The sequence below is a fragment of the Phaseolus vulgaris genome, chromosome 5 (assembly GCF_051622355.1).
Source record: "Phaseolus vulgaris cultivar YP4 chromosome 5, ASM5162235v1, whole genome shotgun sequence".
NCBI lineage: Eukaryota > Viridiplantae > Streptophyta > Magnoliopsida > Fabales > Fabaceae > Phaseolus > Phaseolus vulgaris.
Window position 1 is genome coordinate 40,311,531 of NC_143502.1, and position 72,089 is coordinate 40,383,619.

The window sequence follows — 72,089 nt, forward strand, 5'->3', positions numbered from 1 at the left end:
ATGGTTGAATGAGTTTCCATTCAATCAAGTCACCCTCTCCGTTGACATGTTGAACTCATTTAGTTATTGATCCAAAAAATAACTGTACCATTAAACTCTTATATTTTCATATCCGTTCTAGGATGGCAGCACTCCATGTTCCACCGTCTTCACGCGTCAGTGTTAACAGAAACCAGGCTGGTAGAATTTAGTCTTCAATTGTATATTTTCTTGTCATTGGTTTTGTTTATGTTTTTTGCATGGACCCAAGTTTCATTTGTGTTCAATTGAGCTTTCTTTGTAAAACAGTGTGTGCATGTATTGTATTTTGTTTGTTTACTATGCGATATCATTTGGTTCAAAAAATACTTTTCTTGAGTTTGTTACTCTCTTACATATGCTTCATCATGCTTGGTAACTCACACTAGTGTTCCAGTTTTCGTTCATGTATGGCGATAAGCTAGTGGCACGATAAAGCAAAGGTATCAAGACAGAAGAAAAGCGATACTGCTATATACAGTATTAAAGAATGTGCCACTGATCCACACTAACATTTATCGAGACAGTGTTTCTCGGGATAACTTTGTTAGAAATTACAGCTTCAGTACTTTTCTCGTATCTTGCAGCCTCTCTATACAAGTTTACATTATCTTAATTTGAGAAGCAGTCTTAATGCAAAGTCATAAATATGGTTTTGCATACAAAGGTTGATTGTGTCGTGCATCTTGGAGAGGATAAATATATATTTTGGTAAGTCACACTCTTTCCTTTTTCTTTTCTTTTTCTCTTCCGTGCATTTTCTGGTACTTCAGTTGCTATTAGGTTTTGCACGCACTCAAGCTTTATTCTGAGAAAAACATCTCAGAAACTTGATTTCGTCGACAGTCATTTAATGTTCATGTAGCTCTTTACCTGTCCTCAAAATTGTCGCAAAATCAGAATTCCGAGGAAGCTCCAATCATTGTACTTTCAGCATATTCGTAGTAGGAAGTTTCTTTAACGTGATGTGAATTTTGAGTTAAGAGTATTCACTTACACAAGGTCCAAGTAAAAAATGAGTGTGAATGGGAGAGAAAAAAAAGGAAAAGAGATGGATAGACAGTGAGAGAAACGTAAAGAAAATATGCATTCAACATCAGTCAACAGGCAAGACTTTACGATGTTGTAATTATCAAATTAGAATCATAAGCTGGGAAGTACAGATTTGTTTGTTTTTGAGGTTGAAAGATAACCAATCTTAGAAGACGCCAAAATCCCACTCAAAACCATGCAATTCGACCCAATTGAAGTCGGTGAGTGTTCTAGAACTTGTTCAGCAGAATGATGCAAGAAACAAACACAAATAATGAATATATGATTTTAGGTCATATTATATTCTGCACTTGAAAACAAAAGGAAAAGGAAAAAGTCTGGTCAAGATAAATGTGAACTTTTTTCTACGTATTGTGATGTTAATTTCTCACCTTCCACACGGGACTTATCAGTGCGCTTCAGAGGTAACTGAATGCATGTGTTCAAACACTAATAATTACTAACTTTATTATTACAATACCACTGAGAATAAACGAAATTATCTTTTAAAAAAGAAAAAGCAGATGATAACTTTTGTAAGGACCAATGCTGCCTTTCAACAACGAATAAAGCAACACGACCAGCAGTGACCAATTCAGACAAAAGCTCTCTCCGTGTCTGTGTTTCGTCAGCTAGTCATGGGACGTCGTAGGCACCAGAAAAATGGTTACCCTAATTCCAAAAATGTCGGTGTGAGTGCTTCTAAAACAATGCCTTCAACCTGCAATTCTATGAGTTTGAGTTTCATATCTCTCTCCTGTTAACGAAGCATGAAGAAGGTGATTAGGAATTCAAATTACAAGAATTTGATACTTTTTTTTTCTGTGAAAATACAAAAGTATTTATAAGTAGACAAGTTATCTCTTTAATTAATCATCTATAACTTTAAAACTAATCTCATGATTATTATAGCTATCCTAGTCCTCCTGGTTAAAAAAAACCCTATTATATATCTCTAAACACTTTCTAGAATGGCACAAACGAAGCTACTTTGTATTGAAATTCTACTTGTTTTTTAGCTAAATGGGTAGGATAATGATGGAACTTTAAACCACACAGTCATGAATAGTTTTATATATGTCTGTATCTCTGTTATATGAAAGTTAGAGAGAGTTGAGGATAAGACGTAAAGAGCAGTGTGGGCTTAATTTGCAGGTTGCTGCAACCGAAGAATGAACCAAGGGGCTCAAAAATTCATGCATGTTTCGTGGATTAGAGAGAAATACCCCAATTATTTGAACGGTGTTTTCAGAAGCAGTAAAAAAAGGGAAGCCATAATAACAGTGTTTCAAGCATAACAGACCAAACCTGCAACATTGATGGTATGAATCTAATCTAGGAATCATCCAAATGAATTGCAAAAACAAGAGACACCATGGATTTGACTTCCTAATTCAATCTCATAAAATTTGCCCCACTTATATCATATATATTATGATGTGAAATCTCCAAACATTTTGATAAAGTTTCCAACTTGCCTATAAGACTATATATTTATGGATGTTTTGATAGTAACCTAACAATAGTTTGATAAATTCAACAAATTTTCGTTAAGATAAATTCAAAAGACCCTAATAACATATTAAAAGTGAACTTTAACTCAACTTTGTAAAATCAATATATAACAGAAGATTTCCTACTACTGTATACTATGTCTCCAACAATTTATCTTAGCATGTATATCTTCCAGTTCTTTTTCTATCAGTCTTGTTTCACTTCTAGCCTTTTTCTTTTCACAGTGGCGTGGGACCTTACGTATTCATGTTCATGGCATAGCAGATACCGTTACCAACTTAACTTAGAGTGGTCAATAATGTGTATTGGTGCAAATGAATTTTTTTCTAAAAGCAATTTTGCTGTTAGTTCTGATAGTGATCCTTTACAGCATGGAATAACTGGAGCAGAAAGAGATAAGAGAATTAAAAGGGAAAGCAATGGAAAAAAGTAACTGGTAGCTACTATTCTACATGGCACGCACGTCATTTTTTTGAATGGGAAAAGTTACCTTCACACATTTTAAACCAGACAGAAACTACTGAGTAACATTGTTAGATGAAGATGCAAAGTAAGAAAAGAGAGACAGAGAGACGAAAGGAAAGCAAAGGTTACCATGTACGGTCTCTAGTGTTGTACAATTCTGTACCATATTTTGTCACCTTATGTTTTCCTTTCTCTTTATATCAATCTACTGTGTTGTGTGCTATCAAGGTTTCAAACTACACAAAAATAAATAATTATAACAGTTTGTTTAAATTAAAATAAATAATACATTAAAATTAAATGGTATCATTCTTATGTTATGCTAAAAAGTAAAATTAATATTCTATTCTCACTCTTTCATGTTTTTTTTTTACAACTAAATTGATGTTTTTTTTATGGCAACTAAATTGTTATTATTCAAACTCTGTTTTTGTTTTGATGGAGAATTTACCTATTAATTTGGTAAATACTTTGTATCTAGGTATGAGAAGAGGGATGTCTATGTATATATCTACCTACATTTCACCTCATATCTATCTTTATTCTTGGTCCTTATACTTATTAACGTTCTAAATTAATAAAACACACTTAATTTATTAGATGATCTTAAAAAAATTCTTTATTGTTTAATGTGGTACTTAATTTTTTTTATTTGAAAAATCTTAGCTTTCTTTTTTTTCATCATACAAATTTGTATTCTCTCAGTTGTTCCACTTATTGAATATTTACAAAGTTCACTAAGCTTACCACTTCTTCTCACAATATGATTACACATTCTTTCCTTTATGAATATGTTTTTATTTATTGTTTAATTTTTTCACACAAGAATGTCTAACTCTCAATTGGTCAAACCCTTTGTTATTTTATTTTGAGATTTATATAATTATTTATATGGAAAAAAATGTGTGTTCGCTTGACATTTAATCTTTATCTTCTTTTACTTTATTTTTTATTTTTTATAAAAAATTATTTAACGATTAGGTATATATTCATTAACGATTAGGTGTAGATTAACGATTAGGTGTAGAGAGGGGGATGGAGATGAATTTCACTTTTATTTTAGTTTTTTATATCAACTCCAGACGTTAACTTAAAGAAAAATAAGTTTTATGGGATAATCCACAAATTAACTTATATATTGATTAAATGTAATTTTGGGAAAAAAATAAATTTAAATTTTGTATTTCGAGACTCAACGGATAAGTTTGTGCTAACATATCTAAACAAAAAAAAAATCAATTATTCTATAAATAAGTTACTTTTAAAGTAAGTTAATAATTAAGAACAAATGTAAAAGTGTACTAGATACAGCATGAGCTTTTAAATGTAAATACTACGATTTACATTCGTTATTATCGATTTGGATAAAAAATATTATTACAAAATTGGTCAAGTTGTGCGACTCACAATTTTAAATAAAGAAGTTGTGCACTACTACAAACAAACTATTAAATATAAATTAAGTTTGACGAAAAAAAAATTAATTAATTATTATAATGATTAAATTAGAAATATTTTAGAGATTAAAATAATTATTAATTTTTAAATTAATTTTTATTATTAAAAAAAGTTTGTAAATTGATATTTATTTAGCTATTTAACTACCAATTATTTAGATTTTAAATAAAACTTTAGTAGCTAATTAAATATTAATTTAAAAATTATATATCAAGAAACTAATCTAAAAATCAATAACTTTTTTTAGTTTTTAATTTAGTCAATATAACAACTAATTATGTTTTATGTTTAAAATTTGTTTTTATTTAATAATTTTTTTAAAATTGATAATGTGAAAAAAAAAAAAAAACTCACCAGAAATACACTCCTCCGACTACCACTACTACACAAATAGCCCGAACCACCTTACAACAAAAAGCAGAACAACCACCACAATATCCTTCGTCAATCTCTTCACTCACCTCCACAACCAAAAAATTATATAATTTAACTTTTTCACAAAAAGTTATTTTTGGAATTCAAAAAGTTCTGAAGGTAAAGAAGAAGATATGGAGGTGAAGGATAAAGCAACCCCAATAAGATTGTTTCTTCCTGCACCTCCATATCTTCTTCTCTCACTTCCATAAATTTTCGAATTTCCAAAAATACTTTTTTATAATATTTCAAATTTCAAAAAGTCATTTTTAAAATTTGTTATTAGCTTTCGGATTACACAATCCGGAAGCCTTTTTTTATATGCACGATTACTTTTCGGATTACATAATCTGAAAGTCTTATTTAGCTTCTGGATTATGTAATTCGAAAGTCTTTTTTCAAATGAATTTTCAGATTAAATAATCCAGAAACTACTCTATGAAGTGACAAAAAAAAATAAAAATGTATTTTCATGTTGCGTATGAAAGTGGCAGAAGAAGATATGGAGGTGCAGGAAGAAACAGTCCCCCAATAATGTTCAAATTGACCCAGACGACGTTTAGAATCTTTGACCCAAATGGGGATTGCTTATTGGGCTCATACAGAATACAGCTTACTTACGCTGGCCCAAGACCATCTCAAGTTGTGTCTGTCAAAAATTAAAAAAGATACAACATCACTATAAAAAATAGGCTGCTTCTTCCTGCACCTCCATACCTTCTTGTGCCACCCCATAAATTTTTCTTATTCCAAAAATACCCTTTTCAATATTCCAGATTACATAATCCGGAATTCTTTTTCTAGATTCAAAATTAGCTTTCGGATTATGTAATTCGAAAGTCTTTTGTGATTAGCTTCCGGATTATATAATCTGGAAATCTTCTCTATACATAAGATTAGCTTCTGAATTATGTAATCTGGAAGGTTTTTTTCAGATGTGTTATTAGCTTCTGGATTACATAATCCAGAAATCTTTTCTAAATATGAAATTGACTTCCGGATTATGTAATCCAGAATTTATCCGGATTACATAATCCATAAACTTATTATTTCAAATTCAAGGGGTGAAAAAAAAAGGATAAAATGATATTTTCATATTTAGTATGGGGTGGCACAAGAAGGTATGGAGGTGTAGGAAGAAAGAGTCTAAAAAGTATTAGCAAAATAAAATTTAAATGTCCCTACTTTACAGGTCCAGCAATGACGGATGACAGTGACAGTGATAGTGGTTGAAGATATTTATGCTAATAGATTAAGAAGCATTCTTTATTTGTTTGTTTATTTATTTATTTATTATTTTCTTAGCTTCTTTTAAAGAAAAAACAAATCAATATGATAAAAAGAATGTAATTTTTTTCAGTTAGAATTTCCGTTTTTTATTATTTCGGTTTTCCTTATCTAAATGTGAAAATAAATAAAAAATAGAAAGATATGCAAGTACAACGTTTTTTTTCATGAATCTTTAACTTCTATGAATTTAATATAAAAAAATGATGTTAAAAGAAAAAAATATATAGCCACGTACGTAACTTGTCAAAATTTCCTTCTTGCGGAAATATGGTTTCAACGGGATTGTTTCTTCAAGCAAAGGCTTTCCTGTTATAGAAGAAAAGATAAGAATAAAGTTGAAGGAATATTAGGTTCGATTATAATAATAACAATAATAATTAATAATAATCATAGAATAAAAAAAGCTAATTCGAGTTCAGTTATATCATTCCCACTACAAAAGGTAATTTTTCCCACATTAACCCCAATTAAAATGCTAAGCATCATTAAGCATGCTTAAGTAAATATAGTTATAAAGCCATAACCATCATTTATTATTTACACTTCTCATTGAAAAACTTTATTACTTTTTGGATAGGATCTGTTCCTAAAGTAATATCAAATCCATTCAAAATCAAAGTTATGTTTTTTTATAATACTGATATAGAAAATATGCCCCAAATAGTATGAGAAACTTTTTGAGTATTTTTTACCAAAAAAACGAAAAAGAGAGAACACTTTTAGATCTACCAATATTATAGGTTGTGGAAAAATGAAATACTTTTGTTTATTAAAAGAAAAAGAAAAAGAAAAGTAAAGTTGACTGTGTCTGCAGCAGCCCAGTTATGATCCATCTCCATTATTGAATTCTATGGAATTTTATTTATATTTTATTTATGAAAATGGAAGAAAGGTGGTTGTTGTTGTTGAGAAAAGTATTTGATGGCTCTTTTTAATAAATATAAACAACACTTTGTTTCTGCCAAATTGTGAACAGGTGGAGCCTAGTTTCATATCTCAACTTTTATTTATTTCCATTCTTTATTTTTCTTTCATTTTCACATGCTTACTCATCCATAACATATATTTATCAGGTTTATACATAAGTTTTTCATAAAAATTATAAAATATAAAGAATTAAATTAATTTTTCAACAAATTAAAACTTGTTTACTTATAAGTTAATCGGTAAAAATTATTTTCTATTATTTTTAATTTGTTTATGATATTGATTTTAATTTATAAAAAAAAAAAATTTCCTTTAAAAGTTGATTTAGAGAGACTTTTCAACTAAATAATGAATCTCGCATACTTTCATATGAGGCGAAAGCTCGTAGGACTCTTTTTTTTTTTCCTTTTTCATTCTTCCACTTGCCTTTCGTTTTTTGTTTTTTCGATTCTCTAATATCTCTCTGATTTTCACTGGTTAGTTCTACCTTTCTACGAATTAAAAAGTTGATTAAATCATTTTTTTTAATTAATTATAATTTGATTTTTAAGAAATCAGAATATAATTTAAAGTACTTTTTTTACTCTAAAATTTCTATACTTTTAACTTTTTTAACTATATTTGCAAATATTTCAAATTTACACCAATCTGATCAGTTGAAAAAATATTTGTTAACTGATTCATCTTCTCAAGAGTAGTTGGTTGATTTCAATGAGTAGTTTGGTTGATTTGATGGTATTACTTTGGGTTTTTAAGAGTTTGATCTGATTTAAATTATGTGTTTTTATTATCATGGGTTAAATATATTACTTTTTCTCTTCTATAATATAAATTTGATTATTTTTTTTCTAAACTTTAGATTATCTAGGTTGTAGTGTGAAAATAATTAGAATAAATCTTTTTATATGTTGAATTAATTCAATTTAAAGTTTTATTTCATTAATTTATTTATAGTAGTTATATAGGATATCAATCTCCAGTCCAAGAACAAATTTTGAAAAAAAAAACTAATAATATTTAAGAAAAAAACTAATGATTTTTTTTAAAAATTAATAATTTTACATATAGAATAACCAATTTCAATATTTTCATACTATAAATATTTGAATGGTCTAAAGTTTGAATCATGGAATTTATTTTTGTGTATTTCATTTAACAGAAAAAAAAAAACATATTTAACTTTATTATTATTTATTAAGTAAACGGCTATAAGGCAAAAAAAAAACTATGTTCAATTATAAATAATTTTAATTCTAAGTATCAAATAACTACTCAATGTTGACAATTTTGAGTTTATACAACTAGAAAAGGATTTGTAAATATGAATGGAGTTTAAGATTTGAAAATATGAATGGAATTTATGTAAATTTTTGGAATTGGGATGAATTGGTTGAGATCTGATTAAGTATTTTACAATAAAAAAATATATTTTTGTGTTGTTTTAATTTTAGTATTATATTTCAATGTTGTATCTTTAAGTAAATAACAAATAAATAAGATTGAGAAAAAGTCTAAAAGTCGTCTTAATTTTGTGCATATTAAAGTGTACATTTAATTGAGTAAGAGATAGTGTTCTATCTTCAACAAATTATTTAAAATTAATACCAGATTATGTTAAATATTTAATGATAGATTGAAATTTTTTGAAATGTTGAATTTATTATTGTTATGTTGTTTGTGGGATATTATGAGTATGTTATTATTATTTTTTTAAGTAGGTTTCATTCAGAGAGCAATGAACTAGTTTTTTTTTGTTATGTTTAAATCCATCAATTAAATTATACTTTGTTTAATGAATTTGATTTATTTTAATATGATAATTATATCTTAAATATATGATCTGTATATAATTATAAATGTTTGTGTATATGAGAATTTGATACATGAATTGTAATGAATGAATTAAAAGTGAAACTAATTTATATTCAATTAATTTTGTATGTATTAATTATTTAATGATGTAATATTTAAGATTATTGACCTTGTATTTAACAATGTTATATTAGATTGAATGATTTGAAAGTTAAATAAGTAAGAAATTGAGAGAAAGTTATTACACTAATATTACATATAATTAGTTATATAATTATTAGTACAATTATTAGTTCAATGAGGGATTTAATATAACAACACAAAACACAAGAAGAAGAAGGTACATGTCTGTCGTCTTAATGTTAAATATGCAATGAATGTGGTTTGGAATGTAAAAGGTGAATCAATTTTTTGTACGATTTTATGATTAATTTTAAGATAAACAAGATCTGATCAGAAAAGAGTTAACTAACTAAACATATTTAACTCATTTATATCAATTCATAGTTAAACTTGACACCTAAAAATTAACTAGAAGATGATATGTCAAATACAGATTATTTCCTACGATGATTTGAAATATTACGTATATGTTCATGTTCCTCTTTTTCTTTCTTTTCAAAACATTAATTTTATCACTTTTGTTGTGTTGTTTCATGTTCAACACTTTAAATTCTTGCATTATACAAAACAAAATAAATTTGGTTAAAAAAATAATTGCTTATTGAATAATTTAACTAGATAAAATCAGAAGCAAATAATACATATACGACCATTAAAACGTTATAACCAAGGACCGAAGTAGATGTAGTTAATAGATCAAAATTTAATAAATATATAAATATTAAGATTCATATAAAATGTTCATATTTAATTGGTTGGAGATTTCACATCGACTAGAGATTAGAATCTTTCATAGTATATAAATGGATGTAAACCTTATTAAATCGGTTTTATCAGATTGAGTTAGATTTAAAACTCACTTCTTAACCTAGTATTAGAGTCATTTCGAGTCTATTTTAACTTAGGTTTAAAACTCACTTCTTAACAAAGGTTAGAGGTTAGAGGTTAGGGATTAGGGGTTAAGGGTTAGGGGTTAGGGTTTAGGGTAAATATTTTTTAAAATTCTAAAACTAGAAAAAATAACAATTTTACATAGCAATAAAATATTATGAATTTATTTTAAAAATTGGTAATTTTGTTAATTATATGCCGTTTAAAAAAGTGATTTATACTCTAAAAAGAAACTATATTCAATATTAAGTTATATTTTGGGATAAAAATAGTCAATAACCATTAAAAATATTTTGTTTTGAGAAAATTGAAAAGTAAAAGAAGAAAAATGTTGTATCTCGTAATTCTAAAAACTAATTTGGATAAATATTCAATATCTAATTTGTCTTTCCAATATTTACACAATGAGGACTTGACATTGACTCTAAGACTATAATATAGTAAAATATTACAATATAAACCATGCAAAACATATAAAAAAATAAGATAGGAAATAATTATCTATATAAGAACATTTGATAATAGAATTAGATTTATGTATATTTTTTATACTAATACTAATAATAATCTTATAAAAGATTATAAACTATTGAAAAGAAAAACAAGGGCATTGTTCAGTGAACCTTTTAACATTTGTATACAATAATTTGGAATAAGAAAATTAGAGTTTAGGATGGGAAATCGAATCTTTCAATTACCAATGCATATCTCTAATGCTACTTATTTTGTGAACGAAACACAAATCTAAGATCTAAAACAATTATTATTATAATGAGAAGATTTTAGAAAGAGATAATTCATTATTAGAGGGATGCATATTGATTAAGCAGGAATCTTATGCTATTGAAATGTGTCATTACAAATGTGCTATCAAAAATTGCTAAATAATGAACAAATGTTCTTTGAAGGAAAAAAAAATTAGAAAAGTGAGATAGTTTAAATAAGGTAAATAAATAAAATATAAAGGAAAAATTTATGAGTGATATGATAGATGTTAGAGATAATCAAATATCTCAGTTTTTAAATATATTGTTCATCTTACCAAATGTATTTCAGATTATTCGAAGAAAAATTGTTGAAAATATATGGATTGTTAGATTTTATATCTTATATTGTTAAGAAGTGGACTTTAAGTTTAACTCAATCTCATAAAACCAGCTCAATGAGATGAGGTTTGCATAAACTTATATATTATGAAAGACTTTAATCTCTAGTCGGGATCTCCAACATACTATAAAATAAAGGTTGATAATTTTTGAAATTTTAGAAATTGAAAATAACAATGTCAGAGAAATTGAATTACAAATTTATGAGTATTTCGAAATTATATTCTATAAATAAGATATTCCTCTATTATGCAATAAATGTTGAAACATTCAAATGCACACTTAAATCTTAATTTACAGATGTATGAATAAATTATTCAAATATTTCAGTTTAATAACTTACCTTTAAATATTCTATCTCTTTCTCTTACTTTTATCTATTTTCTTTACTTCAATTTTTAATTTTAAATATTTTATGCTTTTCTTTTATTATTTTCCTATGCTTTGTATTTTTATATTTAATTTTAGACACATATTTTGTATTTATACATTTTCTTTCCCAAATATTTTAAATAATATATTAATTAGGATGATTATAAGCATTTGATTGATAAAAAAAAATGTAACTATAGATATATGGTAAATAATTTATCACGAAACAATAAATTTTCGAAAAAAAAAAGTATTTGTCCTTCTTCATATACTACTCAAAATATACATATGTATAATTTCCTTTTTGTTCAGCCTTCCATATAGTTAAAAATAAATATTTCTATCATAATTAATATCTCATAATTATTTTAATAAATTAAAAAAATCAAAATATTCAATTACTTATTTATATTTTTTTTGTCACAATACTTTAACGAATATACTATTCATTTTAAAAAGTGTCGTTGTTGGAAATTATTTGAAGGTTCTAGTTGATTTAAGAGTGTGTTCGTAGCTGATTTCATATGTACTTCAGTTTTTTTTTAAACAATTTAGCAAAATAATTTATATTTTCAATTATGAGATATTGATGACGTAGGATAATTTTATAATTTTGTTGGTTCTAAAGTACTCTTTTGTCAAGGGATAACTTGTTCAAATTTTTTAATTTAACAAAATCAAAATATCGTTTTAATATATTGAAATCTTGGGAGTTTTAATTACCAATTTTATTAATCGATTAAAATTGCTAATTATAAAACATAAAATATCTACCTTGTATTTTAATAAAATTACACAAAAATCAATTTCATTTGTTTAAATTTTTTCTATCATTGAGAGAGAGACCTTGACGCATCAATAATATTTCTTGAAACTATCTTGTTTGTTTCTTGTGATTCAATTATTTGATTTAAGGAGTGCATTTTTCTTACCTTTTTATCTTGTTTATTTGTTGTGTTCAATTGATTATTGCGTGACATTGTTTCTTTATTGCTTGATTAGGTTTTCATGTTGAGTTAGTGAATTTTTTTACAAGGAGTTTGATCTGAAGGTCTTCTGGGTTTAAGATTTTAGTTGTTAGATGTTTTTCTTTTTGTTTATTTGTGTGCTTATAGAATCTCAGTGAATTGGTTTAGTCAACGTGAATGAGTAGTTAGATGCAATTCTTTCCAATAATGAAATAGCATAAATATCGCTATATTTATCTCAATTTCTTACACCATATATCTTACATTTTTAAAAACATTAAAATTAATCTTTTAGTGTGCACAAAATTGGTTTGCAATATTCTAAATCAATCAATTTATTGATTTATTAATAATTTATCATCTTATTGAAAAATTGATCGTAGTTTATTTCCATCTCCCTCTCTTAACTCAATTTACAAGTTTATTTTAATAAAAACAACATAACATATGTTAAATATATTTTTCCTTTTTTTACGATTTTTTTTAATCTAAATTTTAAATCTCTTTAACCTATGTAGTAAGAAAATAATTAAAATGTGTACTTATTAGTATTTTATATATATATAATAAACGAATTTTTAATATTATAATATTAATATCAACGATGAATCAGTGTTAAATATTAAAACATCTTAATTTATATTAATTTATATTAAAAATCTATTTCTCACCTAAAAAAATTGACAAATATTCATTTCAATAATTTTCTTACTAGAAGTATCATCCAAAAAATTTAAATTTTTGACTAATAAAAAAATAAATTTACGTAAAAGTATATATAGATTAAAAATATTTTTTACTCATAAAAGATTAAATAATTATAATTTTTATCATAATATTCATATCGTATATATTAAATTAGTTACTACGAAAATAATCATGAATTCGATTAGAGTCTTACAAATATATTTTATTCAAAATTAGAAGTAAATACAATTTTATATTAGTTAAAAAATATTGTATTGAGTTATATTTATAAACTTTTTAACATCAAAATTCATAAATTTAAATCACGCTACAAATTAACTTATTGTTGATTTAGGTGATACATTGTTTGATTCATTTAAATAAAGTCGAAATGTTGTGAAAACAAAATCTCACTGAAGTTTTGTTTGATAAACTAAAATTGATGAAAAAACAGAAAAAAAAAGTGAACATGTGACTGTTTGGTTGAATAAAAATAAGTTGAAGGAGAGAAAATAAATAGGTGTAAAAGTCATTTTTTTTATTTATTTACTTGTTAAACTTGAACATGGTAGACGCATGCCATAACTGTTGTGACAATCTTGGTTCCGGTGGTTCAAAATAAAAGGAAGAAGGAGAAGCATTTATCAGTGTTTTCTGTGTGCGACAGATCAAAAACCACCGCAAATTAATTTTAGTGTTAGTATCATTTTAAAAATGCTAAAAATGTAAAAGAATAATTAAAAACCATAATCCAATTGTTCTCGAGACTGATTACGAGCATATAAGATAATTAACAAATGTTTCTTTTTCCATTTCTGTGAAATCAAATAGCTTTAAATTGGTTCTAATTTCACAGAAGCAGACTTAAAATATAGTACTAAAAAGGATTGATAATTAGAAGAAATAGATGGGTAAATAAAAAAAGAGTTCATCATTTGTTACATCATCATGATTATCTTCGAAAAAAACTCTGTTGTAATTTATTGAAGCAACACACAATGAATCAACACAAATAAAAAAAAAATATATATTACGAATCAACTCAACATGATTTGTTCGTAAAACTGTACTTCCATATAAACAACTATTACGTTTTTTTTTACAGTGAGTAATGTATGATTATTTGTTTTGATTTCATGTAATTTGATTTATCTGGATAGCTAAGTTAGCTAGCTAAATCTCAGTGATGTCCGAAGTGATTCTTAGTAACTGCTAATCACTGACACGGTCAGCTACCCTTTTCTCTCTCTATCTATCTCCAAACCTTTGCCACTGTCTCCTCCCATAACACAACACGGTTACTTACACCATACACCTTCAATGTCGAACAACCTCCTTCATTTATTTATAACACCTTAAGCCACCACAACGGGTGGCGCACCCAAACCCACAAGAGGTGAAGTGAACCATTCTTCACCTCTCTCTCTCTCATGGGTCAGACCCTTAGTTGCACGCCCAACCATGACCACGGCCTCTTCACCGCCGTGCAACAGGGTGACCTCCAAATTGTCACCACTCTCTTAGAGGCCGACCCCTCTCTCTTCCACCAAACCACTCTCTACGATCGCCACTCTCCGCTTCATATTGCCGCAGCCAATGCCCAGATCGAGGTTCCTTCCCTTTTCCTCTCTCACTCTCTCCCGCGTTCTCTTCACGCAACTTCTCTTCTTTACGTTTCTCTTCTCTTCCTTCCAGATTCTGTCTAGGCTTTTGGATGGATCTCTTAACCCAGATGTTTTGAATCGCCACAAACAGGTACTCACTTCTGCTCTGTATATCCATGGTTTCCCCATTTAGAAAAATGCTATCTTTGCTTACCCTTCATTGGGTGTCGTGAGTGCTTCAGACTCCGCTTATGTTGGCAGCAATGCACGGGAACATCGCGTGTGTCGAGAAGCTTCTTCAAGCCGGAGCTAATGTAATCTTTCAATTTCATTAATCTTATCCTACGACGGCGTGAATGAATTTCGAAACTGAATCGTGCGGTTTTCAGGTGTTAATGTTTGATACCATTTCCGGGAGAACCTGCTTACACTATGCCGCTTACTACGGCCATTCTTCTTGCCTTAAAGCTATTCTTTCTGCTGCTCAATCTAGTCCGGTGGCTGCTTCTTGGTTTGCCCTTTTCTGTTTTAACTATTGATTTCGATGTTATTGTCTCTTTCTTTTATGTTGTTTTTGGTATTTAGTGATTTTAAATTCGTTCCAGGGGGTTTGCACGGTTTGTGAATATTAGAGATGGAAAGGGTGCAACGCCATTGCACTTGGCGGCTCGTCAGAGACGGTCTGAATGTGTACATATTCTGTTGGACAGTGGAGCCCTTGTTTGTGCTTCAACCGGTGGATATGGGTAATGATCTATCAAAGAGTGGTTTGAATGATTGAATTTGATGTGTTTTTCTTTTCTGTTTCGCGGAGTAAGTAATCAATTGCTATTTTCAGCTGTCCTGGGAGTACTCCGCTTCATCTAGCAGCTAGAGGGGGATCTCTGGATTGCATTCGTGAATTGTTGGCATGGGGTGCGGATCGTCTTCATCGCGATGCATCTGGGTATATTGCAGTTTCTCAGCTCAAATTCTTACCATTAAGTGAAAGGGGTTACAGGGTTTGAGACCTGTTTAATTTTAATGTTTGTGGTTTGTTGGGTTATGGATTGTTTATCTTCGTAGTGTCAATTTTTATGTTTTTTAGGAAAATCGTTGATTTGCTTTGATGGGCCCTTTAGTGTACTCATCCGGCATTTTCCTATCGCAACTTTCTTAACTTTATGAGCAACCTACCTCATTTAACGATTAGGTCGTTTACACGTAGATTGGATCCATGGCATATAAGTTTTACCCTGCAGCTTTTCCTCAGTATATACTCTCAGAATGTCTGGTTTGCGTGTGTATGCAGGCGGATACCATATATGGTTGCTCTGAAACACAAACATGGAGCCTGTGCATCATTGCTGAATCCTACATCTGCAGAACCTCTTGTCTGGCCGTCTCCCTTGAAGTTCATCAGTGAGCTTAATCCTGAAGCTAAAGCTTTATTGGAACAGGCGTTGATGGATGCAAACAGAGAAAGGGAGAAAAACATATTGAAAGGGAGCGCTTACTCTCTTCCATCCCCATCACATTCTGATGGGGCAACTGATGATGTGTCTGAGGTAATTTCTCACCCTCTGCATATCCATACCAACTTTGTTTCGTAATTCAATTCAATCAAGACTTCAGTAGATTAAACGCGAGACCTCAATGCATAATTTTAAAATGATGCAACCATTATTCAAACATCTCTGGTGTGCTTTAAAAAAAAATCACATTTTAATAATTTTTTAAGATGTGTTCTATACTGCATAAACTCCTTGATTCTGCCCTGCCCCTTTTAATTTTTTTCAACTGTGGATTTATTGGTACTTGGACAGATGAAGCAATTCTAGCAGAACTTACTGATAACCAAATATTGGATTTTGAATTGAGTTATTGAGATGTAAGCAAAATATATTATATTTTTTTATAAGGGGGTCATTATATTGTCTAGTGAAGGACTTCTTTCCATGGTGTGTAATATATATATATATATATATATTTTTCCCCTAGCATCCTCTTTTGTCATTATTACCTTGGACCATTATATTCATGTTCTTTCTAATTATAGGGTAGGCGCTGATTATGGGATATTTTGCAGGTTAGTGAGTCGGAGTTATGTTGCATCTGCTTTGAGCAGGCATGCACAATCGAAGTTCAGAGCTGTGGGCACCAGATGTGTGCACAATGCACACTAGCCCTGTGTTGCCACAACAAGCCCAACCCTGCCACAGCCTGTCTCACTCCACCAGTTTGTCCATTCTGTCGAAGCACCATTGCAAGACTGGTGGTTGTGAAGACAGAATGCCATGATGAAACTGATCTAGACAGTGTTGACATCAACTGTTCCAAGCTGAGCAAGGCATCAAAGAGATTCAGAAACTTGAATGACAGTGGTAGCAGCAGCTTCAAGGGTCTATCCAGTGTTAGTTCATTCGGGAAGTTGGGTGGCCGCAGCTCTGGAAGGATTGCTGCTGAGTGGGTCGATAAACAGTGAAAAGGCAATTGCTTGTGGTAACAAATGAATCTCTCATTGGCAAGATACCGTAACTACATAGGTGCTTAACCGGCAAGGCAAAAATCAAAGTTAAAAAGTAAAGGAATATTATGTAATTTTGGGAAATAAGCAAAGTGAGTTGAAATGAAGTGAAGTTGGTGGTAGGTACCAAGTCTTGTTGGGAACAGGAGAAGGGTATGTCTTGTTGTAGTATTATTATTATGATTACTTGAGAATGAAGAAGCATCACCTGCATCGATGATTTTGGGCATCTTCAATAATGTTATTTTATTTTATTATACGCATCCCCATTAAAGTCAATAATTTGATGGGAAAATGTATTGCTTATTTGCATCTGGTTTATTTCTTTGTAGCGATATGATATAAGCAATAAGATACAAAAGAGAAAGACAAAAGTCTTAAGTTGCTTGTCATGTGATCATGTCTCCTTGGTGAATAGGCTAGTTTATGGTTTTGGTATTCCTTCTATTGCATCAATCATCCGTGTAAAAATACAAGTGTTGCATTTTGGTTGGGATCCTGGAGAAGTCACATGATGACACATAAAATTGGTGTCTTGATGTGCGATTCATCCAATTTATGAGTCCGAATAGGGTTAGTAACGAAGGGTTGTGCTTGCTCCAATAATTTGGGGTGGCCACCACGTACACCATCGGGTTTGTTGGGACTTTTCACACCAAAAACTGAAAACAGAAAGAGACAGCCAAAAAACAAACAAGGAAAGTTGAGTAGATGCATGGGCATGTGTCATTTCTTTATATGCTGCGTTGCAGAAACCAACGTGTTTGACCTGTCCTTCCAAAGCCAAGAGTCCCACCACACTCTAAATTCTCCAAATTTTTATTTATTTCATTATTAATTGGATTAATTTTATAAAGTTGAGTTATGTTTAAAGTTCACTAGTTACATTTATAGTAATTTTAAAATTTATCATAATGAACATTTATTATTAAATATTAATAAATATATAATCTTACCTCGATAGTGTCAACATAAAAATGTCTTCGATTAAAAATATTTCATAGTTTGTTTATTATAAGTGAAGAATATTATTTATAAAATTAAAAAAATTATGTGTTTGATATAAGAAAAGTCACATGTCAACTCAAAAAAGTAAAAGTAGAGTAAAAGGGCGAGTAAAATAAAACACGAAATTTTAAACTACTTATTGAGATAGAATTAGATTTTTTATTTATTGTAATGTTGTAAATGGTAGAGGACTTTGAGCACTAGATTTTGTTTATTCAAAAAGGTGATATCTTGAGTTTGTTAGTTAATTTTAGGTTTATTGTGAACTTAACTTTAAGCCTAATATTGAACTTTTAGGTTAAAATTGGGTTTAGAGTGAGTTGAGTCTAGGTCAACTACTTGATTGATCTTAGAATAAATTATGAGTTGCGTTTATACTTATGAACAGTGACCTTGAATCTATTATCATTTAAACTTATTCACGAGACATTAAATGTATTGATATTGACCATTAAATATGACTCAGATATTAATTCGTTTAGAAATCAATCCTAAAAATATAATATTATCTAACTAAATTTATAGTCAATTTCAAGGAATTTGAAAATACCATGTCATTTTTATAGGATATTTTTCTTTTATAGAAAAAAAAATTAAAATGGTCAATGATAAAATATCTTGTTGAGAACAAATTTTAAAAAAGTTTGAAATTTTAGGAATTGGACATAAACTTGATCTTTTAAAATTATATAATTTTAAATTTTATTTAATAAGTGAGAATTTGATTTTTTTTTTCATCTGATTTCTTCATGTTCTCTCAGTAACTTCACCTAAACTAATTTTCAATTGATATTGATAGAAGACATGATTACAATTTTTAAGATTACTTTTCTAGTAAAAATAGTTATGATTATTTCTTGACGAGTACACATATGTCAAAAATTTAAATATTCGAAATTATTGAAAAACATAAATGGTAATATTGTCACATGATTACAAAAGTAGAAATACACGTAAAAAATTCCAGGATAAATTTTATATAAAAAATAATTAAACATTAAGAGAAAGTATTACACAACGGAATAAAAAACTTCAATTAGAATTATCACACTTGTATTCCCTTTTATTGAACAATGATGCTATTGAAGAACATATATAATAATTAGTTTTTCCAAAATTAAAAATTTAAATTTTAAAAAATACATAGATTATGCAGTAAAAAAATAGAATTAATTAATTTAAATAAAATATATTTTGAATCTATTAAATTTAATTATACCAATTTTAATGAATATTAACTGTAAATGTTCAATTGGTTATTTTCTTTTCCGTGTTTATAAAGATAGTTTTTTCTATTTAGATTAGTATTGTAATTTGGTAATATTTATTTATATTTAGCGGTGATGAAAATATTTTATTAAGATAAAAAAAAAATTAATAAATTTAAGCGAATTTATCTAAACAAGATATTTAAAACAATTAAACCATTTGAAATAAAAGTAATTCAAAGTTAATTTACTTCATTTTCTTGAAAATTTAAAATTTATGTTAGTGATTTAATTTTTATATGATTTTAAGCGTTTTATATTGTTTTAAATTTCATTTTAGTTTTTATTTTTTTAATTGATCGGATGAAATCAACCATACATAGATTGGGTTAAATTATGAAAAAGAAATCTAAACTTATTGATTTAACGAATCTCATTTAACTTTTTCTATTTTTAAGTGTAAGAAAATGATTAAATAAATATTAAATTTAAAAATAAAAATAAGTAATTATTATATTTACTCAGTTAAATACTATTTAATAAACTAATAAATTGTTACTATCTAAAATAATTTCTATTAATAAAAAATTATAAGTTAGTTTTTAAATTGGTTTATAAAGTTTTTAACCATTAACTATTTTAGATTTTTAGATTTTAAATTAGTATTTATCATGACTAAATTTAAAAGTAGTCTGTTGCATTAATTGCATATTTGATTAGATAATCATTCTAAAATATCAGAATTTTCAATAGACAAGAAATAATTTTTTTTAAGCAAATCATCTCATTTATGGACATCTTTCAAAGAGGTCATATAAGCAAAAATATTATGATGAGATCGTGAATCAATCCCGGTATCTTTAACATATTTCTTAAACTTTTGACCAATAAGAAATCCACTATTCACGGGACCAACAACAACTTCAACAAGGTATCATATCAATACAATTACCTTAACTTCCACCATCCCTGCATTACGAACAGGTACATCATATATATGTACCTCAACCGCATAATTCTGTCTTTATGTGACATCAATCACTTCCTTATGAGAAACTGAATTAGTTTCTTTGGTTTAGACAATCACATGTTTATACTAGTTTTGATAAACAATAGTTTGTTTGGTTTTATGATTGAGGTTACCAGATCGTATTTGTGATTGGATAAAATAGTTTTGATAAACAATAGTTTGTTTGGTTTTATGATTGAGGTTACCAGGTCGTATTTGTGATTGTATTTGTGATTGGATAAAAGTTATATGAAAGAAAGTACCAATCTTTTTTTCAATTAAAAAAATTTCTTTTGATTGTTAATATTTCATATATACCATAGAAAGATAATCAAGCATTAAGTTTTTGGTGAATTTTATGGAATATGAGAAAAAGTCAAGCATAATTTTTTTTTGTTACACATTATATTCGTTATTATGTTGCGCGAATGATAACATATTATACATATTTTAGTCAACAGGGCTTTAAGAACTGATTAAGCTAACTTGACCAATCAAAAAAAAATGTTGACTCATACTAGATTAATACAAAAACATCAACTTAAATTGAATAGACAACTCTAGTATTAATCCGTACAAATAATCATACAAATACAAAACATTGGTATTGCACATTTAAATGTAAACAAATTTACATATTTACCATATATGACAGTATTAAAATAAATAAAAAAACTAATGAATATAGATATGTCTGTTTCCTCCAGTTTTTAATTAAACAAAAAATATTTAATTTGAACAATAATTTATCTATTTTTAATCTTTTTCCCTTCTTATTTTATCGGTACGCTCAAAAGCAAATACAATAAAATATTTTTTTTTAAAAGTTAAAAGAAATACATATTAATTAGTATTTAAATAAGAATGATGTAAGAAAATATTTTGTAGCAGAAAGAAACAGTGTGTGTGCCGACAGTTGCAGAAGGAAATATCTTGGAGAACGGGGTGATATTGAGCATCACATGTGGCTTTTTTTTTATATAAAAAATAAAATAATTAAAAATGTATTTGGATCTAATCCAAGTGGTTGCATATTCACATGAATCTGGATAACTTAACTCAAGAACGTGACACGTACGGCACAAACTACTAATCATCATTACGTACACATTTTATATTAAGTCACTACACTTATTGGTTAAATGTTTTATTATTAAATACTATATTGTTAGCTCACAAGATGTTAACCTTTTGTTACTTGATAGATTTTTTTAAGTATTTTTTTATTTTTTATTTTATTAAGAAGTGAATTTTAAGTTGAATTGAGTGTTAACAAATCAAAATCAAGGTATGAAATATTTTTATTTTTAATCAAGTTAAGATGTTTAACACACTTCTATTACAGAATAGCAAACACGTTTTGTCAATGACATTTACAGAAGTAGAGAATTTGCTGATTTTAAAAGAAGCAAGGAAACAGAGAGGAATAGAGAAGAGAGAAAAAGAGAACAGTGTGAAAAACTGAATATTATTCAATGACGTAAAGAAAAAGTAAAAGCCTTATATACATGAGGTGCAAAGAGAAAAATGAAAATAACTGAGGCTATGAGCCAAAACTAATTACATACCCAACAAAAAAGGATAACAGATCCTCTTGGAATTCCTACATCTTCATAGTCTACTTTCTTTAAAATTTCACAAACAAATTATAAGTGAGCAATATTTTTTTATAAAATTAAAAAATTATGTGTTTGATATAAGAAAAGTCACATGGCACATTTGGTTAAGATTAGGGTGTTCGCTTCGATCAGGTTTTCAACATTAATTGGAACCAGAACTTCAAAGTTGCACAAAAATTTGTTAGTCAAAAAGAAGAAAAAGATTGAAAATTGTGGAAGAACATAATATAAAGAATGAAGAAGGAATCAAAAGTGCGCGTAACCGAGCTCTTCAATAACAAACAAGTTTTAATCTTCATGTATCATTGACATTTACAGAAGTAGAGAAAGAGATCTTTGATAATTCTGAAAGAAGCAAGGAAGCAAAGAGGAATAGACAAGAGAGAAAAAGAGAACACTCGTGTGGAAAACTGAATATTATTCAATAGTGTAAAGAAATAGTAAAATAATGCCTTATATACATGGGGTGCAAAGAGAAAAACAAAAACAACTAAACCTATGAGTCAAAACTGATAAAAGACCCAACAGAACCAATAAAAAAGGATAATAGACCCAACAAAATAAAAAAAAAATGTAAATATTTTATCAACTTCTTCACGTCAAAATATCTTATAACTTGTGTGTTGTGTGTGAGACTATATGTTATGTGAGGTCTGATAACGGTTCGATAATGAGTAATTTGATAAGTTTAATAAATATTCTTTAAGTTAGATTATAAATAAGTTTGATACTATATTAAAAAGTGAAATTTTATCATATTAAAAAGTAAAATTTAATATGTTAAATTAACTCAATTTTATAAAAATTTTATAAAATTTAATTAAGTTTAAAATCAAGTTCTTAATCTATTTTTAACCTTTAGAATAATTTACTCTTGGATTATGAATATATTCGGATTAACAATTTGTGGGTAGAAAAGGAATCTAAATTTTGAAGGGGATAAAGTTAACATAGTGAGGGTGAGAAAGTTTAATTTGACAGCCTTACCCAAAGGATAACTCAACCATTACGTCTTCTCTATCTCTACACTCACACCAAAAGGGTAAAAAATAAAACAAAAATTCTCCATCATATTCATTGTAATCTCTCTTTTATTCTTTAAATATTCTAAACTTGTTGCTCAAAGACATAAAAAAATATTTGTCAATGATTCGATAGTGTCTCTCACTCTTTATTAATTTGGCCCTACCTCAATTTATTCATTTTCTTAATTTAATTAAAGGTAGGTCTTTCAAATCATACAAATCATAAACATACTTTGTAATGAGCTTCACCTCAAATATTAATAGGTTTGGTTTTGTTATTTTATAATAATATCAACTATAGCAGAACCCGTAAGGCAAAGGAACATCGTTTTCTTATAAAATACAATTTTTCTTTTATTTTTTTATTTCTCCAATTTATAATTTTAATAAAATAGAGAACAAAAATGGTGATACGAAATTATAATTAAGAGTTATAGCTAAAGGCAATTTGTCCACACATGCATGAAAATAGGTCGGGGAGTGAACGAAAGCCTTTGTTCTTGGCGTGCCTTTGTTAATACTCGTATTTGAAAGAGTTATAATGTGAAATTATTTCTTTTTCTCGTTATAATAAATGTTTTCAACATATTAATACTCTTATTTATAATTAATAATATAAATTGGATCATGAAATATGATTCATCTAACTCAACTGAATTTATATTATCAATCATTGGTAAATTTAATTAATGTAGCTGCATATTAATCTACTAACAAGACTGGCCACCTAATGCAACCTAAAAGGGGATTTCAATTATTGTCCAATTTAAAAGGGAAATTCAACATATATATAAATATAAGATATGGTTGTCGATAATGTTTCATAGCACATTAAATGTCGTAAGTTTCTTGACAGTAACATGCATAAAATATGCACCGACTAATTAAATGAAACAAAGGGCATCACATAAGAATCATATATGTTATAGCTGTTCCAATTATATACCTTCAGCTAAGAAAATGGTTCAATTAAACTCTGAAAATATTCAAAGTCTCATCCAAAACTATATAATATACGGAAGTCAAAACTTTATGACAACAAATCCCATTCCGAGTAAGAACAAAAAAACTCAGTCACATGTAGTTTCCTTCTATTACTTCAAATTTCCGTGCACATTTAGTTAAGCTTAGTTTAGAAAAGTGGGATATTTTTTTGTTTTGAAAATTAAAAAAATAATTAGCTAAAATTAAAAAATCGGCTCATGGGATAAGGTTTGCATCCAACAACATATTATAAGTGGTCCGATAACGGTCCGATAGTGGGTGACACGATAGATCCAACAAACACTTGTTAGGATAAACTTCAAATGACTCTGATATCATATTAAGAAGTGGACTTTAATCCTAACTCAACCTCATCAAACCGACTCATGGGATGAAGTTTGCACGCACTTGTATACAATAAAATATTCTTATTTTTAGTCAATGTGTGATCTCTAATAATAATTGTTTTGGTGAAATTTATTATAATATTTTTAAAATTTTGGCATAAATATCTTTTATAACGTAAACTTGTTGCCGAAAAAAAAAATACTTAATTAAGTTGTTTATTTACTATATATATGATAGGGAGTTGAAGAGGTGTACCAAATAAAGTAACTAATAACTATCAATTGTTACATGCAACATACCCAACTGTTTTGGTAGTTGAAATTTAGTTCACGAATGTTTTATTTAATACGGTAGAAATTAGAAAAGAGCTTTTATTTGTTTTTCTCTCTTCATTTAATGAATGATGTTGGTAATTCTGGTGGTTCCACTCATTTGTAAAAAACTTGGTTCTATAATGTTCAGACTTATTAACATTGTCATGTATATAACAAAAGAAAAAGAAATATTAGAATAATGTGAATTAGGTGAAGAAGAGGCCAACAACCAAATAATTCACCATCAACTAAGAATATTAGAAATAAAATCCCAATTAGGTAAATAAAAATGACCCAAACTAAAAATATCTTCCACGTGCAAAACTAAGATGTATAATATTTTCAAGGAAGAATATGTAATTCAAAGGGTAGAAAAGGAAATAAACATAAGAATGTGTCATGAAATTTCTTTAATTTTAAGACAATTCATTACAAAACATATTAAACAATATAAATATTTTCATATAGGTTTCATTTAGATAGCAATAAATTTTTTATTTAGACAATAAATCAATACAATATTGTCATTAAAAAAAGTAAGAAATAATAAAATAAAACAATTACTCAATCAAGTATTAACTATTTTAAACTAACCTTAATGAAAATCAAATATTATTGCAAGAAACTTATTAAGTAGAGATTAATTTTAGAGATCAATATTATCTCTAAAATAGTATTTATTTTGATTAATATAGTGATTAATTATTTTTTATCTTTAAAATTAGTATTTATTTAATAATTTTTTTAGTGTATATATAAATAATTCCCTAACTATTTCGTAACCTTAAAAAACTTTCATGATACATAGTATAGTGTAATATTAGATATTGTAATCCTACTACCTAATAATAATTACAATTTAAAAAGTATATTATTAAGTAATACAGATTTAGTTATCACTTATTCTGTCTTTAATGTGAACTAAAGATAAAATTATTATTAGATATCTTACTTTAATTAAAAATATAATCAAATAATAATAACAATAATATATAGATGAATATAAGTCTCATCTTATCAAACTAGTATTGTAAAATTGAATTATATTTAAAATTCATTTTAATAATAAAATATAAAAATTTATCAAAGAATTATCTGAATGAACTATGTTGTATTGTATCTATCATGTCATGTGTTATCAATATTCCTAAATGTCATTGACTTGTATTTTGAAGATCCTAAATTTTGATGAAATTATATATGATTAAATTATATATTCTCTTCTAAACATATATGTTATTTTAATTTTATATATTGATGATATATTTAGTTTAGGTAATCTCCATTTATTTAATTGTGATCCTAATTATAGTACTATTAATTAATGGTGGATTATATGATTATTACTTTCTTTTTTAACAAATTCAATTTCAGATAATCTTTCTGGTAGCCACGAACACTCTTACTAACTAACGAATAGAGTAACGCCTCAATTTTAAAAGTTTATAAATTAAATATATGTTTTACTTTAAGTAAGAATAGATTGACGTAGTTACTTTCATAAATTAAATCAAGTTCTAATAGCATCTTTAGTAGTAGTTTTTTAACGAGTTTCTTAACTTAAAAAAACAAATTTCAAAGAAACCTATCTTAAGGATATCTTATATGACCCATCCAATTTCTTTGACTTGAAAATGATTTATTCAAACTAAATGCACAAAATTTTAAATAAAAGTAAACAAGTTTCTAAATAAAATATATTTAAAACATAATTAAATAAAAAATAAAAGTAAACAGGTTTCTAAATAAAATATATTTAAAACATAATTAAATAAAAATAAAAAGTGAAAGGTAAAATTTCTTGAGGTTTCTTTAAGTTTTTTTACCATTGAAACAAAATTGATTAGTTTTTCTTAAAAATGGGATGACATTGTAGGAATCACACAAAATACAAGAGAAACTATGCTAAATATTTAATAAATTTTTTGCAAAAAATATCCGTTAGAAATAATCTAGTACCATAATGAAATTAAAGTATAATTTAAATTAAAATTTTACTTTTACATGGTGAAATCAATAAAATAAAATATTAAAAACATGTATAAAAAGAAAAGAGATAAAACATGAAAAAGTAGATTCATCTTATTAAACTTATCAATCAATTAGAATTTCAGCATTGTCAATCAATTATTAAAAAGTTGAGAAATCAACTCAAATATTAACACGGTTATCGTCACCAACTAAGAACTTAACTGATCAACCTAAATCTCAAATTTTTTAGACGATTATTAAGAGATTTGATCAATCAACCTCGATCATGACACTGCTAGTTGATCCTGGTACTGTCAAATTAGAACTCTAATATTTTCTTACATTACCATAAATCGATTAAACATAACTAACATCATAATTTATTTTTATATTTTTTTTTCTAAATAAAACCTCTTAATCTAATAGTCTAGGGCGCAACTCTATACTTAAACTTTTGAGATCAACCATAAATGACCATAAAAAAAAATAATATAAGAAAATTAAGCTATTTTATAAACTATTTTATGTCTCGTATTTTGAGGTGTATTTATAAACTATTTTTTAACTAATTAAGAAAATTCCTTCTAAGAAATTATAAACACATTGTTTTTTCTATCTAAAAATTGATTTCCAAACTTTTTCGGGGACTAATTATCATACTTTAAAAATAACTTCATATGAAAATTTAGATTATTCATTGTAAATTTTAAAAAAACAATATATTCATCTAAAGATATTTTATTATAAATTTGAATTGACATATAATTGAATGCAGTTTTGAACATTAGAAAACAATATAATAATAGAAGAAGAGAACAAAAAGTTACCATAATGCTTCACTGACCTGAGTGTCTAAATCAGATGAAGAATCTGTAGAAGAAGGTGGAGAGGCAGTGAGTAACGTGTTGAATGATATTGACCCTGTCCCAGTCCCTGCATTATCACTGTTTCTCACCAATTCAGTCCTTGCATTCACTGGTTGCAGTAAACCCAGAGGCCCTCCCTCATCCTAAAATCAAATCAATTGTAACAAAAATTGTTCAGAGAAAGCAAAATTCACATGGTAGTATATATATACCAGACAGACAGCAGAACAAACGAGTCACAAAGAAACAACCACGTATTCATCAAATCAGAAATCGTCACAGACCCACCACCCAAATCCCAGAGGAAACAACATGATCAATCCCAAGGAGAATTCTTTAGAAAATTCCAAAAACGAACATGCATGGTGCAGTAAAAAAAAGTACCTGTTGAGCCATGTTTTCGATTTATTTTAGCATGCACAAGAGCGCCTAAGATGTTAGATAGGACTGCAGGAATCGTCCACTCCTTGTTGTTATTTGGTAAGTGATCGTCATCGGTAGTCGATGACGTCAGCATCAGAGAACCACGTGGACCACTCGCAGGGTGACACGTGGACCAGGTGGCAGAGAGGTCAGGGGGACGATCGCCAAGAGAGGTGATCGATGGTCAGTAACCAAGTGACCACTGATAGATCAGGCGGCAGAGAGGTCGGGGACAGATCATCCAGAATGGTGATCGGTGGTCAGTAGCCAAGTGGCCACCAACAGACCAGTTCTCAGACTAACGCCTGAAGGCAGAACGCGAGAAACAGATAAACACTGATCAGTCATCGGGGTATTGTCATCGGGGTCTCTTGTTACACGCAGTTAAACTGGGAATAAGGTTCCCAGCGAGAGCGTTATGCATGGATCTCGCATGAGCACACCTCAGGGAATCATGCACGAGAGTGGCCTGAGGGAACTAGTAAACCAGTCAGTGGTTGGTGATTCCCTCAACCCATTACGTGCATGGCATCGTGAAGGGTGAGCTGTATACGCAGAGAGCAACGTTTGATGAGTGTGCCTAGACCAGCCACACCCGACGTTCTCCCAAGAGTATGCGATCTGCCCAGATAAGAGAAACATCCTAAGTTACTCCGCAAGGGCGTAACTTAGGCACACAAAGAGAGGCGCTAGAGCCCTTCCAGTAAGTGACACGTGTGTGGTTAGATGTGAGTTGCAGGCCTCCACGTGTCATCATCTGAGAGGGGTGCGGTCCAGACAAAAGAGCACTCCGTACCACTAAAGGTACAGACAGGCGCAGCCAAGCGCAGAGACGCGCAGACATGCACAGACTCTCACGCTCCCCACTGCTGATTCTGAAGGTACGCTTTCTCTGAAAAGCATAACAGGGTTCTAACACATGCCAGAAAAGCATAACAGAATTCTGTTATGCCCAGAAGCAGGGAAAGAGAGATAAAAGAGAGAATCAGGGTGAGGGTGGGGGACGAAAAACAGAGTACAAGAGTTTTTCACACACACTACTAGTTTTCTATTCTTTGGTGGTTCTGTGGACTAACTTGATCGTGGGAGCGCAAACGGCCGCTAGAGGCGCCGTCTGTGTGTTTTGCAGACTACGTCTGGAGAAGCAAGAGAAGGCTCTGAGGGTGATTCTGCAGAAGACGCAGTCGCGTAGACAGGACAGAGAGTGCTACGAAGCGATTCCTCCACGTTCGAGTTGCCGGCAGGATCAGTAAGCATAGAACCTGCAAATTATTGACAGTGATTGTGAATAAATAGATGGTGTAGGGAAAAAAATCCTAGCGTAGTTTGAGCCAGAATGGAGTCAAAAAGAGTGACATAACCACTGACTGAGAGTACTTATCATTTGCTACAGCCAATGGCTATTCTCATAAGCTTTTTCTATAGCTCTGTTGACTATAAAGAGAAACAGAATCATTGTGTCGTTACTCGTTACACTAACGGGTCATTGCCATACAAGTAATATACATAGTTAATTAAAACCACACAAATGAGAAGTTAATGTAGTTGTAATGTAGTTCTTCTGCAGATTTTTGTACTGGTTTTTTGTGCAAGTGGGTGGAAATGGATTTATTTGTTTATTTATTTTGACCTTAAAGGTGGAATATGATGTGGAGAAGTGAGTGTGAATTATTAATGATGAAAAGGTGTTGCTAGTAATGCATTATGGGCATAAGATGAAAAAAGTGTTTTCAGTTTTTAGCAATTATGAATGATGATGCACAGTGAGGTGAGCAGGGATCTTATGAAAAGGGTTAAAAGTGATGTGATTTCTTTTGAGCTATGTTAAAAGACAATCACAAGCATCTAAAAAAAAGGAACAGATTCACTTTCTAAAAAGTCTCACTCAGGCTCATACCCCGGCAAGTGTTTCACAAAACAGTGCATATTGTCTGCATAATTTTGGACTACACTTTCCACGCAAACACACCAAACCTCCTCAACATAGCTCTCTAGGTAGGGTTTAGGGTTACACTTTCTTCATATAAAAGGATATCTTTGGTAATTCAAAAACTTAAAGCAGAGAGGAGTGTGAATAGGAAAAATCTATATTGTATTGCTTATTAGGCCCTGTAATATCTTTCTGGCTGACCCAACTGTCACTTAAATCCCGGCCCAAGTCCACGAGCCAGAACTAGGCAAATTCTCCCTCCACATATATACCTTCTCCATGCAACTCCATACTTTTTTATAATTCAAACCATATCATTCTAACTACATGGAAGGACGGTGTCTTTTTCTTTATTTTTAAGTGATGATTGTTTGTTGTGTTTGGTGAAGCTTGTTATTTGAGATAAATTTTGTGGTGTTTTTATTGATAGTGATTGTATTTCAGTTTGCTTATTTTTTTTTTCATTTTTTAGAAGTCACAAAACCCCCAAAAAAAAAAAACGAGATGCAGAAATGAAGTAAAAAAATAAATAAAAAAAATCTTCGCATTGGGAAACGTTGAATACAACAAATCTTCTCGTTAACTCTCACACACATGTTAAAATGATGGACATGATCTTTCAAACGTTATGGCTGGAAAAAAATGAAAGTGTTACGGCTGAAAGGAAGGTATGAGAGTGCGATGTGCATATGAGATTGTTTAAAAATGTGAGGTTATACTTCAGTTAAAATTATTTGAAATTTTTAAAAAAGTTAAAATTGATTAAGATGCACGAGTAAGATATGGAGGTGGAAAATTGCATTCCTACATTTTGAGATTATTACTTTGGCGATGAGTGTGCATCTGTCTATTGGAAAGAATGAAAAAGGTGAGAAGACAAAGTTTTTGGTTCAAAGGAATCCATTATGAGACTTTGGTTCATGTTACCAATGAGAATAAAAGTAATAAAGTTAACAATGGTGAGAAAGGTCAATGATGTTTGTGTTGAATGTGTAAGAGAAAATACTATACATTAATAATTGTTTTGCATCTATTTTTTTTACTTTTACTTTACAACTCTCATTAATAATATTTATATTTTTGAATTTTTTAAATAATTTTTCCAATGTTTATTATTTTTCTAGATTTTAATAGATTATATATCAAAATGGAAAATATAAGTGGTAAAAGATTATATAATCAATGTTTATTATTTTAGAATATATATATATATATATATATATATATATAAAGTGTTTATATTTTATTACTAAATATTTCAAGACACCAAATTCATGGTTAACTATTATGTTGGCTATGTAAATTGTAGGGATGATAATGCAGGCTGGTCTGCCCCGTACTTGACCTGCCTCGCAAAGAATATGCGGATGGGCCTACCCGTATAAGATTTTTTTTTTAAATAATAAAAAATATTTGTTTAAATAGAAGTTTTGAATGAATTTAATTCTCTTTTTTATTTAGATGCATTAGGTAAATGATCTCGTAATATTATTTCACGAGACTTGCATAGTAAGATGTTATTAAATATTTTGAAATGTGAAATATGAGGCTGCATTAAGAAAATATGGGGTGCAGAAAAAAATTCTACATTTTTACGTTATGCGGGTCATGCAGGCCAACCCACCCTGACTTGGCCCGCACGGGCTATGAGTTATGCAGGGTGAGCCTAGTAGGCCTAACGGGTTAGAACAGGTTGCCTGCCCTGCGTTTTTCTGAGCGGACCGTGCCACTTTGCCATCCTTAATAAATTGCATGACATTTGAAAATTTACCATATTACATGACATATGACATTTGTAAATTGCATGATATTTGTAAATTGCATGACATTTATAAATCTCATATATACAAAATTGCATGACAATTTATCATATATAAATATTATGTTCGCTATGTTTTTCACATCATATCACTTACATATTTTATGTTATATTTTTTACATTCCAAATTTACTTTTTTTTTTTTATGAGATTTTGATTTTCAAATTATATTTTTTAAATTCTAAATTTTCAAATTCAAAATAAAGAATAATTTTAAAAATCTTGATAAGTTCAAACGGCTACAGTGCAACAAGAATTTGTTGTCTTAATTGATACACATATTTATTTGAAAGACTTGTAAAATTAGTAATACATTTACAAGGAATCACTCTAAACAAGATGACTTCCACTTGTAAATTTAAGAAGCCTTACCTTAACTCATTAAATGAATTTTATTATTTAGTTTCTTTTTCTATATTTTTTTCAATACAGAACATATTAAATATTTATTATATCTTTATCATCAATTAATTCTTAAATATTTTATAAAATACATAATTATAATTATTAATTGTTAAAAAGATGATACAATATGTTTGTATGCATAATAAATTACTAAATTATTATAAGAAAACACAAGTATCCGTACAGCATAATAATAAGAAAGAGATCACCAAAATAAAAGACAGAGTTGCGCCACTCCAAAAAATCAAAAGATTCGGCGTGTCCAAATGCACCAAGAAAACAACACTCGAATTACTAATTATACCAGTCAAAAAAAGCTAAAAAAAACATTTCTTCCATAAATAATCTTAGTTTTTAGGATAGATTATTTTTTGTTACACTTAAATATTTATTTGTGTATCAATAAATAATTATAATTTAAATTGATGGATGTGTTATTATAATATGTCTAACTATTTTTTAATACATAATTATAATTTTGTATTATAAATACTCATGAAATTAGTATTCTGGAAGAAAAAATTATGAATTAAATATCAGTGAAGTTGCTTGCACTTTTAAGCCTATTTCTTAATAATTTTGTATACACGATTTTATTTGAAAGAATGGTAAAACTAGTAATAACTTTAGTAATTCTTATTAATGAATTTAAGTCATTGTTGTTTTTACATACAATTAGAAGATTAAAGATAAAAGGAAAAATATTTTTGTTTTTGATTTTGACTGTTAAATTTTTTTTTATTGAAGAGGAAAATAGATAATACTTGAAAATGAATTCATTTGATTGCCATGTTGTTGTTTATAGCCTTCGAAGAAAAGAACATAAATAAAAATATTATTAAATAGGAAAATAAATAATACTTTAAATGTAACAATGGTGAGAAAGGTCAATGATGTTTGTGTTGAATGTGTAAGAGAAAATACTATACATTAATAATTGTTTTGCATCTATTTTTTTTACTTTTACTTTACAACTCTCATTAATAATATTTATATTTTTGAATTTTTTAAATAATTTTTCCAATGTTTATTATTTTTCTAGATTTTTCTAGATTATATATCAAAATGGAAAATATAAGTGGTAAAAGATTATATAATCAATATTTATTATTTTAGAATATATATATATATATATATATATATAGTGTTTATATTTTATTACTAAATATTTCAAGACACCAAATTCATGGTTAACTATTATGTTGGCTATGTAAATTGTAGGGATGATAATGCAGGCTGGTCTGCCCCGTAGTTGACCTGCCTCGCAAAGAATATGCGGATGGGCCTACCCGTATAAGATTTTTTTTTTTAAATAATAAAAAATATTTTTTTAAATAGAAGTTTTGAATGAATTTAATTCTCTTTTTTATTTAGATGCATTAGGTAAATGATCTCGTAATATTATTTCACGAGACTTGCATAGTAAGATGTTATTAAATATTTTGAAATGTGAAATATGAGGCTGCATTAAGAAAATATGGGGGTGCAGAAAAAAAATTCTACATTTTTACGTTTTGCGGGTCATGCAGGCCAATCCGTCCTGACTTGGCCCGCACGGGCTATGAGTTATGCAGGGTGAGCCTAGCAGGCCTAACGGGTTAGAACAGGTTGCCTGCCCTGCGTTTTTCTGAGCGGACCGTGCCACTTTGCCATCCTTAATAAATTACATGACATTTGAAAATTTACCATATTACATGACATATGACATTTGTAAATTGCATGATATTTGTAAATTGCATGACATTTATAAATCTCATATATACAAAATTGCATGACAATTTATCATATATAAATATTATGTTCGCTATGTTTTTCACATTATATCACTTACATATTTTATGTTATATTTTTTACATTCCAATTTTTTTTTTTTTTTTTATGAGATTTTGATTTTCAAATTATATTTTTTAAATTCTAAATTTTCAAATTCAAAATAAAGAATAATTTTAAAAATCTTGATAATAAACGGCTACAGTGCAACAAGGATTTGTTGTCTTAATTGATACACATATTTATTTGAAAGACTAGTAAAATTAGTAATACATTTACCAGGAATCACTCTAAACAAGATGACTTTCACTTGTAAATTTAAGAAGCCTTACCTTCAACTCATTAAATGAATTTTATTATTTAGTTTCTTTTTCTATATTTTTTTCAATACAGAACATATTAAATATTTATTATATCTTTATCATCAATTAATTCTTAAATATTTTATAATACATAATTATAATTATTGATTGTTAAAAAGATGATACAATATGTTTGTATGCATAATAAATTACTAAATTATTATAAGAAAACACAAGTATCCGTACAGCATGATAATATAAGAAAGAGATCACCAAAATAAAAGACAGAGTTGCGCCACTCCCAAAAACCAAAAGATTCGGCGTGTCCAAATGCACCAAGAAAACAACACTCGAATTACCAATGATACCAGTCAAAAAAGCTAAAAAAAAACATTTCTTCCATAAATAATCTTAGTTTTTAGGATAGATTATTTTTGTTGCACTTAAATATTTATTTGTGTATCAATAAATAATTATAATTTAAATTGATGGATGTGTTATTATAATATGTCTAACTATTTTTTAATACATAATTATAATTTTGTATTATAAATACTCATGAAATTAGTATTCTGGAAGAAAAAATTATGAATTAAATATCAGTGAAGTTGCTTGCACTTTTAAGCCTATTTCTTAATAATTTTGTATACACGATTTTATTTGAAAGAATGGTAAAACTAGTAATAACTTTAGTAATTCTTATTAATGAATTTAAGTCATTGTTGTTTTTACATACAATTAGAAGAATAAAGATAAAAGGAAAAATATTTTTGTTTTTTATTTTGACTGTTAAATTTTTTTTTATTGAAGAGGAAAATAGATAATACTTGAAAATGAATTCATTTGATTGCCATGTTGTTGTTTATAGCCTTCGAAGAAAAGAACATAAATAAAAATATTATTAAATAGGAAAATAAATAATACTTTAAATGTAACAAAAAAAATAACACGGTGAAGGATCTTGATTCGGTGAGACTCAATACTTCAAAAGAAAATGGGCCGGCCCAATAGAATTTTTCGGGCCAGTGGATTTTGGTATCTTGTTGAATGTCAGAGGCAAAAACTAACAATAATATGTGTTTTTAAATAATCAAATTAAGAGGGTTGATATATTTACAATCTGTTCTATATTATCTCTCTGATTGATGATATAAAAAAATATTTTTTTATTTCATATAAAAATTGAAATTTTAGATAAAGAAAAATAGTTGTCAATATATTATTTTTGTTCCATTCATTTTTATTTTCAACAGAAACACAATAAAAGTTCATTTTTAACAGTTAGTTAGGGTTGTTTGTAATTTTGTATCACTAAGACGCTAAAGTTTTCTATATAAAAAAATAAAAAGAAAATTGTGACCAACGAGAAGAAGATAAAGTTTTCTACGCTTGCAATGCTACAATCCAAACATGCTTGAGAGAAAAATCCTTTAGAAAAACACTCTTTCATTTCATTTCTTCATGTTCATACACCATGCATCTTTTTATCTCACAACTATCAGTGCAAGAACGTGACCAACGAGAAGAAGATAACAAATCTCAAGCATGTTTGGGTTGTAGCACGATTGAATTGGCGTTCAATTAATTCCCTTTTGGTGATCCTTCTTCACCTTGTCTAAAATTATTGCAAACCCTTCAAAAATCAAGCCACTTTTGGAAACAGAAGAAGAACCAAAACCAAATAGCTTCCTTTAACACCACTTTTGTGCTCAACATCACTTCACAAACTATCCCTGGTGGTGAAGGTTTGGCCTTCATCTTAACTTCAGATATGACTCTCTCCCAGAAAACAGTCATGGAGAATGGCTTGGTATTGTAAATGCTAGTTCCAATGGAACTTCACAGGCTGGTATTCTAGCAGTGGAGTTTGACACAAGACACAGTTTCACAGAAGATGGCCCTGACAAATGGAACTTCTGAAGAATCTATGGAGATCCTCTTGGTAACTCCACCTCTTAATTTATCTTCCTTTCTTCAACAAGAGGTTTACTTTGGTTTCTCTGCCTCAACAAGTGACTACACCCAGCGGAACTGTGTAAAATCGTGGGAATTCAGTGGTGATGATGTTAGAGATAACGACAAAAGTTTCTTGTGGTTTTTGTTACTGTTACAACCGCGATTGTTTTTATTATCATTGGTGGGTTGGTGATATTTTTATTGCGCTGGAAAAAGAGTCCCCATATGGAGGGGCCAGAAGAAACAACCACGTATTCATCAAATCAGAAATCATCACAGACCCACCACCCAAATCCCAGAGGAAACAACATGATCAATCCCAAGGAGAATTCTTTAGAAAATTCCAAAAACGAACATGCATAGTGCAGTAAAAAAAGTACCTGTTGAGCCATGTTTTCGATTTTTTTTAGCATGCACAAGAGGGCCTAAGATGTTAGATAGGACTGCAGGAATCGTCCACTCCTTCTTGTTATTTGGTAAGCATAGAAACTGAGAATTATTGACAATGACTGTGAATATAGAGATGGTGTAGGGAAAATCAATCCTAGTGTAGTTAGAGCAAGCATGGAGTCAAAAAGAGTGACATAACCACTGACTCAGAATGCTTATCATTTGCTACAGCCAATGGCTACTCTCATAAGCTTTTTCTATAGCTCTGTTGACTATAAAGAGAAACAGAATCATTGTGTCGTTACTCGTTACACTAACGGGTCATTGCCATACAAATAATATACATAGTTAATTAAAACCACACAAATGAGAAGTTAATGTAGTTGTAATGTAGTTCTTCTGCAGATTTTTGTACTGGTTTTTTGTGCAAGTGGGTGGAAATGGATTTATTTGTTTATTTATTTTGACCTTAAAGGTGGAATATGATGTGGAGAAGTGAGTGAGAATTATTAATGATGAAAAGGTGTTGCTAGTAATGCATTATGGGCATAAGATGAAAAAAGTGTTTTCAGTTTTTAGCAATTATGAATGATGATGCACAGTGAGGTGAGCAGGATGTTATGAAAAGGGTTAAAAGTGATACGATTTCTTTTGAGCTATGTTAAAAGACAATCACAAGCATCTAAAAAAAGGGAACAGATTCACTTTCTAAAAAGCCTCGCTGAGGCTCATACCACGGCAAGTGTTTCACAAAACAGTGCATATTGTCTGCATAATTTTGGACTACACTTTCCACACAAACACACCAAACCTCCTCAACATAGCTCTCTCTCTAGGTAGGGTTTAGGGTTACACTTTCTTCATATAAAAGTTTATCTTTGATAATTCAAAACATAAAGCAGAGAAGAGAGGAGTGTGAATAGGAAAACTCTATACTTTGAATATCAAACACTTATATTAAATGACGTGTCGGTGTCGGATACTCATATCGGACACCGACACTCGTATGACACTTGTAAGACACGTATCCGTAAAATGTCTAATTCAAAAAGTATTTGTTGGATTTTTGACAATTCTAGTACGGTTTTAACACAATTTAAAAAAAAAAAATACATTAATTTTCTAAAAACTCAAACTTATTGTATAAATTATGATTATAAAAATAAGAAACAAATCCTTTTGAACTAGTCATGAAAAACATTTTTCTGCTACAAAAAATAATTTGGAACATACTTGTGCACATAAATCTTTATTATCAATTTATATAATTCATAACTGTATAATATACCCCGTATCCTACATTTTTTATATTATATGTCCGTGTTGTATCAATATTCGTGTCAGTGTCTGTTCTACCTAGACTCTATATTGTATTGCTTATTAGGCCGTGAAATATCTTTCTGGTTGACCCATGTCACTTAAATCCCAGCCCAAGTCCACGAGCTACAACTAGGCAAATTTTCCCAGCACTATATACCTTCCCCATGTCACCTCCATACCTTTTTATAATTCAAATCATTTCCTTCAGAAGTACAATGGACTGGATGATGTATTCTTCTTCATTTTCAACTACTGGTTGCTCGTGGTTGTGTTTGCATTCGTTTATTTTTTTTGAAGTTACAAAATCGAGAATAAAAAATGATGTGCAAAAATAATTATAAAACTATAAAAAATAATTATCTTCGTACTGAAGAACGTCAAATACAACAAATTTTTTCGTTAACCCTCTCACATTAAAATAATAAACTTGCTCTCTCAAATGCTATGGCTGAAAAATAATGAAAGTGTTATGACTAAAATGAAGATAAGAAAGTGCGGTGTGCATATGAGATTATTTAAAAATTGTAAGATTATGCTCCTTTAAAATTATTTAAAATTTAAAAAAATTAAAATTATTTTTTCGCAATTAACATAAAGACACAACATGAGTAAGATATGAAAAATTTGCGTCAACTCTTTCTTTTTCTACTTCCATATTTTTCTGGATTACATAATTGATAACAATATTTTGAATTTTGAACAAATTAATAAACTTTAAATCATATAATATACGATATGATTTATAAGATATAATTATTCCTAATTATATAAGATATAATTATGAGTTACGTATTTTAAAATACAAATTCAAATTGATTATGAGGTGTTAGCATATGATTTCATTTCATTGATGATTTCTTATATTAAAGGGTGGGAGAATAAATTATGGGCATTGGTTAGGGACCTCACCTGTCCAATTATGTATATTTTTGGAGCGAGACCCCTTACCCCAGGAAATTTTGTTGCTATGTAATGATAAATATAATTAAACACTAAATGATAGCATATGTACTGTTATTTTTTTTAATTGAAGAGGAAAATAGATAATACTTGAAAATAAAGTCATTTGACTGCAATGAAGCATTTATAGCCTTCAAAGAAAATAACATAAATAAAAATATTATTAAATAGGAAAATAAATAATACTTTAAATGTAACAAAAGAATAACACGGTGAAGGAATTTGATTCGGTCAGGCTCCAATACTTCAAAAGAAAATGGGCCGGTCCACTTGAGATTTTTCGGGCCATTGGATTTTGGTATTTTGTTGGATGTCATAGGCTAAAACTAATAATAACATGTGTTTTATAATAATTAATTTTCTTCCTGCACCATATTAATTTTAAGTTGCACCCAATTTTCACTGAAATAACGAGAATGACCTTAAACAAAAGAGGATGCTGATAAAAAAATATTTCCAAAACCACTTATCTGAAATAAATTTCCGAGTTTGATTTTTTGGAACACCTTTCTGAATTCTGTAGACCTTTTTTTCAAAATATATTTTCAGATTTTGTGTTTTTGATTTTTTTTCCGAAATATATTTTTAACATTCCAAATTTACTTTTTTGGAATGAGGTTTTAATTTTTAAATTGTATTTTTAAATTTTAAACATTTAAATCCAAAACAGAAAGTAATATGGAGGGTCAAATTAGTATGGTGGAAGAAAAATTTGTCAATCAAATATTGGTGAAGTTGCTTTACTTGCAGTTTTAAGTCTATTTATTAATTGTTTTGTATACACAATTTTATTTGAAAGAATGGTAAAACTAGTAATAACTTGAGTAGTTCTCCTTATTAATGAATTTAAGTAACTGTTGTTTTTACATACAATGTTAGAAGGAAAAATATTTTTGAAAGTGAAGTTACATTTTTGTTAAAAAGCAGTTTTTAGCAGAAGAAAATTTAAAAAGGAAAAATTTAGGGTTGAAGAAGAGTAGTGGGGGAGCGCATGGGTTTGCGCACTCAAGTGGTAAAAACGAGGGAATTTGGGAATGTTGTGTGGTTGTCTTGGGAAAGTCAATGTATAACATTTCCATCTGCAGAATGATTTTGGAGAAAGTCAATGGAATCCGATCCCACAAGAAAGAGAAACACCAAATCTACTCTCTCACTCACCACGTTCCTCCAAATCAAAACCTTCCCTACCCTAATTATGTCATCCATCTACTGCTACACATCACATTCTATACCTTTTTCATCTCCTTATTCATATTCAAACCCACCCCATCAGTATATCGTACACATTTAATTTCACCATAACCAAACAAACTCAATTCTCACAGAAAACCATCATCAAATTCAATTAATGCTCCATGGAGAACCTTTAATTATACCACCAAATTAATGCACTATCAGGGTTACACGTTTTGTCTAGAGTTACAAGTGCATCACAGCACCAACACACAAATTAGCAAGGTACTACTAGTTATCAATATTCAACATTCATCAGGACTCTAGCTACACAATCTATGGCTCACCCTTTTCCCACGTTTAACAATGTTTCACCCGCTTGTTCACGCCACCACCTGCAAGATCCAACACACAAGGCGCAGGGAACAAAGATTCCAAATCTTGGGGCAGATCAAGCACAATTCTTCTTCCACACGCTTTTCTCTTCATCGCCGCCTTTGCTTTTGACTTCTTGGGTGCACCTGGGCATTCTAGGATCGCCGGGACTTTCTTGTCCGAAGATGTTGGAGTTGCGTAACCGTCATCCTCGTTGTCTGATGCTACGTACGAAGACAGAATCTCTAGTTTCAAGGTGTTTGTGACGAGGATGTTGTTGCGTTGTTGTTGCTTTTGCTCTTCTTGGTTGTGATCTTTGTTGTCTTCTTCTCGTTGGTCACGTTCTTGCACTGATAGTTGTTTCAGTTTAATAAGGTGGTGATCTTCTTGGATGAAAGCCTGACACCCTTGGTTGTGCAGCAGTAACCCCAGTTCTGGATCGAGGATGTTGGGCCCTTTGATATCTTTGTCAGAGAGAAAGACTTTGGGATTGGAAGCTACCCCCATGAAGAAAAAGGAAAAAAGAAGGAGAACAAAGGATGTTCAAGAAGATTGAGGTGGATGAAAGGGCAAGGGAAGAAGACAATTCAAAGTGATTAACGTAATAATAAGATACCTATAAGAGGAGTGGTGAGATGAAAAGATGCATGGTGTATGAACATGAAGAAGAAATGAGATGAGAGAGTGTTTTTTTAAAGGGTTTTTCTCTCAAGCATGTTTGGATTGTAGCATTGCAGGCGTTGTTGGTGTCATGTGTGGTTATGTTATGAGAGAGAGAGAGAGAGAGAGAGAGAGAGAGAGAGAGAAAGAGAGAGAGGGTAAGAAGGGTCTGAAGCGGAGGATCCAATGCAAGCAACAAATGCTACCACAGCACAACACAACACAACACAAACACCTTTCTCTCTCAACTCAATATATAACCTGCAGGAAGGGGAAAGTAGAAGGAGACTTTTACTGTCACTCACCTTATAAAACTATAAATGCAGAGGTTGAATAAGTCCACAATACTAATTTTATTTATTAAATACACAAAACACAAATAATATATATGAGAAAATAAATTCTAAATGCAATGCAACGTGTGTTCCATTCATTTTTACTTTCAACAGAAGCACAATAAAAGTTCTTTTTTAACAGTTAACTAGGGTTGTTTGTAATTTTTTATCCACTAAGAGACTAAAGTTTTCTACAAACTTTGAAGCACAGGGCACGTGGTTGAGTAGCAAAATCATATGCTTTAACGTGCATGCTACTAAATTAGTATTCTGGCCACCATTCTCGTGGTACATTTGACTTTAAGGTATTGATTTGATCTCATAATCTGTGTTTGTTTATCACTTTATTTTAAATTTGAGGTGATTAAAAAATGGCAAAAAAAATGTGTATAGTGAAGTTGAAGATAAAGTTTGGGGTGGGCAAACACAGCAGACATTCGGTTTGTTGTTGGATGCAATGGCAGCAGAAGATAGATGTTTGTGACCATTAATTGAGTGCTAAGTTTGAAAAGCATTTGAAAGCAAACCCACATATCCCTAACAATATAATTGCAACTCTTCACATGCATTTTATTCTGCTTTCAACTTAATTGCAACTTCAATCATGCCTTTACTTCTGTTTAATACAATACTCAACAATCATAAGCTAATAGATTACCTTATATTTTCTCAACAATCATAATCGTCAACTAATAAATTACCTTATATTTTCTTTTCTTTTCACAAATTATATATGTAAAAGAATTGTATTGAGTTTTGTACAATAAACAAAATATATAAAATAAAACAGTTCATGTGATAAATAAATACTAACCAAGAAAAATGGCAATGTATGTACGAGTAAATACTAATTATTTTCTTTTATATAAATATATTATTTATAAAAAAACTTATCTATATCTAGCATTTCCATGAAAGTCCAATCATTAATCTAATTGATATAATTATTTGTGTTTGTGAATTAATATATATAAAAGGACAAACAGAAACAACCCCTAAAAAGAACTAGCCCCGGAATGAAACAACTAACCCTATATCTCATAGCCATAGTTGTAGCCTCTCTCTATATATAAATTAAATTTTAACATTAAATATAAATATATATATATATATAAGTAATAAAAAAATAAAATGAATAGACATAAAATATCTAAGGTGTGTTTGTTTTACTATTCACGAAGAAAGAAAAGATGTATATCATGTGTTTGTATTTGTTTATGAGTGGAAATGTAAATGTAGAAAAACGGGAATTTACCTTTTCTCCATCCTTTCATGTGCGATTTGCGGAGAAAGCTACAAGCTACAGTAAAATGTACTGAATTTATGAATTTACTATGTTGCTCTTGAATAATTTTTTATACACTTATAAAATAACACTTTATATATATATATATATTATAATATAAAATATTATATATTTATAATATAAATATAAATAAAATAATTAATTTTAATAATATAATATAGTAGTAATGAAATAAACATATTTATATAATAGGAATATAAATGTATTTATATAGTAATAGTACAAGAAAATAAATTAGTAATATAAATGTAAAAACTATGTAATAATAGTAATAATTTTAAATTTAAAATAGGAATAATAATAATAATAAATTATAAACAATAATAATAAATATAAATATAAAGAAAATTACATATTTAATAATAATTAAAATAAATTTATTAAATAATAATATTAATAATAATAAAATTTAATTTTAATTTTGGTTTGATTTTATGAAAATATTTTTTATATGTATTTATAAAATTTTAATTAACTAAAATTTACACAAAAATATCTCATATTTTATTATTTAAATATTTTTTTAAGGAAAGGGTAAATTTATAAACTTACATTATACACATTTAAAAAAAAAAAAAAATTCTCTTACAACCAACATATCACTCAGACCCTTCAATAAACTTTCTTCACAAATCCACCCTAACATACCTTAATACAAACAACCTCACTCTCTTTACACTTTCCTCTCAAATCCTCTCCCAAATCCAAACACAACCTACGTGGTATATTGTGAAAAACATAACCAACATAATAGTTATATATGGTAAATTTACAAATGTCATGCAATATGTCTTTATAAACTTTATATATATATATATATATATATTTTAAAGAAGGAAACAATAATTTACAATGTCATGGTTTGCCGTAATAAATTCTAAGACACCAAATAAAGATTGATATTCAAGATGTATTACATTTCCCCTGTCATTTAAAAGAAGTATATTTGTCCAATGTTTCGTCTTTTATTTGCAATATTTAGTCTTCAAGTTTGTATTTCACTTTCTAGTGTTAATCTTTTATCACTTATATTTTTCATTTTGTTATATAATCTATTAAAATCTAGAAAAATAATAAACATTGGAAAAATTATTTGAAAATTCTAAAATATAAATATTATTAATGAGAGTTGTAAAGTAAAAAAAAATTAAATGCAAAACAATTATTAGTGTATAGTATTTGCTCTTATACATTCAACACAAACATCATTGAGCTTTCTCACCCTATCTTTCAACATTACATTGTTAATTTTATTACTTTCATTCTCATTGTCATTGGCAACATGAACCAAAGTCTTAGAATAATCAAAAGCTTTGTTTTTTTAACCTTTTCCATTCTTTCTAATGGACAAATGCACGCTCAACGCCAAGTTGAATACAAAGTAATAATCTCAAAATGTAGGAACGCAAAATTTCCCAAAGGAGACTCAGACAAAAAACAAAGTCTCTCTAATGATAGACGCAACATCCAAAGAAATATTAATGGAAAGATAGAAAAACAAAGTAAATTTTAGAAACAAAAACCCTATGTTGCACTTTAGATTTGATTTAACGTTTCCAACTTGTGAGCACTTCAATTATGAAAGAATGACAATATATTTTATCTAAATTAAAAAACTGCTCTATCAACTGCTCTGTAATTATTTTTTTTAAAATAATATAAAAATTTACTCATTCAAAATGACTGAAATATCTAAAATAAAATAATAAAATAAAAATTAATAAAGATAAAATAAGAACAAATTTGTGTACACCAAAAACAGTTGTAATGGAGAATCCCCTTTATATATAGTATTGATATTGATATAAAAAAAAAACTACTTCAGATCTTAAAAACTCACGTCTAATAAATTGTTTCACTGTTCCACATCTAATAAACTGTTTCCTTCTACTTTTGACAAACTACTTCATTGATAACGGTTTCTTACGAAATGACAGTATATTAGTATTAAACATAAAATAAAACATTTTTTAATTAATTATAGGAATAATTAGTCATTTAGTAAATACTTAAAAAATAGAAAATGATTGAAATATCTAAAATAAAATAATAAAATAAATTATTAATAAAGATAAAATAAGAACAAATATGTGTACACCTAAAATAATTATAATGTGAAATCCCTTCACTACAAGAAAATCATTAAATAAAAACCAACTTTAAAGACAAAAAATAATTAGTTGATATAATGACTAAATTAGAAACCATTTTAGAAACTAAAAAAAATGGTTTCTAAATTAGTTTATATTATTGTTAAATAGTTTCTAAATTGGTATCTCAATTAGCTACCAAGGTTTTTGCTACCAAATTTAGAAACTATTTAACAATAATAGAAACTAATTTATAAGTCATTTTTTTTTTTAATTTCTAAAATTATCTCTAATTTAGTCACTATAGCAACTAATTACGATTTTAGGTAATACTTAAAGTCAAATTTAAATGGGAAATACACTATCATTAGTTATCAATATCCATCAGAGTGGCGCAGCGGAAGCGTGGTGGGCCCATAACCCACAGGTCCCTGGATCGAAACCAGGCTCTGATAAAAAAGAAATAGTTTTATAGGATTTATTAGTTATTTTTTATAACAATTGATTCACTAAGATTCATAAAGCTTGTCACTTTATATAGTAGCATTAAACTTATGCCAAATTGATATGTTTTTCCTTCAAAAAAAATCTTAAATAACAACTAACTTGAATCAGTGTTTGTTAAGTGATGATTTGGTTAAAAACATTGAGCAAAGAAGGCATAAAGTAAAATGGTATCTTAGCATAGGAGGTGAATATTAATTTGACATGGAAATGGGTCCTACGTAGTACCTGCCATTTCTCACATTCCTGATAATTGGGTAGGCAGAGGCAATAGATTAGACGTGTTCGGTTTCACTTAGGATTCCCAAACTTTACGTACTACACTATCAATATCAACCACAAGGTAGGTTTTACATTAATTTGTGACTTTCGTTTCTTGGGGGTTACAACCAATGTCAAAGAGAGCAACAACAATTGTTGTATGATTTGTATTTTAGGAAGTTGTGTTGTGTACATGAAAGAGAGTTGTGCTGTGTACATGAAAATAACCAGCAAATACTAATTTAGCATGTTATAGTGAAGAGGGCAAAAAGTTAACAAGATATTATCCTTCTCGATAGAAGAAATTGACAAAGGGAATATGCAGAAAGAAAAGATGGAGGACCCAATTGGATTTGCCTGAATTTCACCACATATCTATCTTCGAACATGATAAAAGTGACGTATCTTGAGGAGGACCACACATGCATATGCGACTTTCTAAGATTCTACACATCAATACTTTATCTGGTTTTTCCATCATCCAACCTATAGTACTGTAAGTTGACAACGTTATATGAAGATGCTGTTGTTTTTCTTAGTATTCCTTTTCTTTTGCACCATCTGCATTTTTCTCAAGCAATTTCTCTGATACTTGAGATGTTTGGTGGTTGAGAAAACCTCCAAAGCTACCTGTCCGTAGTTGAGGAAATAATGAGGGTTGAGAGGTAACATGTGATGGTGTTCGAAAAGTAACACTGAGGGATGCATCTATTTTTAGTTAATTCAGCACCGTACAGTGTGAGTTAAGTTGGGAAAATTATTGATGAAAAGATGTTGCGGATTATAGTGTGCTTTAATTAGTATGAGAGTGGTGGTGTAGGAGTAGTTAAAGCATAGAAAATTAAGAAATGGAAAAGCATAATATTGTGGGGTAGGAAGAGGGAGAAGAGGGCCAAGTGTATGAAAAGTAAAGGGAGCATAACACACACTCTCATGGGGCATAATTGCACCCCATGCTCATGCCTAATCATTTTGCTTCCCATCTCAATCATGTCTCCATCCCTAACAATCATGAACCATCTTTCTTTCCTTAATTTCCTCTTTTTCTGCAATTTATCACTAAAACTGTTCTTTATCTTTTAGATAGTTAAGTTTAACAACGGATGAGCCCATTGGGGTCTGTTCTCCATGTTGGATCCTATTGCACCACTCCTTTCTCCCTCCAGCATCGGATTCTCAGCTCTTGTCGTATATAAATTAACTCCCACTTCAATATATTTTGTCCTATATAGTTTGCAAATTACTACAATCTAAATCAATTTGACCCTACTATACGTTTCTTTTTATAATTTCTATATTCAAATCTCATTTACTAAAATAGCATAAATTATGTATATAAACTAAAAGAAATAATAGGTCTTGTTTTTTTAATCAAAATTCCTTTATTATCACAATCACAATATTAGCTCTAACAAGAAGTTTGAATACCAAATAATATTCTAGATATAATGTTTCTCGTGCGTGGGATCCGATAACGACACCATAACGGGTGACCTGATAAGGTCAACAAACATTTGCTACGATAGACTTGAAATGACTCTGATACCATATTACGAAGTAGACTTTAAGCCTAACTCAATCCCATAATATCGGCTCATAGGTGAGGTTTGCACCCACTTATATAAATGAAAATTTTCTAATCTCTAATCGATGTGGGATCTCCAACAAACTTTGTAAGTGTGGTACGGGTAGGTCGGGAGACCGGATAATCGAGTAGTAAGATGTAGTTGAGCCTTTAATAGTACACAAGATTTTAAGAGTTTTGTTTTCAAGAACATCATATTCTCACATTGGTTAAGTTTTGAAATTGAATGAAAAATAAACAGAATTGGATTGAAATATAATGTAGTGTAGGTTGAAGGAAAGCAAAATATTTAGATCAAAAAGGATAAAAAGAGTGAGAAAAGCTATGGATAGAGGGGATGGAAGTGCAATGCAAGTGAGCCCAGAATTTTGGGGCAAACGAATGAGCATGGAGGCAAAGAGGCAGCAGGTGCAGTGCATGTCGTTTTGCATGGCCTGATGATTCGTGAAGGAATTTGTTTTGTCGTCTAGTGGAAACATTATCGTTTGTTCCCATATTTTGTTGAGGAAAAGACAACACATGTCTGTGTTGGTCCGTCACAGAAAGAATTGCATTGTGGTGAGAACGTGCAGTCTTATTTTCTTTCTTGCATCATTTATCATATTTTGGCCTATACCAACGAACGTACCGTTTTTTGTTTTTTTGCAAAAGCCATGTTTGCATGAGACGACCCAGTGGGTGGAAAGAAGGCCCAAATGGATAGTGAAGAAATAGCGGAAGTGGTAAAAATGGGCCAAGCTAATAAAAGCAATGTGTGTGCGGAGCCACAGAAGGAAAGGACACGCGTGAAGAACAGCACGAATGTCTCGTTGAGGCAATGTGGTGAGAACGTGGACACCTTCATTTAAAAACCCAAACTCATTGAAACTTGAGGTTTGATTTGGGCGTCCAATCCCGTGTATCAGTTTTCGCCTTCAGGTTAATCGCTTTCTTCCTCCTATCTCTCTAACATTCTCATGCATTGCTTTTTTTCTCTGCTTTCTTTTTCCAATTTTCAAACAAAATGTTCGGATTCTCATATAATCACCTACCATTAGTAATAATGTCTTTTCTTTCGTAACTCGATGAATGTGTTTAATTACTTACTCTTCTCTCAATTGTATCCATACTACCAGGCTGTGATCAATTTTTTTTGAGTTAAAATTGTTCCATGTTTTCCCCTTGTATTGTCTTGTCTTTCAATAGTTTGAGAGGAAATGACTGCTTTGTGCAGATTTTGAAAGACAATGGCCGATGCTGAAGATATTCAGCCACTCGTCTGCGATAATGGGACAGGAATGGTTAAGGTAATGAAAGTAGGAGTGATTGGATATATAGTATGTTCTTTTAGGTGTGAGTGGTGTCTTCGGATTTGTACTGATTTACTGAGTGTTTTGCACTGTACTCAATTGCATTGCAATTTGGAAAATGCAGGCTGGATTTGCCGGTGATGATGCTCCGAGGGCTGTGTTTCCCAGCATTGTTGGTCGGCCACGTCATACTGGTGTGATGGTTGGGATGGGGCAAAAGGATGCATATGTTGGGGATGAGGCTCAGTCCAAGCGTGGTATACTCACTCTGAAATATCCCATTGAGCACGGTATTGTGAGCAACTGGGATGACATGGAGAAGATCTGGCATCACACCTTCTACAATGAACTCCGTGTGGCCCCAGAGGAGCACCCTGTTCTGCTCACTGAAGCCCCTCTCAATCCAAAGGCTAATCGTGAGAAAATGACCCAAATCATGTTTGAGACCTTCAACACACCTGCCATGTATGTTGCCATCCAGGCTGTTCTGTCCCTCTATGCCAGCGGTCGTACAACTGGTTAGTCTTTATTACGCTGTCTATTAAAAAACAGCCAATCCTCTGCAAGGTTCAAATTGCCCTTGAAAACATGGACCAGAAAATGGAATGTGGAGAAAAGACTAACAAAAAGGGCTCAAGGGTCTGTTTGATTGCCTTTTCATTTTTCTTATTTTAGAAACTGTTTTATATTCAACAATCAATTTCTCACCCCAAAGAGGGTTCATTAGTTTTGAAAACGATTTCAAAAGTAAACAAATGGAAACAACTTTGAGATGTGTTTTCATTCTTCTTGTATTCTGTGACCCTAGGTCAAGAGTGTTGTTGGTCATTAAGGATGGTGCTAATGTAGTGAGGCATGATATGAGCTGTGTTGGCTTTGCAGAGATTTATTCGTGATTTCAAGAGCTAAACGATTTTTGAAAATAGAAATCAACACTCCCTGATTCTCAAAGTTCAAACATTTTGGTTTTGACCCTGCCAATTTTATATGCTTAAACAGTTATCTGATATGAAGTAATCGAGTTACTCTAACTTGGCTGGTTGCCGTTATGGTTGGTACACTAATTTGTGTAGGCATTGTTCTGGACTCTGGAGATGGTGTCAGCCACACTGTACCCATTTATGAAGGCTATGCCCTCCCTCATGCCATCCTCCGTCTTGACTTAGCAGGACGTGACCTCACTGATGCCCTGATGAAAATCCTCACTGAGCGTGGTTACTCCTTCACTACCACAGCTGAGAGAGAAATTGTAAGGGATATGAAGGAAAAACTGGCTTATATTGCCCTTGATTATGAACAAGAGCTTGAAACTTCAAAAACTAGTTCATCTGTTGAGAAGAGCTATGAGCTGCCTGATGGACAGGTCATCACCATTGGTGCCGAGCGCTTCCGTTGTCCTGAAGTTCTCTTCCAGCCATCCATGATTGGAATGGAAGCCGTTGGCATTCATGAGACAACATACAATTCAATTATGAAGTGTGATGTTGATATCAGGAAGGATTTGTATGGAAACATAGTCCTCAGTGGTGGTTCTACCATGTTCCCTGGTATTGCGGATAGAATGAGCAAGGAAATCACTGCCCTGGCCCCAAGCAGCATGAAGATCAAGGTGGTTGCTCCACCCGAGAGAAAGTATAGTGTCTGGATTGGTGGCTCTATCTTGGCTTCTCTCAGCACTTTCCAACAGGTAAACATTCTGTGATTCTAATGACCAAAGTAATTTGTGTTGTGATAAACCTAAAACGGTGATGTCTCATGCACTTTATTACAACTGCATGACGGAGACATCAAGTGTGTGATTGTCTTTATTTTAGTTTTTGTTCTGATGCTCTTATCTAAATCTCAGTTTGATAGCTTGGTTGCTTGAATTTTGTCTCCTTCTCATGACAGTTGAGGTTCATAGGCCAATTGGGATTTGTGTAACTTACTATGAATACTAATAGCAAGCGGCATCTCATGCATTTGGGCACACATGCTAGAATGTTTTTTATATGGGTCAGCTTATTAAGATTATTAATGAGAATGCAATTGTTTTTGGAAATGCAGATGTGGATTGCGAAGGCAGAGTACGATGAGTCCGGTCCTTCAATTGTACACAGGAAATGCTTTTAAATGCAGCAGAACGGCTTGGTGTCCTCGATTGGCAATGCAGTAGCCCCTTGCAATGATTGAAGATCTTTCTTAAAAAATGTTTGTGTTGTTAGAACAGTGTACTAAGATAAAGTGGAGTTTTATGGCAGAATTAATTCTTTCATTTGTTTTGTTTTAACATTGTTAATTGTTGAACAGTTGATCTTTAATGATATATCAAAACCAAATCAGCTTATTACTCATTGCTTCCTCTTAATCATCATATTCTTCTATTTAAATCAAAGTCAGATCCTATAATTCTGTATATGTTTCAAGTTAATTAGAACCTCCTAATCAAACTGGTCCTTGGTTGGGTTATATGGCTGCAGAGTTGAGATTTTAAATACGCATTTTCACTGCAAGAATTCGGAGCTGGTTAAGATATAATGTAAGAACATTTGTGTTTGATTTTTTGGTTGCTGAGGCAACATTTTGAATATTATACTGAATGTATATTACTTTAAATCCTTTTGCTAGATGTTGAAATTTCTGAACATTTTAAATGCTTAAAAGTTGGATGTCTTACCCAGCAAACATAAACACCTACCTCGGTTTTAGACTTACTGTCACGTTGCCTGTGCATCTGAATTTGGTTTTCAGTTGAAAACTTATATACTCAGATTAAAAAAGAAAACAAAAATAAAGAAACTTCTTATTTTAGTATTTCTCATCCAAAAAAATAGGTTATATATAATCAAAGAAATTAGTATGCATTATTTGGTATATAAAAATTTCAATATTTTTTATCTTGTGCACTAAATGCCTAATTAAGAAAATAAAAAGTTATTGAAATAAAATAAGCTAATTGAATTAAAAACAAAAATTAATTATTTTTGTTTTTTTTCAAGATTTAAGAGAATGAATGCATTTCCCTTAACACATGGAACAAAATAGATTATTAAATACTATTACTTTATAAATTATTGCACATTTAAACTATAAGTGTAAGAGACATTCAACATATAAAAATAGGGACGTTCAGAACTGAAACTAATTTTTTTTCTTACCGATAATTGATAAAAAAAAGTGACGATCAAGTAAAATCGAAATTTGTTGGATCCATTTGAATTTTTTTTTAGAACCAAGCAGTTCTGTTTGGTCTGTGGTTTAACATTTTGAAATTGATCCAAAGAGAATCGAAGAGAAATCAATTATTTAAGTATTATTATAGTAGTTAATATTTCACTATCATACACAAGAGAAGAAGAGATGTGTATGCGAGAGAAGAAAATTAATATGTCTAACTAGTTTCATCTTTATAAATCTGAGTAAAAGATACGTTTAAGATATGAATAAAGTAAAAAAGAAGAGTAAAAGGAAGAGTTATTATAATAGTGCGAAAGTTACATTATTAACAAGTGCTAAATTAAAATCAAAGATTATTGAAAGGAAACCATATATAATGACTAAATTTTTTGATGTTTATGTTTTGAATTTTGTGAACTTATGTGTGCAGAGATTTTGTTAGAGTTAATAAAATGTACATGCTAGAAGTTATTTATAATTTATAATACAATGTATAAATATAATCCAATCACTTTTTTTCTTTTTTTATTTTATAGTACTTCATTTGTTTCAAATATTTAATTATAGTCAAGGAGATAATGAAATTATTCATTTTGATATAACATTAAAGTTTTTGACAATAAGAAGGAACAAGTTATTGTATAGATAAAAAAATATGTCTTCGTTATTGGGTATGTTCTTTGATTTTAGTATTCGATTTTTAATAATATTCCGTCTTGAATCTTCAGTTAACAAAGAGAGGGAATACTTGTACAAAGTCGCTTAAATCATTATTCGATATTTGATGATTGTAAATAATAAATGCTATTATATGCATATCTTGACTGACTTTGTGATAATGGTCAACTTATTTAAAATGATGATGATTTGAGTTTAAAAAATGTCAAACCCAATTAACAGAGTAGCATGGTTAAGTCTTTGTACTAATCTAACAATAACTCTAATTATACATTAATTAATATGATGATTTGGTAGAAGGTTATCTTTAAAGATTAAGATGTATTTGAAAATGTAACTAGACTTGTAACTCTCGAGCATTAGATATAAAATATATTCACTAATAATAAAAATGTATATAATAAAACCACAAATAAAAACTATACTAAAAAAATTATAAAGAATTTCTTTATAGTTGTTTTTTTAATCTTTAAATCGAACCAAATCAAACTGTTTATAATTTTTATATTAGGTTGAAATACATTTTAACTTAAACAATTAAAGTACATACCGGGAAGCATCCTAATAAAAATAATTGAACAGATATAAAACAAAGATTGTGTTAGGAATGAATTTCTAAAGTCTGAACAAATGGACCGTTAAGGTTGGGATTTTCCCCGGTTAGGTGAATAACAAGAATATTGTTTGGTCTCTTTCAAACCATTCTTTATTTCAAAGGATATTAGCTTTTAATTTAAAATTGTAAAAATCATGTTTTACTATTCACACCTTCGATGTATAATACATATTAAAAGAGTGATTTTAAATTTTTACCTGTTTTTTATAATAGATATTTTGAATGAAATTGTGAATTTATAGGTGAAATTATATATTTATGATTGATTTAATAAAGTAATAAATGATTTAATAATATAAAAATTTACATCCAATTATATAATATATAGTTAAGATGTTGTTACATATAGTTGATGTTAAAAATACAAAAATATCACAGTCGTATACCTAGTATAGAGAAAAAATGGTAGTTGAATGAAATTAAACATATAAAACATCACCATTGCAAGAATATCTTGGGAGAGTGGGTAATAACTAACTAATAAATTTCTGATATGTGTACGGAATGTTGTGACATTGTCCAATTGAATTGGTCTCTTCTACCATTATTATTATTACTTAGTACGATAAACAAAACCAGATTCAGAGTAACATTCTTATTTGCAGGTAATTAGAAACATGTTTGGGTTTTCACTGCAGTGGAAAAGGAGATGACTCCAATTTCCACAGACCATGGAGTCAACTAAAAAGTCAAACGTTTAATGGGTTTCATTCCAATTGAATTGGCATCACAATCCACCCAATGTTGCAATTTCTATTCCTACCATCCAATAATTCAGTTCCTGCAGTGCACCAATGGAACTTTTGAAACCTCTGCACCCTCACCATGCACCCAATTTGTGCCTTCCCTTCCACGGCCACCCCTCTTCTTCTCAATCTCAATCTCACCTTCCCCTCCCCATGCCTCGCAAGGTTCATGTCGCTGTTGGCAAATCGATTGATAAAGCTGTCACCTTGCTTCAATGGACCTTCAACCACTTTCAGCACGCTGAAATCGTTATATTACATGCTTATCAACCTTCTCTCACCATCCCCACCCTTTGTAAGCTCGTTTCTCTCAGTTTTTCGTTGTGAATTTTTGTGGTTTCTACTTTGCGCCCGTTTTGCGCTTATTGGGTCTCTTTGAATTTTGTTGTGTAGTGGGGAAATTGCCTGCATCACAGGCTAGTCCTGCTGTGGTGTCTGCTTTTCGATGTGTGGAGAGAGAACAGACCATGAAGCTTTTAGACAAGTACTTGACCATTTGCCGCACAGCTAGGGTAAGCCTCTTCTTTCTATTTTCATTTCAGTAACTGAGTTTATTTGTAGTCTTAACTTTTGGTAAGAAACCTGTTATTAACTGTGCTTTTAATATAAATTTACCTTTCAGGTTAAGGCAAGCATTATAGTTACTGAAGCTGATCAAGTCCAAAAAGGAATTGTTGATTTGGTCGTTAAGCATAGTATTCAGAAGCTTGTAATTGGAGCAGTACCAGAAAAGTAAGTTCTTCATTCATTGTCTACTAAAGCTGTTTTCTTTACAACTGTCTATTATTCTTTCTTTTCCTGCATTTTTTTGGGGTTTGGGGAAGGGAGGGAGAGAAGGAGGATGATTTCTTCTGTATAAAACTGCCAAGTTACTAGTTAGTCTTCCCTGTAGTTTGGATAGAGTTGATTTTATTTATTCTTGTGACTCATGAATTTTGTATCCTCGTGTCTATTGTTTCTGTAGAGAGTTGAGAACGACACAACTGGTTTTATTTTCTTTTGATAACTTGAAGGCTACAATCTACTTCTGTAGTGTCCGTTTTTGTCCCATTTCTTTCACCGAATGGATCAATAAATCGTTCCACTTACAAAAATCATCGTGGAAAATTGCAGTTGCATGAAAGTGAAAAGGAATTCTGGTAAAGCAAATTACACTGCCAAAAATGCTCCTCCATTCTGTGAAGTATGGTTTATCTATAAAGGAAAAGTTATTTGGACACGAGAGGCTTCTGAGACACCATGTTCTTCATCCTCGTGTGCTCAACCTGAGATTGCCACCGCAGAAAGCTTGAGATGTAGATCTTTTCAATATGGTAAGAATGAACTATTTGACTCGGAATGTCTTCAACCAAATTCGGCAAGATCTGCTACTGGTCTTGGAATTAGAAGTTGTGTTCATGAGGAAATCACAGAAACGGAAGCCACTTTTTCATCCAAAGCATCCAGTTGTGGCAGTCATTGTTCCTCCCAAAATTCTTCTAGGGCTCATTTAGATACGTACTTAGAGGCCATGGAAGAAAAAATTAACAAACAACTTATTGAAACCAAGATAGAAGCCGAGGCAGTATCAGATGAAGCCTTTGCTAACCTATTAAAGTGTGAGAGGTTAGAAGTTGAAGCCATGGAAGCCATCAGGAAGGTAAGCAAAATCTAGTGATTGTAAATCATTGAAGACTTCTGAAGCCAACAACCTTCTGGCTTTTGCCCTTATTGCTCTTTCTAGTCATGTGAATGAGGAATTAAATATTTTTTTCTTAAGTATTTCAGAAATTTTGACAAAGCATTTCAGCAAGACAGAATCCCTCCTGAAAATACTGGGATTCTGCACACAATTTTCTGAACCTAACATTTCAAGTCAGTATTGTAGAAGAAACATTTTGAACATTTGCACAAGTTTAATTGTTTGGAAATTTCTACGATGGGATATTGTATGATTTAGTTTTCTATCTCCAAACCATTGTGACCAGTAGTGATGGATAGCGAGTCTATAGTTTAGCTGATTTCTCAAGCTCCCTACGTAAGTTATATTCTATCTTACAGGTCAATTTGTTTGAATCTGCCCATGTTCGTGAAGTAAAGCTTAGAAAAGAGGCTGAGGATGCACTGCGAGCTGCGGTACAAGAACAACAAAAGCTCTTGAATGAGAGTGAAGAAATTGCTAGTGAGCTTCAAATGACCATGAGAAATATTGCGCTGTTAGATAGTCATGCTCAGGAAGCAAACCGTAGGCGTGATGAAGCTGCAGATGAACTATCACTAATTCAAGAATCCATCTCAACCCTGTGGCAAGAAAGGCAGCAGATAAGGAGACAGAAAATGGAAGCCCTACGTTGGCTTGAGCGGTGGAGAAGTCGAGGACAAGTTGGAGCACCTCATTGCAATGGGGTCATTGGGTTTCCAGAAGAATTACCTGAGTTAGCAGAGTTTTCATCATCAGATCTTCAAAATGCCACATGTAATTTTTCCAATAGCTTTAAAATTGTGCAAGGTGGATTTGGTTGTATATACAAGGGGGAAATGTTGGGTAGGACTGTTACTATAAAAAAGTTCCACCAACATACCATGCAAGGACCAATGGAGTTTCGTCAAGAGGTTAGTTCCCCATAAAGGTCATTCTGCCTGTTGAAATAATTATCTTAAAATATAGAGATGGCTTCAGATGATTGGAGGTGGAAACATTAATTTTGAGGCATTTTATATTCTACTAATTTTTTTTTCGCAACACTAATAATGGAGTTGTTTTCTATTTTCCTCACTCGTTTCTTTTTCCCGTGTTTGTGTTAAGACTCCACTGATGTTATCCTTTTTTGTGATCAGGTTCAAGTTCTTGGTAGTCTCCAGCACCCTCACTTAATCACTTTGCTTGGTGTTTGCCCTGAAGCCTGGTCAATTGTATATGAGTACCTCCCCAATGGAACTCTTCAAGACTACCTATTCCGAAAAAGCAACAATTCTCCTTTGACATGGAATACCCGAGCGCGAATGATTGCTGAAATCGCTAGTGCTCTCTGCTTCCTACATTCTTTTAAACCCGAAACTATTATCCATGGTGATCTGAAGCCAGAAACTGTACTACTTGATTCCTCACTTGGTTGCAAGATATGTGGATTTGGGTTCTGCAGTCTGGTAAGTGAGGAGTCTCTCCTCCGTCCTAGTTTCCGTTTGAGCACTGAACCAAAGGGTGCTTTCACGTATACGGATCCAGAGTTTCATAGAACTGGAATACTAACAACAAAGTCTGACATCTACTCCTTTGGGCTCATCATTTTGCAACTCCTCACTGGTAAAACTCCAGTTGGATTAGCAGCTCTTGTACGCAATGCAGCTTCATGTGGAAAATTGTCTTCAATTCTGGATTCTTCAGCTGGAGAATGGCCCTCGCCTGTGGCATCGCGATTGGTTGAACTAGGATTGCAATTCTGTCAACAAAATCGTAGAGACAGACCAGATTTAACTCCTACACTTGTGAGAGAATTGGAGCAGATGCATGCTTCAGAAGAGCGACCAGTGCCATCTTTTTTCTTATGTCCAATACTTCAGGTAACTCTTTTCTATAAATAAAAAGAACTTTGCATAACTTTTATCTTGTTAAAAGACAAAGATGGTTATGTATTCTATTTTGCTCCTGTATTTTGGATTCCTTCAGGAAATAATGCATGATCCTCAAGTTGCGGCAGACGGATTTACCTATGAAGGAGATGCCATACGTGAATGGTTGGAAAATGGACATGACACTTCTCCCATGACTAATTTGAAATTGAATCACCTGTTTCTAACTCCCAACCACGCACTACGACTTGCCATCCATGACTGGCTTTGCAAATCTTGAAGCTTCTTTTGTTCATTTAGGCTAAAGGCTCCTTTTTATCCTCTTTAAGATTTTCTTTTCTTTTGTGTGTGGTTGTAAATATTTTGTATGCCACAAAAAAATTGCCAATTTGATTTGATCCCACCTTACGCCATTCAAGTAGACAGAAAAGAAACTGTATTTTGGCCACAATTTCCAGCCCAGAGAAAAAGGAAGAGGTATGTGCACCCGTCATGATTATGTCTGTGGTATTTTATGGCATTAAACTGGTTCTTGTCACACATTTGAGGGGCAAAAGAATCAATTTAGCCTTTTAGATATGCAAATATTTGTATATTCTATTTTTCACATTGCGTTTCTTCGTTCTGCAGCTTTCATCATTGTTAAGTCTTGAAATCATGGATATGTTTTAATGTGTCTTTCTATAACTATTTAGAGAAGAGAAACAATAACTGAAATTTACTTTTACATAAAATTATTTTTTAAAAACTATATCATACAATTTTTCTCTGTGATCTTTACAATAGGTGCGGAGGGTAACATATGTGCTTCATTTATATTCATTCATGCATTCCAATATGCTTAGTTCTAGTTCCAAAATCACAAACCTTTAGTCTTCTCTTCTCAGGGAAAACTGTAGGAGGAAATAAAGGTAACCCACATACATAAATACATGTAGTATAAGACCTTGATTGGAATAATTTTCTGCACATGAAGTGCAGTATACCTTGTTTCCTTCATTCTAATATTTATAATATCATCCACAAGGAAGAAGGGAAGAAGAGGAATGAATTTCTTTGGGGTTAAAGGGGTGATCATCTTCGGCTGTGAATATACTAAGTCTGGAATCATTCTCTTGGTTACCATCCAAAAGTGGATTGGATTCCCCTTTCAAGTTCCATAGATGGAATTCCTTCTTGCTAGGTGTCTCCGATTTCTGATAAATTTGAGCTTTTCCCTGATCATCCAAGTAGCTCTCAGGCTCTACACCATCTTGAGACTTGAAAATTCCTCTCTCATGACCAGGACTAAGAGATTTAGCTGCTGCTGTGTCCAGAAAATGGTTTGAGCCAAATGACTGGTTTTCCTGATAGTGATTGTTGTTGAAGTCAGAGTTAGATCTGTCAAATATGGTTGGCAAAGCTTTTTCTTGCAGAACTCCTTGTGCTTGAGTTGACCTTTGGCTGACACTTCCAAAACCTTGAATTCCTCTGGACAACCTCCGAGCACGGTTTCTTTCCTCCTTAAGGAGAGTTCCTTCTTCCAGGAGTTTCAAAATCCGTTCTGATTTCTCTCTAACAGTTAGACCCCAGTTGAACCTGCATGCACATTCTCACCAAGCCCTCATTAATCACTATCTGTAATCATTTTCGTGCACTGTCACTCAACCAATTAAAAACTATTCCAAACACGACTTTAAAAAAGTAATTATTGCAAAATAGTTTTGGCACACACATTAATATTGGATTACAATATAAAATAAATACATTTATCTTGAAAATATAAAACACCTTTAATTCTCACCATACAAAACAAACAAGTTGAAAAGTGTTATTTTGTTATTCATTATAAAAGAAGTAGTTAAATAAATTGAATATTATTATTTTCAATATTTTGTCTAAATTGCTTCCAAATTATATTTATTGAGACTAATATTTAAGTATAAAAATAAATGTATTTTTGAAATAGCAAAATCAAGGCCATCAAATATCACCATTGTTGTGCTTATATGTAAATACTGAGGAAGTATTATCATGTAAATCTAATTAAACCAGAACATACCCACTGTCATCACTATACTGAAAGCCTTTCATCTGGCTAATTACTTCTTTGTCAATCTGAAATTCCTCTGCAACACTTTCTGGTCCATGAGTCAACAGATGCTCCACCACAATCAGAGAATTGTAAGATGCCCTCCAATTCTTCTTCTCAAATTTAAGGAGTCTGTTTTAGAATTATTCCATTCATTCATCTTTTATCAGATTATTAAGATAGTGGCAAGCATCAATACCAATAACTTAAAGAAGAAAAAGCAGGCAGAAAAACCTTTTGTGGAGAATCTCTACAATCCTCCAATAATCTTCAAGCTCAAAAGCAGCCCTTGAAATTGATCTAAGTGTTGGAGAATCTGGGGCCCATGGATTTCCTTTGGTAACTTCTTCTGTCATGCTGCAAATAGTAGAAGACCACAAAAACTATGTATTACAAATGGTTTCTTTGGCTGTGAAACACATTAAAATGTCAAATCTTATAGTTGAATCATGAAAATAGAAGCTTACAGTTCTGCTGGAGTAACATCAGTGAGAGCTAACCTAGCAGTCTTGAATTTTTCCTTGAGGAAGAAAGAAGCTTGCTTTTTAAAATCATGGAACAAAGGTGTGCCCATTTTTTTGTTCAACAGGACTGACATGACATATCTAAGCTGAATCAGTTCTTGCAAATGTTCTTGAGTTGGAGGTAACAAGATAAGGAATGGACAAGAAAGTTGAGTTTGGTATATACAGTTGAAATTAGCAGAAACTATTTTAAAACTATTTATTTATTATATCCTAAAGTTGAATATTTTGAAAACATCTAGGGGTTTTGAGAAGTCAGCATATAAGTGCCACTTGGTGCAACCTCTGTTTAAGTTTGAACATTGAATACGTGATCTTATCATTTGAGGTCATCACCCAAGACTAGTATAATGTATATCAAGAGAAAGTCACACCATCATCTGGGCTCTGTGGCTCAACACAGAACACAGAGCCAAGAGAACTTTGAATAGGAATCAGACCCAATTGTTCAACAACACTAATGTTCGAATTATGTTCGAATTGTCAGAAATAAAACCGTGTTGTGCAAAGACTTCGATACGTAACTTTTTAATAAGTATATGTACAAAATCGATATAACTTAAAATTACAACTTTTTTTTATATTTAAAAAAACTAATTTATTTATTTATATAAATAACTATATTTAATTTTATTATATTATAACTTTATTTATTATTATTAATAAATATTAAATATTTGATATAAAAATAATTATTATTAATATTACTATTATTTAATAATTTTATTTCATTTATATTTATTATCATTATTTTAAAAATATATTTTATTAATAATATCTTTAAATATTTGTGTTGGTTAAATTTATTGTAATAATTAATATTTATATTTAGATAATGTTAATATTATTTTATTTGTATTATATTATATTATATATTAAGTAATCTTCTACTTTATGCAAAGACAAAAAAATGAGGCTAAAATGGGAAAAACATACTTGCTTATGTGACTTTCTTCAAGGTTCTTTGCAATATGAGGAGAAATAAGAGAAGTACTGTTCACATTAATCCTCTCTTTCTCTTCTGCGCACATCAGCATATCCAAACAAGCGATATTACTGCACTTCCATCCTCGTGAACAGTACATCTCTTGAAGCAAACATACCCTAACTAAAACGAATTGAATACTAATAGAAAATACTATTCAAATAGAAATAGGTCCAATATGGAGAATTTCAAAGATTTTACTTGACTTTATCCGTGTCAACAAACAATTCGAAATGCCTCGACTTCTTTAGAATAGGTCTGAGTCAAATAAGAATGTTTTGAATCACTTTACACAATTTTGGAAACCCAATGCCTCTATCAATATGTAAAATACTGGATTTCCATTCCTAGAGAAAAAAAAGGGAAACGGACACTCAATTCAAGCATGTTTTTTAATTTCTTTTAATTTTTTGGTGAAGATGTCTTTATGTCCTTTAGTTCCTTATTCTTTATTCGTTTTTATGTTTTTAATTTTTATAAATTTAAATAATATAGATAATTATTTATATGATAATTGAATGTATTTTGAATAATTTAAATTATTAATGCAGTCAAATATATTTAAATTAATTTATTTAAAAAATAATTAAATAATTAGTCAATTTGATTAATTAATGAAATTACATGCAATTTTAGAAAATTTAAAACAATGCCATTAAAATACATGTTATCAGAAATAAGCTTAATTGAGATAAAAGAAGAAATAAATATGTAAGGACATTTTTTTATGACAATAAGGTTTTTTTAGAATGACAATTATATAAGGTTATTTCTTACAAAAATGTAAAACTTGATGAAATTCTTTTCGCAAATCTTCAGATGTAAGAGTGGAAGTTTACAGTTGTCAAATCCATTTTTTTAAAAAACATTTCTTCCTATTCTGCAATACCAACTAAACATATTTTTTTCAATTTTTATTTCTTTCTTATTCTTCTTTCTCTTCTTCTAATCTCGGAAAATTATATTTTTTTAATTATTTTGTTATGAGTAAAGAAAATTTAAATAAATAAGAGTCATTTTACAATACTAAAAGAAAAACACAACAAAGTAACCTACTCAAACTAATAAAGATTTTTAATAAAAAAAACAAATAACTTATCAGATCAAAACACCAATAAAAGAAATAAAAACAATTTAGCTAATATTGTTATATATTTTAGAATCGAAAGAACTGAGATAATACAATAAGCTAAAACAATCAAATTCGTTATTAACTTGTCAATAAATAAATTAGGATGAATTGAATTCATTGAGTTCAAAATCTCATTGCAATATAACCCTAATAAGTTATATATGATGACCCATAAAAAGAAGTTATAAAAATAATATAAAAATAATATAAAAATAAATGCAGTGTCATAATTATAAGTTATGAAAAACCATTTCTCTTTTTTTTTTCTTTAAAGAGGGTGTAGGGCTATGAACATGACTAACATCTTGACTCATGAGGAATAGACATAGTTGAATCAAAAGGAACCCATTTTTTGAATCTTTAAAATTCTGTAACCCTTCTCTTTTAAGTCCAGCAATAACAATTTACATTAGCATCTTGGAATTCAAAGTTGATTTCAAAGCAGAAAATGTTTGAACTTTGAAGTTTTCTTATTATGTCTTGGTCAACACGGAGCAATCCAGTTTTCAAAGTTGACCATCCCTACCACACTCCAATTGGGTCATCCAATCAGCTAAGGTCTACAACCATATGGGTTCTTTTCCATCTAGAGCACTCACATCACTATGCAATATTTGAATTTTTCTTTATTTTTTTATCTTTGAAGCTGTATTTTGAATCGTATGAATTTTGTTGGACATCACTCTTCCATTAAAAATAAAGATATTTTTTTTTTATATAAATGGATATAAATCTTGTTAGGTATTAAGTCAGAACCAATTGAATTGGGCTGAGTAGACACCATGTTTTAGTGAGTGGATTTAATCATTGTGTCTCTTTCTTATATTTATTTATCTCTATTTAAAGAAATCATTGTAATTGTAATTATAATTGGGGTGTAACAGGACATAATGAAAAACCTAATAGTTGTTCGTGTGGATGTAGGTTGCAGTTGACGACCGAACCACGTTAAATCTTGTGTCGTTTATTTTTCTGCAGTTGATTCGTGATTGTGTGTTGTTTCCGCGTGCGTTTTTCCCATCAAATCTCACTTTATAATTCGATATTATAAGATTGAGTTAGACTTAAAGTTTATTTTTTAATATGATATCAGAGTCATTTAGAATCTATCGTAATGAAAGTTTGTTGAATCTATCGTATCATCCGTTATCGACGTGTGTGAGAAAAATGCGTTAGAGATCCTAGATTAACTAGAGATAAAATAATTCGATAGGAGTATATAAGTGAATACAAACTTTAACTTGTAAGTTAATTTTATAAAGTTAGACTTATAATTTTTTCTTAAAAAATAATATCTTTTGTGTAAATAATTTTCTGAAAGGGTCAATTTGCTCCAGTGATTATATTAATCAATTTGGTTGTTCATGTTTTCTGACGCATATTATACTCATCACCGTTTCCCCAGTACAGTGAAGATTGTGACTTGATGACACTGTATGGGGTCAAAATTTTTTGTACTTATACACCTTGGTTGAACAACTTGCAAATAATTGACTCTTTGGTGAGAAAGTTGCTTTAAAAAGACACGTTAAAGCACAATTTTTATCATATGCACTTCATCTATACCCATTTTTTAAATGCTTATTTTCTTACTTTTGTTGATTTAAACCTAAACACGTTACCACTCCTTAAACATTCTCCTTCATGAGTTACCTTGTTCAGTCATAGTTCGTCATCTTGTATATGCATACCTTGTTCAAGCAAAATACAATTCAAGATATAGGTTTATAAATATTTAAATAATCATTTTCAAATACCATTAACTTTTATATTTGTTAAATATATTTATTCAAGTAAAAGTTTAGGATTACTCATATTTTCCGTGAAGGGAATGCGTGTACTGATAAGTTGACTAATTTAAAATTTATTCATAGAAAATCATTTCATTGATATAATAGGTTTTCATCTAGTTTGTTCTTAGAATTTGTTTATGAATATGTATAGTCTTTTATGTATATTTTTGTTAACATATGTGTTTTCATCTAATCCCTTCATATTTTTGTATTTTTTATCTTTTTTTAAAATAATATTTGTTTATATGTTGTTATTTGATGTATCAGTTTATCTAATATATCAAATTACATATGCTTAATATAATATATATATATATATATATATATATATATATATATATATATATATATATATATATATTCAATCTGGTCACTTTAACTTTAATCTCTCTAAAATAAAAGTATTTGTTATATAATTTCAGACTTCAATATTTTAAAATAAATTAAAATAAACATTAAAACTTTATTGTTTCCATACGTATTCAAAATATAATATTATTTTAAATTCAACAGTATACTTGATTTTTTTTTTTTAAAGTAATTTAAATGGACTAAATTTTGAAAGAAAAATAAAACAGAGGGAGGAGAAGAAGAGAAAAAGACTTCAACACAAATATCAAATAAATATTTAAGACTATTGATGTAAAGTATATTTAAATGTATCATCTATCTGATTTTTGTCCTGCGATAATAATTATCGCATTTATTAAATAACAGAAACATGAATAGGAGTCAAATATTATATTTAGTAATTAAAACATATTTATTGAATGTAATAAATAGAAAAAAAATTAAATAATTAATTTTCCTCGGAATCTATATATTATAAAAAATTATACTACAAAAATAAATAAATAATGCAAAAAACTTCACGCACATGTACATTTGAAAACCATATATTATTATTATTTAAAAATAAATTATAAAACATGTTAAATACAAAGATTCAAATGTAATACAATCTAATATATCAATGATGAATATGAGTAGTAATTTATTTCTTAATTTTATGTTTGAATAATATTTTTTATAAATACATTTATAAAATATATAATTAATTTAGTAATATTAATAAATATTTAAATATATAGTAACAAACTAGTTACTGTATAAATTTTAATTTAAACTTCTATATGATGATGAACTATCTCATATTTTATTTAATACTTCCAATTACACAGATTTTGACACTTTGATTTGTTTTAAGCTTATAATATTTTTAATAGTATTTGAATAGTTTTAATAATACATTTATTTATCCAATTATATAAAATAACACTTTAATTTTTAGTTACTATATTTATAATATTCCTAATTATAGTTAATGTTTAGGTTAAAAAATGTGAATATCGTGATTATGTGATTGCACTGCTATCAAAAAAAGGTGGATTTAATTCATTTTGATGGTAGTGTAATAAATATATGAATCTTGGGAAAAAAAAATATGTTTAAATGAGTGAACTCACTTAATCTAATAACTTATTAATCTAATAACTTATGATTAAAAAAAATCACTAAATAAACATTAATTTTAAAAACAAAAAATAATTAATTATTATATTGATTAAATTAAATATTATTTAATAAAAAAATTATTTAAAGTAATTTTTATTATTATTAAAAATTTATAAACTAGTTTTTAAATTGATATATAAATTAATTATTTATATTTTAATTACTTTAGAAATAAAGATAGCTAACAACTTATTTCTGGTCATTCTTGACATCATAAAATTAATAAAATATATAATTAATATAATTATAGTTTTTTTTTTCTTTGTCATTCTTGATCTTCTAATAAAAATCATTATCCATGTATTTAAAGTTTAGAGTCTGTATTTAATTGCATTTTTTACAACATCTTCTTGAAATATTGAAAAATCATTTATTTTAATATAATTGAATGTAATTTTGCTTCAATAGTATAAAGTATTAACATTTATAAGAAGCTAATATGAAGAGAAAAGTTAATCTTATAATAAAGAATCAATAAATAACATGGATATTGCACTTGAAAAGTATGTTAAGTATAGTCACACACAAAAGTAAAAAAGTGAGGAATTTCTCTTTTATAAATTTACCAAAATTATATGGAATAATATATTTGTATATACAACTCAATGAGAAAATTGGAGTTGTCTAATTATACTTGATATTGTATGAATTCTATACTTGTTCGGTTAGGAACTAAAGAAACATTTATATAACTATACGTAAATAAAAAATCACCTTATATAATATTTATTAAATAAAATACATTTCTAAGTCTATTGTACTATTAAGTATTATATTTATAAAATATTTTTTCTCCATAATGTTAAATATTATATTTTTCAAACATAAGACATAAATAATATATATATATATATAATTATTAGTATCCTAATTTATATCTTTGAACATGATTTGAAATGAATTATTTTTAATTTTAATTAATATATTTAAAATAATTATTTTAATTATGTTTCATAAAGTTAAAATTAAATTGCAAACAATAATCTATATTCAATAAAATTGACTAAAATATTGATTTAACTTTTTGTGTTTATATAAATAACCATAATTTTCTTTATATTAAATTAATTATTTCACTTGTTGAATATTTTAATTTAACATATAATAACATTTAATAAAATCATGTAGTAAACAAAATAAATGGAATACAAATTTATTACATAACCTTTCATTTGAATCTATGCATTTAAGAATTCTACTGCTGGATTAAAACCAATCAATACAAATTCAATGTGTGTGAGAGAGAATCCTATAAAAATCACAATATTGTTAATATCAATAATAAATTTCCTTAACTTCATAATCAACATAAATAATGCTAAACTTAAACTTGATGAAAAAACTAATAAATTAAGTCTATTTTGACTTTTTCTTTTCCACAACACTATCTTGACAAGTGATTTATTTATCTTCTGTTCATTGATTTATTTAGAATCAGTTTGTGAAGTAAATTGGGTCAATGTAAAATTTATTTTGTAATTGTTGGTGTGAGGAATAATGTTTGCAACTAAAAAACTAAGATGAAAGGTGTATTTAATTTTTTTAATGATGAAAGAAAATAATTTGGTGTGAAAATGTGCAGTGATAAGAATAAGAATAAGCATTGCAGAGTTTGTTGTTTGGTGATAGTGAGAGAGAAGACCAGTTTCGCGCGTTTGATGTGGTGAAGCACTTTCTCTCCTTATATCTCCAAACATCACTTCCATTCCATTTCTTAACAACCTTTTCTCCCTCTGCTCCTTCTTCTTCGCTTTTTCCTAAGTTTCGCAGCAGCCACCCACCATAATAATAATATTAATAATAACCTATTCATACATACAAAGTTGACTTGTACTTTAGTTGTCCTTGTTCCTTCTTTTCTGCTTCTGCCACCTTATTCTGATCAAACTGCTTCACCCCTTTTGCGCCGTCGTTACTCTAACTCTGCCAACTCTCCTTTTCTTCACCCCTTAGAGGTTAGACTCTCACTACACCTTCATTCTTGGAGAGAGGTTTTCGTTTTGGTTAACTTTGTGTTTCTCACGTTACAAGTTCTTCTATCTCTGTTTTTTTTTTCTTTCTATATTGATTGGATGCATGTTTCTCATGTTTATGTTACATGTTTGAATTGTTATGAAAAAGTATGGATATGAGTTTCGGTTTTGTTTGAATTGATTGAATTTGACGAACCTCCAGGTTGCAGTCCGATATGTTAGTGTTTTGATTGTTTTCACCTTTTTATCTGTTCATAATTTCATGTTTTCTCCTTGGTTTGGTATGTGTGTGCGTGTGTCCTTGTGGTGTTTGTATATATGAATTTGGGGATGGTTATAATTTATCAATAAGGCCAACTAGCTGCAAAGGGTATGAATGTCTGCTGGTGAATTTTGATGATCAATTTAATCCTTTCTGCTTAAAAGTTAATTTAGATGTCAAGAGGGGTTTCAGTTTCTTAATCTCCGTTTCTTGATGTGCAGCAACACAGGTTTTGGAACTATTTGTTGTTGATATTCGTCTACGCGGAGTTCTTCTTCATTCAGTGGAAGACTGAAGAACAAGGTTAGAGAACCTATTCTGCTATTCTGCTGTGGTTGGTTATTAAGGAAAGTAGAAAAGAATCCAAAATCTTGTGTGAATATGAGATTGAGATTCGTGTTCAATTATGCTTCTTTCCTTGATATAAACATCTTTTTCTTTATATTTTTAATCAAGGTTCCGCGAGACAGGGCATGGTGGAAGAGATTGATTAACACTCGAGTGGATTCAAAAACTAGAGAACAAGATTACCCTGATAAGCAGTAATGGGAAAGGACGTGATTTCTTCCGACCAGACCGCTATTCAAATTCAGGACAATAATCCAGGATGCATGTGGGGCATGCTTAAAATTCTTGATTATCATCGTTGGCGCGTAAAAAAGGTGTTTCCTCAAAAAAGGAGAAGACATGTCACATGTAAGCTATTTCACAGCAAATCTTGTTTCTCTCACCCATCATTGCTTAAATTTTGGTTCTTTTTCTATTTGTAAATGAAACATTGCATTTGGCTTAATATATAATATGGAACCCACTGTGATTGTATATTTGCCTTAAAAGGAATCATCAAAACGTGTACAAGATACAGAATAAGGGTATGTTACACATTACTCCCTCAGTAATTATGCACTTTTTCTATTAATTCCTCTAAGTCTTTCTCTTCTGTGTCACAAAACTCTCTCAAAAGTCCGGGTTAAAGTTAAACATATTATGGCTATAGTGGCAAAAAAAATAACATAACCTTAAGAACCAACTTGAGAAAGTGTAAAAGGGATAATTCAGTCCATGTAATCAGAGTGGATACATAAAGTGAAGCCGAAACAAAATCTAATTTACTACTTAAATTGAGACACAAGGGACCTTCTGTGTACATCTGCTACTATATCATTGGGAATATGTCATTCATCCCGTCTTATTGTTATGATATGATTAAACTAAGGAAAGAATAGTTGAGTACGAGTTCCCCTAAAAAAATAACATAACATCTGCAGATCCAAAAAATAATTTTGTTTAAGGCAAAGCTCTAGAAATCCTGATTTTGAAGATAACCTGACATTTTTCTCTCTTGAATCATTGTGACCATATTTTGCTTCTGTCAATGACTTTACATACTTAACAAGCTCTTTAACTTTACTGCAGATAAGAGAAAATCCATTTTGTATGACCAACTTGAAGACCAACAAGATGGAGTTTCAGAAGCAGAACCCCTCCTGGTAAGTTGAAAACTTCATGCTCTCAGTTTAAGGAGGTGGCCACAAACAATTATAGATTGGTCTCCTATTTAACATGGATATATTTGTATATAACATAGTAATTATGTCTTGTATAAATATCAGGTCAGGCAACATAGCGAAAAATTGCATGCTGCAGACAAAAGTTCTCCCAAATATCGCCAAAAGGAAGCACGAACTGGTAAAAAGTTTGACAAAGAAAACTCCAAAGGCAACAAAGCCTACTCGAGGAAAAACCAAGACAGTAGTGAGTATGCGCTTCATCTGGAAAAGGATGGCAAGACAACAGAAGCTTCCCTTGACCATAAGCCTACGGACAGTTCCTACAATTTTGAGAAACATTCTGATGTTTTTGAGTTTCTTAGGGTGGAGAAGGATTTATTACTTAAATTTCTACGGGACATGGACTTTAGTGGGAAAAAACTCCATCAACCTTCCCAAACCAAAGCAAGATTGACAAAATGTGGGTCATTTCCTTTAGCCTCAACTTCACAGATGAGGAACATTAGCTCTAGGTCCTTAAAACACAAGCAAAATGAAATTTATCCAAAGGGAGAATTTTTTTTTGCGGGTACCCAAGAATCAAACATGTCCGTGTCCAGTGTGAAGAAAGATGTTTCTTATGAGAAGCCACTAACTTTAGTGAGTGATCTTGGTCTGGATAGTGCCATGAAACAAAAAGCAATCATTTCTTCAAAGTCTTCTCAGGAATCAAATCACAGAGGGTGGAATCAATTGGTTCTTCATCAATTCAAAGCTATAAAACAGAAGATAAAACATGCTCTTGTGGAATTCAGAAAAAGTAGTTACCAAACTTCTGCTGAAGCTATCCACCACAGAGCTTCACCTGAATATAGGATCATCAATAATGACGAAGAGATCACACGAACTTTGGAAGATGGCGTGGTTCAAGAATACAAAAGGAGCAAAAGCTCAAATGAAACTAAAGCTTCTGATTATGATTCCAACAAACATGATGCCCGGCTCATGCGGAGAACATCTTCTCTGAATGAATCATTGGATAGATATACTCAGTTGTTCGAGAAAAGCTTCAGCAAAGAAGCTAAGTGGCAAAGCTCAAAGTCTAAAAGCTTAAAATTGACACACGAGGATAAGATCCACAAGAGTGCTCATGTTCCCAAGTTTTCAAGAAGCAATTTCTCTATGCCTAATCTCGAGACTTTAGGCTTCATTGTACAAGAGGCACTTTTTAATACAAATGATTTAGGGACCGAGGAAACTTATGATCGTGTTCACAGAAAATCAGTGAGTCTTCCTTTAAAGATGGACAAATCACTTGATAACTTTAAAGAGGCTGAAATTGTGGAAACAGATAAGATTTTGGAGAAAATTGATGAAGTTACCTATGACCAAAAGGAGGACATGGATGAGCCAGCAGTGAGGGATGGATGTTTTACCCAAGAAAAAGAGGAAATGAGTAATATGACTGCCTATCTGAGCAAGGAGGTGACGCCAACTCTTGAAACTAGCTCCGAGGACAATATAACCAGCCGTGCAGAAGGTACCAAACTTATATACATGGGACTAAGTACTTCTTTGAGATGTCATGAAATGATTTTTTATTCAAAGTAAAACAAAAATATTGGATGAAATATTGCAGTCACTTTTCCACCTCTTAATGTTTGTGATATGAACTACAACAGAGGTAATTGACTAATTGCTGATTGTTTTGGCCATTATCGTTTCAGGCACAGAATTGTATACCCGAGTCTCTACATTGGAAGAATTGGAAACTGATTTATCAGACAAAGGAAGTGTATGGCCAGACTCTTCATCCAACAGAAATGCTAGTGTAGTGACAGCTGAAGATACAGATTACCCTTCCAATTTCAAATATGTGAAAAAAGTTCTTGAATATTCAGGATTCTTGGGAAATGAGCACACTCAGATGCGATACACAATAGACCAGCCACTAAAGCCCTCCTTGTTCAAAGATTTGGATGAGAGTTTGAGCCATGAAATTGAACCCTCTGAAGAAGAGACGATGAACCCTTATGATCACCAACTCATTTTTAACTTAGTGAACGAGGTGCTGCTCGAAATTTATGGAAGATCACCAACCTACTTCCCAAGACCATTCTCCTTCAACCCCCGCCTCCATCCAATGCCTAAAGGGCGGTATCTTCTGAATGAAGTGTGGAGTAGTGTTAATTCATACATGACCTTGAGACCTGAGCTAGATCAGACATTAGATGATGTTGTGGGTCGTGATTTGGCAAAAGGAAGAGGGTGGATGATCCTTCAAGAGGAAGAGGAGTATGTAGGACTTGAACTAGAAGAGATGATAATGGATGATTTGTTAGATGAATTCATGTTCTCATGAAGTGTGCTTGATTAGTTACACCATGGTTTTGTTCAGGAAATTCTCCTAGCATTTTGGATTGTGTTGATTGTAGAAGAGGAAGATGAAGATGACAAAAGGGACAGCCACAAGCTTTTCATTAGCAATAATAGGCCGTGGAATATAGATTCCAGTGCATTTCAGCTCCATCCATGTCGATTTTTCCTGCGAATAAGATTCATATGTATATTAACTTATCAATAAGATTGTCTGGTATATGTCATGTAAATTCCTCGTGGATTTTGGTGAATGGCGTGATTGATTTTCATGTAAATAACATATATGAGTGAAGTGTTTTTGCTTACACCTTGGAGATTTCATTTCCTTGCACTGGATCACTGTAGAAACACTACTATTTTCAAACAAAACTTATTCTCGATCACTTTTGTCATCACTGCTCTCATTATTTCATACAATTAGAATAATGAAAATAATTCATTTTCATGCGAATAGGTAGTTGCAACCGATTATGTGAAACACTAAGCAGTTTCACATAAAATAACATTAAATTATACAATTTTATAAATAATTTCTATCTTATCGTCAAATACTATTTGAGAATATATTTTTAACTTGATAAAAATACTAAATATAATAAAAATATTATTGTGAGTAAACTCTCCATTCTATCATTCTCACCTCAACCAAAGGAAATAATATTAAATGTTATATATTGCCTTTTAGAATTTCTTTATGTGAGAGTAGAATTAATGATTTTTTTGTATTCTAGTAGAATATTTTGTCTTTAATAAAATATTAACCTTTTTTTTGGTCTTTAATAAATTTTATATTAACCTCTATTTTAACAAATTGTTTAAAATTGGAA

At 30.0% G+C, this 72,089-nt stretch overlaps 7 protein-coding genes across 8 annotated transcripts in view; 5 read left to right on the forward strand and 2 right to left on the reverse strand.

The window, feature by feature from the left end:
• Positions 1–285, forward strand: part of LOC137817051 (dof zinc finger protein DOF3.6) — a 1,716-nt gene extending 1,431 nt beyond the window's left edge. Inside the window, exon 2 of the mRNA XM_068620266.2 lies at positions 1–285. This exon is cut by the window's left edge and continues 953 nt beyond it. The gene's annotated coding sequence lies outside the window, so the exon portion shown is untranslated.
• Positions 286–14,086: 13,801 nt separating this feature from the next.
• On the forward strand, positions 14,087–17,580 carry LOC137816996 (putative E3 ubiquitin-protein ligase XBAT31). Its single transcript, XM_068620188.2, has 8 exons — positions 14,087–14,688; positions 14,774–14,833; positions 14,925–14,996; positions 15,072–15,193; positions 15,288–15,428; positions 15,521–15,628; positions 15,974–16,229; positions 16,751–17,580. The coding sequence occupies exons 1-8, from the start codon at positions 14,509–14,511 to the stop codon at positions 17,144–17,146; spliced, it is 1,335 nt and encodes a 444-aa protein (XP_068476289.1). The 5' UTR covers positions 14,087–14,508; the 3' UTR covers positions 17,147–17,580.
• A 22,575-nt stretch (positions 17,581–40,155) lies between these two features.
• On the reverse strand, positions 40,156–41,169 carry LOC150027638 (uncharacterized). Its single transcript, XM_090302902.1, has 2 exons — positions 40,980–41,169; positions 40,156–40,860 (listed from the first exon to the last, which is right to left on the reverse strand). The coding sequence occupies exons 1-2, from the start codon at positions 41,023–41,025 to the stop codon at positions 40,349–40,351; spliced, it is 558 nt and encodes a 185-aa protein (XP_090159028.1). The 5' UTR covers positions 41,026–41,169; the 3' UTR covers positions 40,156–40,348.
• A 6,586-nt stretch (positions 41,170–47,755) lies between these two features.
• On the forward strand, positions 47,756–50,726 carry LOC137817032 (actin). The gene is made up of 5 exons (XM_068620244.2): positions 47,756–48,022; positions 48,318–48,390; positions 48,518–48,911; positions 49,467–50,080; positions 50,440–50,726. Exons 2-5 carry the CDS (start codon positions 48,331–48,333, stop codon positions 50,503–50,505), a joined length of 1,134 nt encoding a protein of 377 aa, XP_068476345.1. The 5' UTR covers positions 47,756–48,022; positions 48,318–48,330; the 3' UTR covers positions 50,506–50,726.
• Positions 50,727–53,342: 2,616 nt separating this feature from the next.
• LOC137817015 (U-box domain-containing protein 33) lies at positions 53,343–57,745 on the forward strand. 2 transcript variants are annotated; one of them, XM_068620217.2, is made up of 7 exons: positions 53,343–53,884; positions 53,983–54,101; positions 54,212–54,321; positions 54,703–55,228; positions 55,630–56,181; positions 56,407–57,129; positions 57,236–57,745. In XM_068620217.2, exons 1-7 carry the CDS (start codon positions 53,638–53,640, stop codon positions 57,416–57,418), a joined length of 2,460 nt encoding a protein of 819 aa, XP_068476318.2. In that variant the 5' UTR covers positions 53,343–53,637; the 3' UTR covers positions 57,419–57,745. The 2 variants fall into 2 exon arrangements, with proteins under 2 accessions (XP_068476318.2, XP_068476319.2); XM_068620218.2 differs by having other exon boundaries at positions 53,365–53,884; positions 54,554–55,228.
• A 183-nt stretch (positions 57,746–57,928) lies between these two features.
• Positions 57,929–59,919, reverse strand: LOC137817016 (epsin-3). Its single transcript, XM_068620219.2, has 4 exons — positions 59,677–59,919; positions 59,444–59,566; positions 59,180–59,341; positions 57,929–58,716 (listed from the first exon to the last, which is right to left on the reverse strand). The coding sequence occupies exons 1-4, from the start codon at positions 59,805–59,807 to the stop codon at positions 58,155–58,157; spliced, it is 978 nt and encodes a 325-aa protein (XP_068476320.2). The 5' UTR covers positions 59,808–59,919; the 3' UTR covers positions 57,929–58,154.
• A 6,841-nt stretch (positions 59,920–66,760) lies between these two features.
• On the forward strand, positions 66,761–71,567 carry LOC137817027 (uncharacterized). The gene is made up of 6 exons (XM_068620237.2): positions 66,761–67,113; positions 67,615–67,696; positions 67,850–68,089; positions 68,810–68,883; positions 69,007–70,423; positions 70,611–71,567. Exons 3-6 carry the CDS (start codon positions 67,939–67,941, stop codon positions 71,243–71,245), a joined length of 2,277 nt encoding a protein of 758 aa, XP_068476338.2. The 5' UTR covers positions 66,761–67,113; positions 67,615–67,696; positions 67,850–67,938; the 3' UTR covers positions 71,246–71,567.
• The last annotated feature ends 522 nt before the right edge of the window (positions 71,568–72,089 follow it).

Bases quoted from the DNA above. Each gene is read 5' to 3' on its own strand.
- LOC137816996 (XM_068620188.2), top strand. From the start codon at position 14,509: ATGGGTCAGACCCTTAGTTGCACGCCCAACCATGACCACGGCCTCTTC. The intron at 14,689-14,773 runs GTTCCTTCCCTT...TCTTCCTTCCAG, and splicing joins CAGCCAATGCCCAGATCGAG to ATTCTGTCTAGGCTTTTGGA. The intron at 15,194-15,287 runs GTTTGCCCTTTT...AATTCGTTCCAG, and splicing joins AGTCCGGTGGCTGCTTCTTG to GGGGTTTGCACGGTTTGTGA.
- LOC150027638 (XM_090302902.1), bottom strand. From the start codon at position 41,025: ATGTTCATACACCATGCATCTTTTCATCTCACCACTCCTCTTATAG. The intron at 40,861-40,979 runs GTATCTTATTAT...TCATGGGGGTAG, and splicing joins TCTCACCACTCCTCTTATAG to CTTCCAATCCCAAAGTCTTT.
- LOC137817032 (XM_068620244.2), top strand. From the start codon at position 48,331: ATGGCCGATGCTGAAGATATTCAGCCACTCGTCTGCGATAATGGGACA. The intron at 48,391-48,517 runs GTAATGAAAGTA...TGGAAAATGCAG, and splicing joins ATGGGACAGGAATGGTTAAG to GCTGGATTTGCCGGTGATGA. The intron at 48,912-49,466 runs GTTAGTCTTTAT...TAATTTGTGTAG, and splicing joins TGCCAGCGGTCGTACAACTG to GCATTGTTCTGGACTCTGGA.
- LOC137817015 (XM_068620217.2), top strand. From the start codon at position 53,638: ATGGAACTTTTGAAACCTCTGCACCCTCACCATGCACCCAATTTGTGC. The intron at 53,885-53,982 runs GTAAGCTCGTTT...TTTGTTGTGTAG, and splicing joins TCTCACCATCCCCACCCTTT to TGGGGAAATTGCCTGCATCA. The intron at 57,130-57,235 runs GTAACTCTTTTC...GGATTCCTTCAG, and splicing joins TCTTATGTCCAATACTTCAG to GAAATAATGCATGATCCTCA.
- LOC137817016 (XM_068620219.2), bottom strand. From the start codon at position 59,807: ATGTCAGTCCTGTTGAACAAAAAAATGGGCACACCTTTGTTCCATGAT. The intron at 59,567-59,676 runs GTAAGCTTCTAT...TACTATTTGCAG, and splicing joins GATGTTACTCCAGCAGAACT to CATGACAGAAGAAGTTACCA. The intron at 59,342-59,443 runs GTTTTTCTGCCT...ATTCTAAAACAG, and splicing joins GTAGAGATTCTCCACAAAAG to ACTCCTTAAATTTGAGAAGA.
- LOC137817027 (XM_068620237.2), top strand. From the start codon at position 67,939: ATGGGAAAGGACGTGATTTCTTCCGACCAGACCGCTATTCAAATTCAG. The intron at 68,090-68,809 runs GTAAGCTATTTC...ACTTTACTGCAG, and splicing joins AAGGAGAAGACATGTCACAT to ATAAGAGAAAATCCATTTTG. The intron at 70,424-70,610 runs GTACCAAACTTA...TTATCGTTTCAG, and splicing joins TATAACCAGCCGTGCAGAAG to GCACAGAATTGTATACCCGA.